General features: G+C 44.8%; 1 protein-coding gene across 1 annotated transcript; it reads right to left on the bottom strand.

Annotated features, from left to right (window-relative positions):
* Positions 1-61,349: 61,349 nt before the first annotated feature.
* ADRA2A (adrenoceptor alpha 2A) lies at positions 61,350-62,702 on the bottom strand. The gene has a single exon (XM_041415753.1). The coding sequence runs from the start codon at positions 62,682-62,684 to the stop codon at positions 61,350-61,352; it is 1,335 nt and encodes a 444-aa protein (XP_041271687.1). The 5' UTR covers positions 62,685-62,702.
* Between the last annotated feature and the right edge of the window lie 9,387 nt (positions 62,703-72,089).

Genomic DNA, 72,089 nt, shown 5'->3' with positions numbered 1-72,089 from the left:
TCAGGACAATCAGCAAAGAGGGATGTCAGAATCTCTGCCTCTTGGTGTCTTCTGATTAAAACAGGAGCAGCACTAGAAGCTCTGTTTTGATGAAGACCGGATCTGCTGGACTCCAAACATGAGTAATCAGAGGAAATTCTGTGTTTAATGTTATAAATACCTCAAAGATCCATTTTGATCTTAAAATCTCAGTTGACAGCCTATGTGTTACCTTGCAACTTGAACTCATGCTCAAGCCTGTGATCTGAAAAATGCCTCAGCCAAAGCTCACAGCAGCAGATGAAAGGAGTTGGCTTGAACTGATTTTGACCCATAACGAGGGTGCATGGACAGAAAAGCAGAACTGGGCATCATGTTGAAGATCATAGCTTAAGAAACACAGCAGATAGGAAAATGTTTGCAAAAAATCTCAGTGTCTGCTCTACGAAAAAATCTCATGATCAGCTCTACGAAATAAACACATCAGCTCTGAATAGACTCCAGTGCTAATTGCTACACCTTATCTCCATATTGAACATTTCTTTCACTTGACTGAGGGACAGACTTACTGTCCTGTGGACAAGCCACTAATAACAAGAGTAACACCTGAGAAATGGCACAATTTAAGATCTAGCCAATGTTTCACATTTATTCCTACATTAATGTATAATTATGTGCAGTGGGTAGACATGCAAAACAATCCTAGCCTTGGCATGGAGAATTTCTGTACAGACATAGCATTTACAAAGTATATTGTTACTGACACCTAATTTAGTCTGTCAGAGCAGTGCTATGAGGGACTAATTAAAGTCAAAGTAGAACAAATGCTTGTACTCAAGAAAAACACCAGGGAAAACACAGACAGATTTTACCAATCTGCACATAGCTCATGCCTGTCAGTGTGAAGTGTGTCTGAGGTGGTATATTTTATACTATTTACCTGCTTCAAAGCAGAGTTTGTTCCACTAAGATAGCTCTCAATTTCAAAAGAGCAGATCACTGGCACTCACCGTTTGCCCAGACTTGCTTACTTAACCAAGCTTAAGATTTTGAATTTTGAGCCTCCAATTACATTTTTACAGCTTTCTCTGGCTTTTCATGGCCCCAGAAATCTATATCACAAATATGATCGATCTCCCATGCTAAGAAGGAAAAACAAAAGCAAACAAACAAACAAAAATATCAGGTAGGATGAAGAGAAGGACGGGGGTAAAGAGACAGTCTGATATTTCCAGCACAACTGTTGGACCAACTCACTGCTAGTTGCTTGTATGAAGCAAGACCCACAGCTACCAGGGTATTTTGCAGGGCATTAAATTTATTCAGTGTAGGGCTGGGGCAAAGGGAGAAAGGGTGCTGAGGCTGTTATATGCCAAGCTTTGATTATTTCACCAAATGAGGATCTTTCTTGCCAGAGGCCAGTATTTTGAAGATGCCCTGAAAAGGCCTGCTTTAAAATTCACTGAAAATACAGGACTTCGAGTCAACCAGTCAAAGAGCCAGGTACTCCTGAATGGCTGTTTATTGTTTGCAGTACATATGCAGAGATTGAGAATTTGCAATTTCTCATTTTCAGCACCTGAAATTACCTCCATTTTGCTATCAGCATTTGGGACATAGAACCTACAGAGCATCAAAGCGGACCACCCATTTCTGCTTAGGCTTCTGAGGTTCTGCAAACCTGAAAGACAGGACCCAAAGATGTGCATCCCAAAATCCACCACTTTGCCATATCAGTCAGCTCTTTGACATTCAGTGGCTGTTCCCAGCATGGGCTTTGGCCACAGAACAGTGCAACATTGGTGATAGCTCCAGGTGAGACTAAGCTCCATCCCTTCCCCTGGGTAGAGCACTTCAATGGCAAAGAATAGGCTCTGTGTGATGGCTTAGGGTAAAAGAGTGACAAAGAGGTTTCATGTTTGCACAGGAAGGCTTTCAGAACTGAGCTATGAAAGACATTTCAACACATCAGCCAGGAACTTAAAGAAGGTCACCCCAATGCTGGCTTTCCTCGCTTGGTTGCGGAGGATTTTTCAAAGTCCAACCCTTTCAAATTACTCCTGCAGGCCCACATGTACCCTACATCAAGGCAAAGCTGGTCCCCTCTATTGCTTCATTCACAGAGTAGTTCAGGATCTTGTTACTCCTGTGCAGTCACTGGATCCCATTGCTCCACCTTGCTCTGTGCTAGAGATGCTCCTCACAGCCTACACAGTGTATGCAGGAGGCTTTGGCTTGTGCAGCACCAGCCCAGCCTGAAGGGACAGTGGCTGGGTTTAGAGCAGCTCCTGTCTTCATTCTTGAGATGGTTTTCAGAAGGACAGGAGCTGAGCTTTCCTAGAAGAACAATCAGAGGCTAACATGAAATTACACTGTACTACCCTCAGTCAGATAAATCACTTTTGGGAAAATAGGTTCATAACAACTCCAGACATGCCTAATAGTTCCACTGTGAGTCTCTGGATAAAGCCAGGGACTGGAAACAAAATGAAATCATTACATGAAATTATTTGTACTACTGTAATGTTTGAGAGCCCCAGCTAAAATGAGACCTTTCTTTAGCAGGTGCTGTGCAGAGCCAGACAGAGGCAGTTTCTGCCTGAATTATTTTGCCAACACAACACAAAGGAGAAAGGCAGGGGTGCACTTGTTCCCTCTCTTCCCACAGGCACAGGCACAGAGGAGATCTGGGGCCAGCCAAGGCTAATGTGAATGACAGCTGGAAGCAGAGGTTTTGCAACACCACATAACCCAGGTAGCCTTATTTTTATTGTTGTTGTTATTAAATACATTATCAGAGCCTCTTCCAGCAGTGTAAACCAAAATGATTTCCTCAAGCTACGCTCCAAGAGGCATATTACACCCCCCACCAAACTTATTGAATTAAGTGAAGTGTGCATATTATCTTTGCTTATGGCTTTCAAGGCTCATGAATGCTACTGTAATTGTTTCATAACACAGATCAATAAGTAGAGCCCAAATATGCCCTGTCTGCCTCAGGGGAAAGGCATTAAGAGGAGCTGGGTAACAGCTTTTTCGAGATCTTTCTGCCCACCAAACAAAGGGAACTCACTGTAAACTCTCACTTCTCAGGAAAAGATCTTATTTGCAAGTCAGTCTGTGAAATGTTCCTTAAAGAGAAAATGGCAAGAGCTTTCATTTGGAATTAAGGGATTGAGTTAACTGGCTAGGGTTACCTTTAAAAGTCCTAAATCTTCAAGCATTTTAAATTAATCCACATTTTAAAGGACCTCCCTTCACCCCATATCAGTGCTGCCATGTTTCACATGTCACCTGGCTGCAGAGATCTGCTAGATTTTCCAGAAAGATCACACAAGTGAAGTTTCTGTTTACTTGACAACAACAGGAAACAGAAAAAATACCAAAGGACAATAAAGTAAATGAAAAAAAAACCCATTTCTTGCTATGTTGAAGAAAATTTTGAGTGTGTCTTCCATTTACTCCAAGAGGAAATGCCATGCTATTTATGCAGCAAGTTAGCATATTTCTGAAGACATAAATAAAAATATCAAGGTGAAACACTGAGGAGTTTATTAGCTTAGTTATTAAGAGCTCTTTACACTTAACAACCTAAAGCATACACAGAGCAATTTGCAATCAACACTTTTTAAGCTCTGAATAATCCATTCCTTAAGCAAGCTTTCCTGCCTCCTTGAAAACATTTTTTATGTCTTTAAACTTTCAAAGAGGAAAGCCAAATTCATTAAAGCAACTTCTTAGCTATGCTTTCCACCCTCCCCCTTATTCCATCATATCTCCTGTTCTCAAGTGAGCTAATTACTTTGTAATTGGAGCTCCTGCCAGGGCAGGACTCAGCCCAGCGAGAACATCTCCCATGGATGGGATCCAGCTGGATAAGGGACCAGAGGGATGTGACAACTGGCAGAATTGTTGGCCTGGGACACTTAATCCCTTTTCCTGGTTACACCTTCTCCTCTAATCAGAGATCCCTCCAGATCCCTCCTTCCACTGCCATCTCCTTTCCCATCCCGACCTCATTACCCCTCTGCTCTGTTCCTCCCTCACACACGAACTCCCATCTTCTCCCATCTCCTCCAGCTCTTCCAATCCCTGCAGTACCTGAACACCTCCTCTCCCTTCACTGGTCAGCTTTTTCTTTCATCCTCCTTCTCTCTTTTTCACTTTTCCTTATTGGTTTTGTCTCTTTTCAACACAATCTACATCAGAAAAAATATTTCTGCTGCTAAATAGAATTTGTGAGATGTGCTGTGCTTATTCAAGCCTTGCTCACAACACCCAGGTTAGCTTAATATATTCTCTTAATTATCTTGCTGGCTGGCTGCAATACATCATCTTAAACCAAGCTAGCAATATGTAGTGCACTTAAAGATAGCTCATGGAGTGTAAATGATCCTACAGGTCCTTGCAATGATCATGCAAGTGAGACACCTTCTGGCAAGGGTAACATGAAACAGACACAGATAGTTTGCAAATAAGATCCTTTTCTTTTGAGTAATCCATGAAAACTTACCAAATACCAAGAGATGAGTGGGAATAGAGAAGCAAAATACATGTTTCAGATATAAATCTTGAAATTCTGGCCTTTTCACATACTTTCTTAGAGCTGAGAATCACAGCACTTCAGCTTCTTTCCCTGGCTGTTTAAATTACACTTCTCTCTTTCTCTGGACTGGAAGCCTTTAGGGATCATCTCGTAGCAGTTCCTTAAATTTTCCTCAAATTCAAAAGAAGAATATAACTTTCTGCAACACCCACCTGGTAGCTTTCAGGAGAGCTGCAACACCATGTGGCACTACACGATGCTCTGTGACCTCTCCTACAGGCTTTGCATTCACTTGCTCTTTGTGCTGTTACCATTAATCTGAAATAAATATTGTTAGGCAGAGAGCATATGGTGAATCTAAGAGCCTAATATAGGCACTCAATTCAATTAGAGTTGATAGGAGCAGAGGTGGCTTTGCAAGAAGACAATAAGAAAAGGAATCAGTAAACAAATGACATAGTAACTTTCTTTATCATGGGCCAGGCCAAGGATCCCACTAAAAAAAACGTTATTAAAGCAATAGCAAAGAACACTCTGGGCAGCACCTCATTTGTCTTGACACAATATTAAAAAGTCATGCTGTAATACTCAGCTCTTTTGATTGTTTTTCAGATTTGTATACTTCTCAGTCTTGTATGAACACATTATTCTGAGGACAGGAGAAAAAGAGACCCAGGAGCTTTGTTCTGAAATAATGCAGTATTTCCCAAATCTGCAATGAGTAAAAATGTTTTATAAACTAACTTAATTAAATTTTGAAGGGAACATCTTAAAAAAAAAAAAAACCAATCCAAATATTTTGGTAAGGTGATATTGCAACAGCTGAGGTGAAAGGTGAAAATTAATGTAAACTAATCCATATAAACTAAAGGGAGCACTACAACAGATCCTCATTCTTACATTTCTGTTGCCAACACTGAATTCAAATAGGATCAATGCTGGCATCAATATAAGAAAAATAACTTTTTATCCAAAAATTGATCCTAAGCTGCCAAAATTCAGGCTACATTATTGAAACAGAAGCTGACACATACAGAGCATCATTGGGATAATTTTATTTAATGTGACAGCATCTTGACTTATTAGAAAAACTATTTCAGTAGATAGGAAATTACAAAACACACATCAACTTCCTGAACCCTCACCACTTGTTTCTAAACTCATGAACATTTTAGACATATACAATAAGAAAAGTCTATTCCACTGATTGTAAACAGGAAAAGAACAGATTCTAACACACAGCTCTGTTTGCCATTTGTGGATGTGATTGAAAACAAGACCTCCCTTGCACTGCATTTGGCTGATATAGTTGTACAGTCCTTGTTTGCATTATCAGGGGTTTGGAGACCATTGGATCTGAATGCAGGAAATAATTTCCTCCCTGTTCAGGTTCATTGTAGTTTAGTGCTGACAGAGGAAAGGACAAATTTGCATTTTTCTGCAGCATGGTAAAATGTTTTCACAATCACTTTCTACCCCTTTTTTCCCCCACAGTTGTTTTAAAGCATCCTTAACTTTGATGACATCCTTTTTTCCTTGCTGGTGGTGCCTGCTAGTTTAATTAATTTCTAGTTAATAGAAGACATTACACAAAACTATCAGTGAGCAAATTAAAATGATCTAATAGTCCTTTCTGGCTTCATACTTTCTGCAACCATTAGAGAGGCAAGCATACCTGAGCCAGGAAGGGAAAAGATCCTGTAATGTTTAATCTGCTTGTGATTTCTGGGAACCTGTCCAATGATGTATGACTGCCAGGGGAAGACAGAATTGTGTCCCTGGGGACTCCTCTGGAGCAGGGCTTCCCGGTACCTCACCAGCCTCCACGGCACAAAGTCCTTGTGCCTGAGGTGGCTTCCCTTAAAGGGAGGCAGCAGTGAAGGGAGGTGGGTCCAAAGGAAGGTTGCCTGAACTTTAAGTCTTCACAAATTTGAGAGTTCAGCCAAGGGGTGTGTTTTAGGCTTTGCTTTAAAGAGAGAGAGAGAGAAAAAAAAAAAAAAAAAAAAAAAAACAAAAAAAAAAAAAAACCACACTATTTTCTATATTTTAAAAATGAAGGGTTTTGGGTTTGTTTTGTTTTGTTGGTTTGCATTTGTTTGGGTTTGTTTTGTTTTGGGTTGTTGTTTTTTTTTGTTAGAAAAACATTTTTCACAGATGAAACAATAAGTTCTTGCAGCTTGGGTTTCTGCGAGAAGCTATAATATTGTCTGAAAAATCAATCAATTAATAATGGTTAGCACATGGGAACAGCTCCAGAGTAAATTCTTCCTCCTGGTGTATGGCTCTTCAGAAATTGTACGGAATATATCTCCTACTCCTACCAACAAGGGATCATTTCACTCCTGCCATTCTTGCCTTCTAGAAACACCCACGAGCTGAAAACTTCTAAGCAGGGAAAAATAAACCTCAGCCACGCATTTTTTTACCTTGCTTGGTGCCGTGAAAGGAGCAGGCGGCTCTTCGGGCTGGCCTGCAGCAGGCAACACCAGAGGGCTCTGTGGCTGCGCAAGCCGGTCCCGCCGCTGACACTCGCCATGCATTTCTCCTCACCTGCTCCTGCTGAGCGCTCACCGCTGGCTGCTGGCACCCTCTTCCCACGGCTCCAGGCTGAGCAGGGTCCCTCCCTTCCCTCCCAGCCGGAGCAGGGTCTCTGCCCAGCCCGGCTCTCAGGGGAGCCGGCAGCAGCCAGGAGCCGCCCTGCGCCGGGAGTACGGGCGATGCACACGGGCCTTGCTGGAAGTGCCTGTCCCCTCTTCGGAGCCTCGCTCTAGAGAAGCTCAGAGCAGGCAAAGCCCTTGGTTTTATTTCAGCTCTTTCTCTTCTGAGATCATTAAAGCTCCTGCTGCAGGCAGAGCTGGCCACGTGGATGGTGTCTGCAGTGCGTGACCAGAACTGTTCCCTCTTGGGCCTTGTTCCCATCTCATCCATCCTGGGCTTTCTCCCTGGGCCTGCAGTCACCACTTTTGCTGCAGGAGCCTTGGTTTTGTTTCCTGAGCTATGAGTTGGTTTTTCATTTTTACCATTTTGCCACCACAGCTCAGCTAGTTTTTCTCAGGAGAGCTTTCTGGAAAATTTTCCTGCTTATCTCAAAAATATGTGGGATTTGTTACAGTGAGAAAAAATCTCCCCTTCTCACTGACAAGCTCTGACATTTGCTGAGGGTCCTACTCAGCCCCAGGAACATCAGGTAGCTGCTGGCCCCATCACAGCTGTGGCAGAGATGGGTTCCTCCCTGTTCCTGCAAAAGTGTCACAGACAGCTGTGAATGCCCTCCTCAGAAAATTCCCCTGGACCACAGAGCCATGTGTGGCCTTGCTAACTGCCCTTGCTTTTTCCAGCCATCAGAAGTCATAGATGGCATTTTTTTTCCAAATTCTCGCCTTTACTCCTTTGAAACTGACACCAAAGAAAATCTCAACCTATTGATGGAAAAAAACCCCAAAAGCTAAATCAGGTAGTCACCAAAAGTCCATGATCTCTTCAGAGTGTGGAGAGTACTATTACAGTAACTGTCACAGTTTATTAAACATCCCTGGGCTGCCCCATGTCAAGGACAGGGTAACCCTAGCACATGTAACACCACCTCAGCTCAGACCACGCAAGTGCATCCACCCGTGCAGGCAAGAGCAGCAGGAGCCTGCACTGAGGAGTTTTACAGCATTAACCAGCATTTGTTTGAAGGATGAACAGGCTGTAACTACACCAGTGCAGGGCACTACTGACCCTCACCCAGGGCTCCTCTGGGTGTGTGGCTTTCAAAACTCCTTCATCTCCATCTGCTTTCGCCTGCACAACATGCCCAAAGAAAGACATAAACACTTCTTCTGCAATAGGTTCTCCAAGGAGAACAACAAAACATTTAATTAATGTCACCCTCCTCCCCTGGACAAAGGGCAGTACAGCCCACATGGACACCTCCAGCTGGGTGTCTGTAGCAGAGGATGCCAGTGTCAAGGGAGAGCAGGGAATCAGAGCTGGACTGAGCCCTGCCTGCCCACCATCCCCTCCCACACATGAACAAGCCTTTTTCCTCGTCTGCTTCAATGAACACACTTGAATCTCTTCACTGCAGGTTTTACAAGAGGATCCCTCAAGCCTGCTGCGCTGCTAGGAGTTGTGCATCTTCTTCCCAACCCATAATATCCAGTAACTGAGTCCAGCAGGCCCCAAAGGAGTGGGGAAAGAGGTGTTTGCCCATGCCAGCAGGGTGACAGCAGAGATGGCACAGCTGGAGAAGCACAGGTCTGCCCTGCCTGCAGACACATTCCCTGTCAGCCAAGCCTCCAGGTGGCAGATCAGAAGAGCCAGCTGCTCTGATGGAAATGAACCTGTTTTCTCCCTCTCACGCGCAAATACAAGCCACAGATGAAAGAAGTCATGCTGGAAACTGCTATTTATGAGAAGCAGCTGAACACAGATGACTTAGAGAGCAAGTGGAAACGAGGGCTCAGGCTGAGATCCCAGATAAGAGAGGCAAGGAGGAGCAGGTCATTTCTAGACATAGATCTCAATGCACAATGATGAGAAAGATGTTGAGGCCAGCTCAGGGCTCTCAGGAGCAGAGGCACTATTGAAGGGTTTACCCTCACAGCTTGAAAGCCTGCTGTGGAAACCACAAGGAGAGACTTGGGACTACAATGGAACACAGAGAGAAACAAGGAGGGAGAGGGGGATTTTGTGGTGAACCTGCCACCAAAAGTCCATTTTTCCTGTGCTCAAGCTCCAGCCTTCCCAAGATCCTCACAAATATTTCTAGACTACAGAAATACAAGTAACATCCTTAAACTTTAAACATCCTGACAGAAAGAGCCTGGGGAGGGGTGGGTATTTGTTCAAAGCCAGAGAGGTAAAGTAAAAGAAGGTAAAAATAAAAATCTTCATGGAACAAATCACTGCTTTGCCTGTGAGCACCTCAGTGTCCAGTCCCTGCCACCCCCAGACCCAGGAGGGTCCAAGAAAAAGCCTGACTGAAGCTAAAGCTACTTTTCCTTCAACATGCTTGGAGAAGTGCAATGTAGTTTCCTTTGCAGAGTGACAGGACATGGAACATTCCAGCTCAGAGCCCCCACAACCTGCCCTCCACAATGGCACAATGTCCTCCTCTCTCTCTCCTCTCATTCATGCTACTGCGTCCGTGACTGAGCTCTGCCTGCAAGAGACAATTCCATTTCAGTGCAACAGATTCAAACTCTAATTGAGTTTTCTTATTTAAATCCAGGCAGGAACAGCTCTGCCAGCCTGCAATCATGAGAGCTATTTTTGAAGAGAATTTTCAAACTAGCCAGGAAGTCAAATATAACATTTTTAAAACATTTTTAAGAGTGTATGTGTGTCCACACGTGAGTGTATTTCCTTCTGCAAGCACAGGAACAATTGCTCCCTGTGCATGAGAGAAGCCAGGTTGCTTTCATTGTGTGGCTGCTGATATGACTTACTCTGTGGCAGCTGAAAACAAAAAAAATCTTCAGTTTATGTGTGTATTCCTGCTTTTAGTGACTGACTGTAATGGAAAAAACATAATGCTGCTTCTCTTCTTTTAGCCCTGTCTCGTCCCAGACACCATCTATCTTCCTACAGCTGCTTGCACGGTGGTGTCCCCTCCCTTATGCTGCTTAATTCAAGTACACAGTCTAGGGATTATTTGAAATATTTTATCCCCATCTCTGTACAGCACAAGGAAGGACTGTTTTATGATGAAGATGTCAGATTAGGACTCACACCTAGATTTTGCATTCAATACTGATTCAAACTTGTCATGGAACTCAGTGTTTCGTCTTCTACTATGCAAAAGTGCAAAAATACTTTGTCTTTTGTGCTAGTCTCTTTCAATGCAAAGTCTAAGCCACTTTCTCTTTGGCAAGATTTAGCACACTGAACACCTATTAAGCTTCCATCACTAATTGTAAACCTGTATTTTCTATCACTTTCCTTGTATTATCTTCTAAATACTGTATGGGTTTTTTTTCAAGAGCTAAGTGAACTCTTTGATAGATGCTTTGATCTCTAGTTTAATAGGCCTTTACAGTTTAAATCAGTGCTAGGAATAAAAGTCAATACTTGCATACTGAGATAGTTTCAATTTCATTGATCCTTTAGTAAGAACAAGAGTCCTTTGCAGGGTTTACCATCTTACAGCTAAATTGACTGGAATGTTTTGAAGGTTCAAATACTTCAACAAAAATGTTCTTCCTAGGATAAAAATGTTTGCACAAAAACATACATTTTGCTGTAGAATAATTAACAATGAGCCCATCATCATTTTGTGCTATAAACACAAACTCAGCTGCAGTGAAGCCTTGCTCTGAATTTCTCTCTAAGCAGAGCCAGTTTCACCCCATGTCATTTCCATTTATCATTTCCCTACTTCATCAGCTTCTATCTGAGGGCCTAATGAAAAACAGTGTTGAAAGTCACTCCCTAAAATTAAGATAACCAACATCCACCTCTCTCCTCTCATCCACTAAGTCAGTCACCTCACCTATCATCATTCCTCTGTGCAGTGAGGAGGAAGGTCTGAAAGCCAAGATCATGGCATGGATAGGCCAGTTTTATTTTCCCACTGCTTGCAATTGTTTATTCCTGGGATGAGTCCATTCTGTCATGAAGAAGGTAAATGTGATTTCTTCATTTCTGTTTTACATTTGAAGATCTTGTTTAGCCTCAATCTTAGATATTTAAATGCATTGCAAATATTCTGGGCTTAAAATTGGGCTGTGACCTTTAGAAAAGGATCCTGAGGCTAAAATATCAGTTGTGCCATTCCAAGGACAGCTCATTTCCCCATAACAGAGATTTTTGTGTTGCTAACAAGGAGCCTGGTTTTTGTGTTGTTCTTCACAAAAACAGAAGCTCAGCCTTGGCATCATCTCTCCTTGAAGTAACTGAGAAGTTGGCCTTGTTTTATGACAAATGCAGTTGAAAGCTTAGTTGGAAATTGGATTTTCTTTAGAATAGAAAGCAAGGAGGACAAACGTCAATGGAAATACTCTTTTTGGCATCCCTGTGCCTTGGAGCAGCTCTCTGAAGATGGATTTTCCAGGGGAGAGAAACTGTGATGAACTAGGCCCTAAAATTACTTTGATAGTCTAAACTCTTAAATATTGTAAAATATTAAAGAGGAAGACTCTCCCTGCCACCATTAGTCCTTCAAAGCCAGTTCTCTGCAGAGTTGTGAAAGAGCAGACAAGAGATATTACCAATGCAGACTTATTTGGAGATCAGGGAATAAAATAGGTGAATATATCAGGAAATAATATAGGTGTCTGGATGTGGCCAGCACTGCTCAGAGCCCTGAGCAACCTGACCTGCCTTTGGACTTGTCCTTGTTTTGGGATGGAGATTTGGCTGGACAACCTCCAGAGGTCTGTTCCAGCCCAAACCACTCCTTGAGCCAGTGACTAACAGGGGATTTAATATAACTTAATTTTCTCAGCTTAAGACAGGGTATCTAAGCCCTTACTGAGATTTAGAGATGCACAACAACAGTGAAAGTCCTGTCTACATCAGAAAAGATACGGAAAATTTTGGTTAAAAATTTTTTCAGAAGGCAATGATGGTTCATTAAATCCAGGGCTGTTACTACTATACATAAACATTGAGATTATATAAACACTTCAAATAAGTAGACAATTTCAAAATTATATGTCTACTCTTCACTTAGTTTCTCTGATAGCAGAGCTGTTCTTCCTAAATATGCAAGAATTTCTTCACAGAAGCATAGTCTAGATATGCTGGTATATTTTTCTCTTGGGAGATATTTTTTTCAGATATTCATTATGGACATAATTTGAGAGAGAAAGCTCATTTTTATCAGCAGTCTGTGGTATCACGTGAAGCATCTAATGCTAGGAAAGTGTTCTGATAACTGAATATGAAAATTATATATATGTATGTGTGTGTGTATATGCATATATATATATATATATATATATATGGGATATTTCAAAGATATCTGGTTTTAAAGTGTGTGTTGGATACAGACCACTCTTCCTTTGCACCTGCTGCTGCTTTCTCAATAATTTATCTGTAATTAATTATTGAGATACCATTTTTTGAAAATATAAGTAAAATCTTCACAGCACAAAACACAGAATCATGAATTCATCATTGAACTGCTCAAGCAGAGACAGAGTAGAAAGGCAAAAGAATTGTTATTAGCATACAAATAGATGAGATAATGGAAAAGGGGATATACTGTTCAGGAAGCAGTTTTACAAATGTTATTTTTTTAAGTGTTCCACAGGATGGAAGTCCCCATTTCATAAGAGCATTTAAAAATTGTCATTAAAGCCTTAATCCTTTAATGTGCCACATGTGGGTGGCTGCTGTCCAGATGCCAAGTGAGGCTGGGGAGGAGGTGAGCTTCATGAGAAGGGGGAGTTCTTCAGATACTCACCACATTGTCCTGCAGGCTTACAGATCCTCCCTGCACCATCCCCTAGAGACCTCTGAGAAAGTTGCAAAGTGCAACAAGAGAAATGAAAAAAAAAAAAAAAAAAAGAAAGAAAGATTGGGAAAAAAGCATATACAAAGTGTATTCCTTTCAGGAACAAACTCAGATTTCTAAGGTTTCTCTGTCACTCATTAGCAAAGGTACAGTCACAAGTCCCCAAGAAATAAACAATGATTTTAATATTAATGTACATTGATACTAATACATATTTAAAGAATTTACCTACCCTCAGCTGAACCACAGAAACTGAAAGCTACTGGACTTCCAGCAACCTGCAATGCAATATAAAATGGATTATCTTAAACAATATTTTCTGGAAATGGTTGGCACAAAGTATGCAGAAAATTGCACCTTCTCACCTGAGAGATGATGATTTCATTGCTTGCAACTATCTGACCATAATTTTAAGGAATTTTTTGTGGACCTCAAAAGGAACCTTGCTTTGCAGTTTTATGCCAAGGTAGTAGATACAATCTGAACAAGAAAAATCCTCATTGAAATATTCTTTAAAAAAATAGCTGCATATTTCACCTAACATCCTGTATTGTTGGCCCAGTCAAATCAGTGTGGCCAGTATCTGAGCCTCAGGAAACTGTTTGGATATCTGTGGGTGAATGTCACATTGGCAAGCACATAGAAGAGCTAATCACTTTGCAGGATATTAGGCTATTTTTGTCTCCACATACAAGCCACTGAAGCCATTGTAATGGAGTTCAGCAAGTGTTTCAGGCAAAGAATGGTTAAATTATAGCTACTGCTCTCAACATTACATTAAAAAGTATAAAAGGATACCTCAAGGACCTAAGCTCTTTATAATCTTTGAAGCAGCAAATCTCTGACAATACTTCATAAAGTGCTGGAAGATAAACAGCTGCACCAGTACACATTGTTATCAGTTAAATTATCAGATTCCAGCTGGCACAAAAGTCAAGTCAAGCAAATAATTAAAACTTCCAAGAGGAGCTATATGCCTATGGGGTTCATTCTGAAAGTCACTGGAGTGATTCACTCACAGAAGTCCTGATGCCTAAATATCAAAAAGAAGATATTTGTAACTAGGGTATTCATTGCTCAGATATTGGTCAGAAGATTAAAAGAAAATTGGGACTAACAGAAAGCTCAGCAAAATAAATATCACATGTCACTGACCTGAATATTTGCAGTTGCTCTACATCTTTGACCCAGTAAGTGAAACACAAAATGTCTCAGGACTCCTTGATCCTACCTCTAATGTTGATATTAACATATTTGTTACAATTACCCAGGCACGGTAACCTAGATATGTGAGTACCAACAGTTAAAATAACTGGTGCTATTTTATATGCCCAAGCTGCTTTCCAGTTGGTGTCAATAAAAGAAATTAAATTTAGTGTAAATAGACCAAACTGCCTGAAAAATTACAGAAAAGGCAGCTGGGAAGCTGCTGAGAACCTGAGAGCAGAAGTTTTTCTTTGTTGCTGGATGATATGACTGCATTAAAAGGAATCTCCCTTTGAGATAGATCATTATCAATCCTGTTCCAATTCTCACCTTTTTGTTGAAATATTTCTTGAGCTTGAATCCACTCCCAAATATGGGAGCGGGGAGTGAGGAGAATCCGAAAATTGGGGTTTTTAATCTTCTGTGCTCTTTCTGTTGTCACTGGAGAGACATCCTTAGTACTTCTCCCCATGGCAACCTGGAGGTGAACTGGCAACATAATACTGAAATAATCCCTTTTCCACAAATTTTCAACTACATCCAAGATGACAGGGACTGGATAGTGGACAGATTTGGAGGCTGTAATAAATGAGGTTCCCAGGTGCAGACCCCTGATGCCCCACAAAACAGCAATTCAAAAAGATGTCCACCAAAACCACCTGAAACTTGTGCTGAAAAGAATTATATGGGAGAAAGTGAGAAGAGAAGCAGAAGAAAAAGGAAAGGGGAGAAAAAGCCAAGACAAAAGGAATAGTGAAAGAGAAGAGGAGCTCAATAGAAGAACATCTGAGTCACTCTTTTATTAAAACTTTCTGTAAGGTTCAAAAACCCTACTGCATTTTATCTGTGAGCCTGAAAAGATGAAAGGAGCAAGGAGCAGAAGGCTGTAACTTTCATGTTTACACACAAATGCTTAGAAGGAACCTACCTTTGCCTTACAACCTCATTCAGTACTTGGAAGTGCAAACACAAATTAAGCAAAGGCTTTGAAGTCTCCAGCTATGCAGAAGTCCCAGCAGAACAAGGAGTTCTGAGCTGAGACAGAAAGGTGCCTGCAGTGTTGGAAGAACATGAGTGCAAGGAGGCAGAAGGTATGAAGACACAACGTATGTCTTTTAATCCTCTGAGTTTTGCTTGTGCCAAGAGTTTCATTGAATCCACAGGGGGCTTTGTCTTGGAATGCCAGGAAAGTTTCTGGCCTGGCCTGTCAGCACTGTCCAAAGCCTCTCTGTCAGCCAGCTCTGTTGGCCTCACTTGGTGAGCACTTCCTTGCCAGGGCTGGAAGGCTGGGAGTGAATGCAGCAGGAAGGGTGAGATCAAGCAGAAGAGGCTCTGCTCACATCCCCAGTGCTGCTGTGCACAGGAGGAAATGCTGCTGCAACCAAAACACCTGAACTGTCAGTGAAGGTACCAGATTTGTCCACATCAACTCTCTCTGGGCAAGGTATACTCGGCTGAGAAATCTTCCAGAACCACAGGGCACCAAAAGTACCCCAAGAGAGTCCTCCAAGAGAAAAGCTCAAAATGCATGGTGTTCAATGCATTCTCTCCAGGCTAGACTGTCTCCACGGGCCAGTTCTACCCCTTCCCTCTGACTGTATTGTTCTGTCTTTGACTGGGTGGCTCTCCTCTGCAAATACACTCCAGCACTGCTCTGGTCTTGCCCCATCCAGACTTTACCCAGAAAAGTTTACTGAGCTTTCAATGACTATTAGCACAACTAGGGAATTGGAGAGAGGAGAAATAACCAACATCAGCATGTGCCATAAGTATCCAAGTTGGTAGAGAACACTGAAGAGAAAGTCAAATATCTTGTTTTGCTGTGCACACAAGAACCAAAATTCTACATGCCATATGAGAAGGCAAAGCAAAAACCTGCGTAAAGTAAGTTCTTCTACTTGTTCTTGGAGCCTGAGGACTGCTTGTGTTTGTGTATAAAGGGAGTATTGACTTTGGCAGCACAGGGGACATCCTACAGGCCTCCAAGTATCTTAAGCCTACTACCTCTACTTCTTTACTCCCATAAATTACTCTTAAGAATGAATGAACTTTATTATTATTAAAAAAAAAAAAAAAATAAAAAACCTTAATGAGTCTTCTCATGTATGGCCAAGATGAAAAAGCAAATGTTTAGTGTCTGAATTGAGGGCTGAATGACAGCATGGTAAGTGATGAGAACCTGTTGCTCAATATTTATTTGTTTTAGAACAGTAATAATGTCACCATTTCTAGCCAGCAGTTACCACTCCCGCTGGGGTAGCACTGAAAGGTTTTTTTCTCAGCAGAATCAAACAGTTCGGGGCTTTTGCTCTCAAGTTTACAGAATATCTCTGTAAATGAAAATCATCAATGTCTTGCTGATCACCCAGATGTTGCTGTTAAAATACATGGTCATATATACATATATGAATGTTTATCCATACATAAATATATAAATGTGCATATATAAGCTCTATTCATATACGTTTTTGTTTGTCCTTGAATATACACATGCAGTGGAAGAAAACAGATCCTGCTGTTGGAGATATTGAAAAGTCATCTGGACGTCATCCTGTGCAACTGGTTCTGAGTGGACCTGCTTGAGTTGGGGGGTGGATAACAAGTATCAGGTGGTCTCTTCCCATTCCAGACATTCTGTGGTCCTGCAATTCTATTTTTCTACCCAAAAGCAATTATTCAAGATGGCTGTCTTCTAATAGCATCCATCTCTGGAGCATAGGAACAATTTAGCAGCATGTTTATCCAGTTCCTAAGATCCCAGAAGTTTTTCTCTGTATTTTTTTGTTTTTCCTTTTGGGACCTGCTGTGAAAAGTTCATTGTTTTACTGTTAGCAGTTCAATATGCTCCAGGCTGGAACACTGAGCCCAATGACAAAACTTAAATATCCCTACATTCAACAACTTCATGAAAGATTTTAATCTCTGAAGTAAAATGCTTCTAACTGCTTTGCCCAGAAGGACAGATTCTGCAAACATAAATTTTACAAATAAGTTTTTCTTCCACTCAGTGGTGAGTTTTTCTTTCTTACAGCTGTCTCTAGGTTCAAATTAGATGGAAGAGAAAACTTTTCCAAGCTTGTCATGAGAAATGTTGTATCCCAAGTTACTGAGAAATATTAATGAGTGTACTAATGGATAGAATTAGGAGCTTTAATGACTTACATTCAGCTGCCCGGAGCCTTACAAACTATGAAGGACTGAAGGAAGGCTCCCAGAGGGTCTCATGATGTGCTGATTCTCAAATCAATCCTTGGATCTCTTTCCTGGGAGTGCTCACAGACTTAGTAGTTTCAGGCACCAATTCAAGAAAATTGTCTTATTCACTATCTGCCATTGCAGATACTCCAGAGTTTTTAGCACCCAGCAACTAAAACAGGGAAAGCTCCTGATATCTAATAATTTTGCAATGTGCTTAAACACATGCACAGGTTTTAAATCCTTGTATTAAGCCATGTTCCTAACAGCTTTCCATAGTTTGACCATTTTTGGAACTGGGTTACACAGTTCTAAATGTGGAATATTATGCCTCATAACCAAGTGAATTCCAGATTCTTGCTGTTCCAGCTAGGAAGAGATTTTAGATTGATTTGGGAGCTTTATTGCACAAACTCTATTTTGTGTCTATTTGAAGACAATTTCAGTTTTAGTTGCTTTGTAGGCCTCAAATAAGATAAATAGTTATCATTATTTACCATTGACTTTTTTCTTAATTCTATTGCCCTCTGGCAGTAAATGCATTTTGCTTAACCACAACAAAGCCCCAGGGGCTCTGCTGCAAGATCCCTGAAACCTCCAGCAAAGAGGAATGGCCCATCTTCTTTACATCAAGAACAGGGTCCAGCGTTAAAATGGAGAAGAAAAAGTGACACTTTGAATTTTTAGGAGGTTTTCATGTTGCTTCTTAGCCATTTGAAACTCTGTTCTTCTCTGCCACAACAAAAAAATGTCTTGAGTTCCTACAAAAGCAGAAGTCTGATAGGATACTTAAAGGGAGAAAACCAGGTAGTCCAAATTGTGGTCTAGCAGTGAGTGTCAAGAAGGAAATCACAGAGCTGAGGGGAAAGCGAGGTAATCTTGATGTGGTTGAAAGGATAAGTCTGGCGCCGACTGCCAGAGAATAGCACAATCAATGGCACCACCAACCTATGGAAATTGAGAAATTATTTTCATAATGCTGCATAATGATAAAAGACTGGCTGGAATTGCTGCTTGTGGTTTCTTATACTGAGGAACATAAGAAATGCCTCGACATTTTCAGCACTTCAGAGAGATTGTGGCAGACAACAACTGAGCTAATTATGAGGAAGGTGGAGGGGAAAACAAAAAAGAAAGGCTCCTCCCAGCATGTCACAGCTTTTCTCACTCAGGAGTTCTTGTGAAAGGAAGAGGTTGGAAGAAGCAAATTTTTCTCCCTCAAGCCTGGTCCCTTTGTGCCCCTTGGACAGCCTGAGCTGGCAGTCCTGTTAGGGGGCTATGGTACCCTTCAGTCACACCCCACAGCTTTGCTAAAGCACTTTTTGCAGAAAACAAAGATATAATTCACTATGGGAAGCTGCCAGCATGCAGCCATTACTGCAGGTTTGCTTTCTGATTCCTAAAGATCAGAGTTTCACAGCCTCTAGGAGGGTCAGCAGAAAGCTCAGCCCCAACATTTCCTCTATTCCTGCTCCATGTCTATAGAGATACCAGATCAATGCCCTGCAGCTTCACTCCATGGCTCCTCTGAAATACACCCATGCTGGAGAAGGTGCTCTCAGTTAAATTTTCAAATCCCTGAATCTTTCTCCAAGCCTTGAGGTATCTGCTGATGTATACCATCAAAGAACCAAATCTGAAGGCTTGTTCTGAGTTGAAGATCTCTCTGAATTATTCTCTCTTGCCCAAGATGAGGCATTAATTATTTTCATTTTCTCCCCAGAGACAGTAAAGATGAGGGAGCAGTGACATTTAAAATGAAAACAAAAATACCGGTGGGTATATTACCTCCATGAGGTGGAATCTGCTTGGGCTTTTTCAGATGTTCACATTGCAGACTGGCAGGATCATCAACAAACACTGAGCTCCTTCATGCACAGCCTGTACAAATAATGGTGCCTGCACAAAGGCTGGAGGTGCTCACTGACCAACACCTCTCCCTGGCTGCTGTTTAAGGACTGAAGGTATGGCTGACCCTGGTTAGGCTGTGCTGCATTTCATTTCAGTGTTTTGTGGTGGAGTTTACACTATCTATTCTCAGTTCCTGATGTCACAGAGATGTCTCTAGTGGAGACCACACTTTGCTTCATTGTTGTGGTATTTCATGAGGCAGAATGTAGGCAAGGCAGAAAAGCTGTGATTCAAATCATTTCACAAGTAACATTGCTCTGCCACTGAGGTGACTTTGGCCCACAGCAGAGAGCTAACGCAGCTCTACACCTCCAGTATATCAGCTTAACAGTGAGTCCTTGGGCTCCTCATTTCTTTCAAAACTATCCTGCTAGAGATGTACAACCAAGGAATAAATACAATTTCTCAGGGTGCTTAGTTTTCACTTTGGCACAATCTGTAGATGCTGTGTTCCAAAAACCTCATGGGAATTGAATTATCCCAAGTCCTACTGTGCTGTGCCCCTTCATCTAAATTAGCTGAAATTGGCTAATATACTCAGAAGTATAAGACAAAAATACAAACACACAGAGAATGAAACTGTACAAACTACACTGAACCAAGCAGCTGTTGTCCTTCTGGGGTTCCTTCTAGTGACTAAGATTGTCATCTTCAAGAGTCAATTAAAAATGCCAGGGAAGTCTCTTCCAGAGAACAAGCATCTCCCCCTGTGCTCCCTGAGTGATGCTCAGTGCTTGCCACAACCACCCCATCTGTAAAACACCCTGACATTCATGTGAGAAATTGGTAAGTAGGTCCTTTGGATCAAGACACAAATACAGAATGAATGTGTTTAATCCAGCTCTCAATGCTGTTATTATTAGAGTCTATTTGCACAAATCAACAACATCTCTCTCAATCCTTGCCCAAGTGTCACCTTCCACTGGAAGTCCTCTGTATTATCCCTGCAGGAACCACCAGGAGACATAAAGTATGATATCAAGAGGATAAAAAGAACCCTCAAAAAAAAAAAAAAAAAAAACAAACCCAAAAAAAAAACCAAAAAAAAAAAAAAAACCTTCTGAAAAGTTCTGGTAAGGCCAGAAACTGTTTGGGGGCTGTGAATCCACACTGAAAAAAGCTTCTGCCAATAACTCTCATTTCCACCTATCCCAGGCAGACAGTCTTTTCCTATGGATTTTCCCACTTCTTGTAATCATCTGAATACTATAAAATGTAATTACCAACATTATAAATATCAGCATTAGTTCAGATGACACCTTAGTCTTTTAGTTCTTCTAAGAATTGGGCAATCTAAACTTGTTTCATACTTATTCAATTACTTGAATTTCACCATGGAACTAGAAAACAAATTGAGTTTAGTGTTTAATATCTCTGCAGTTGCCAAAAAGAGGGCAAGACAAAGAAAACACAATTTCGTAAAGCAAAACTTCCCAGCTTCCATGTCCAAAAAGCAATTTTTCATAGGAGCTAATGGAAAAAAATGCTTTTTGCTCTTCCATGACTGCATAGAATTGACCTAGATCACAATAAAGGCTGAACTCTAGAGGAAACTGACAAGGCAATCCAGATTTTAGCCCAAATAACATGTACCTGGAGGTACCCTTTGGACACCACTTAAACACTGTTGTCAGTCTTCATGAACTGAAGGATAAAAGGCACTAAGTTGACTTCTAACAGTTCTGAAATCTGGGGGAAATGTGGGAGTTTAAATGACAGATGCTTTTGGTTAGAAATACATCATCATCATTCATTTCATCAGCTGAGGAAAAATGAAAAATTCCATAGAAACCCAACAGAGATGATAGTTTAATGGTCTAGTGGGATGTGTATTACAAGACACTGAAAACACAAGGATTGTTTAAACACAGAATGATGAATATGACCTTATCTTACTCAGGAAGAGTCAGAACAGCTGCATCCTGATGCCAAGTGTAAACAAAGGCAAGGCATGATGTGCTGTGAATAATCTGGATTTGCTTCTTTATTCAGCAGTGCAAAGTAAAGCACAGCAGAGACATCTCAGTTTCCCACCTCTCCTGTATCAATACATAAATATAAAAGAGCGCAACCCACATGTGTTTAAACAGAGACTCAAAAATGCTGGAACATCAGGGAAGCTTAAGAGATGTCCTAGAGATTCTCTCAGGGAAAGAAAACTTCAGAGCACATTTATGCTAAATTGCACAAAATGCCCAGCTTTGTAGCTTCATTCAAAGCTTTTTCATCCACTGGAGGGTAGAACTTGTGAGGCAGATTCACAATCCACAAATATCAGAAGCACTATGATTTGCAAGTGATCTCTCAATGCCAATATCCAGTACTCTGACTGAGAAACACTTTTTTATTATTCTTTTTTGAGGAAGGACTCTAATTTTGAAAGTAGAAGAGTGACAATAGCATCTCCACTGAATGGACAGCTCTTCTACCTGCAGAAATATATGTTGACTCTAGAGAGTTCTTTATGAAAGAATGAACTGAAATGCAGAAAGGCCAGTGAGTGCAAAATAAACTTCATAGCATCTTAAATATCATAAAGACAACAAGAATATAAGACTTTTTAGGAGGGAAGAAAGCAGGAGTTAACGTAGCGAATCTGAACATTCTAAGAAATCCTAAGGTGAGAAGATTTCATCAAGGAATATGCTCAGGTATCAAGGAACAAATAATTTTGGAAGGGGGGGAGAGGGAAGGGAAGGGGATAGTCTGATGTCCAGATACCAGCTCAGCAGGGCTTTGAGAGAGCTCTGAATAAGACAAGAGACATAATCATTGTCATTTGAGAGACAATTCTCTAAAAAGCCTTGAAGAGAAGAGATACTGACAGGAGATACAGACAGAAATCCTGCCATCAGCAATCACTCCAAAGAAGGGATATTTCCTCATCAAAATATTCAGAATAGTGCCATAAGCTATGTAAGGGAGCAGATTGACAGGCAGCACAGAGTCAAGATTAATGATGAGTCTCTAACCATCTAATTGCAGCTGAATATCTGAGTGCAGCAAATTATACCAAATATAGTGAATATAATCAAATGCACTTCCCGTGCAGGGAAAATATCTCTCTCTGGTGCTCCTGTACATGCCTGGTTCCCAGATGAATCAGTCAAATTCCCGTTTCAAGCTTTCAAGACGCAGTCAGAGATGCTGTCTATGTGAGGGTAGTTATCCACAGGATAGCAAAGCCCATTTTCCTGGGATTGGTGGGCTCCTGCTGCCGTGGTTGACCCATGGCTGCAGTGCTATGCAGGATCAGAAGCCCCAGTGTGGCCTTTTCCAGTGTAATATTTTCCTGTACTGTTTTCTCCAGCAATCTGATCACCACCATGAATCGCCCTCTCCCTCTGTACTACCAAAACACAAGATATGGTCCTGGAAAGGAGCCACAAATAACCTGGAAATAACTTAATAAATGCTGCCCTTCATTTGGGAGGAGTGGGTGGCAGCACTGATATCACTCTGGGGAGAGACAAAGCTCACACATTCTGACTGCTGATCCATACACACTGCAGCAAATTAAACTTGACATGCACTCCTATAAATCCAGCCTGGCAGTGGAAGAGCTGGATCCAGAGCTCTTCAGCAATATAACATAAAATAAATAATATAATATAAAAACCTGGTATCTGGTAGCCCCCATGGAGAAGGAGGATGGGATGGGACAGGACCTCTGCTGCCATCTTCTCCCAAAAAAAAGGAAAGAAACTTTCCTATTGCACAATTAAAGGAGTATCGGAAGAGTTACGGGGATCTTTATCTCCAGGGTAGCCCTTGGTTTTGGGAGCAAAACTGCCAAGAAGTCATAATTTTATTGCCACAGTTTGCAACACAGTGGTGAATGCTAAATGATGCCTGTTCACATTCAGGTGCCAAGTGAGTGCTTTAGGTACATTACCTGTCTGTTCTTTTCTAGGGAGCTAAGAAAAATAGATGTATTGGCAGTTACTTCTTTTTGTGCAAATATTCTCATTTGTGTTTCCCGACATTCAAAGCATTTTAGAGCCATGCAATTTATCCTAGATTTATCCTAGAGGTGTTCTGTCTACACTGGGTACACTCCTAAGGTGCTTCAACATTGTCTTGAACTCAGATCTTCAGCGAGACTCACCATACCCTGGATGATCAAGGGAATATTATATTCAATTCTTATTGCACAGCTAAGGAGACTGTTGGCAATAATATTTGCTTTGACCCACGTGCAGCTCCAAGGTAGCCCTAATTATTGAAGAACCATAGCCCCTCTCTTATACAAAGCAAGAAATACTGAATTCTTTTTAGTTCCTCCTTAATTCCCATTTGTCAATGTTATAGACCACCCTCAGAAAAATTATTGCAAGACAAATATACACAGATGCAGTGATTTTATTTTGCTACTGCACTATTTTATGAGTGTGTACCGCAGAGCCTAACTTCAAGGCAAGAAGATTTATGATGTAATTACTTTAGTATATTGTTGTACAATTTGCAACTAATGGAAAAGAAATTTACTGGCTACACTTCAGCTGTCAGAAAGCCTGTCTGCAGAATAAGAGTGGAGGGAATATGTGCTTCCCCCCATGAGTGGAAATGTTAAATGACAGGCATCGCTTAACCTGATCAAACATTTTAAACATGATCAGCTACCCATATCACAATAAGTAAATTTTCCTGCAAAGAAAATTAATTATTCTTCATAAGGAAACAGAAGCATGTGATATCAAGAAGCACATAAAAAACTATCCAGCACACCCACTCCCAGGAGAGTCAAGCCCAGTCAATCAACTTTCTAGCCAAGTGTAAAAATTAAGAATTCCATGTCCTTTTTTAATTGTTTTAATTGGTAGTGTTTCCCAGTGGACTTTCATGTTTCACTTAGCCTGTTTTCCCCCAAGTTGAAAAAAATGCATCTGATTAATAATCATGTAATTGGATTTCCAGTTCAATGTTTAATGTCTAACATCCTGTAATTAGGAAGAGCAAAAGCAGAGACTTGTCTTCACTTTTGACATAAGATCTTTTTGATAGAGAAAAAATCATTCATATCAAATGTTTTGCAACTTACATTTCTCAGCAGCTTGCCAAATCTGTTCAAGTGAGATGCCTGGTAGTAAACATCCCTTTCATTAGAAACACAGAAATTGGAGGCATGAAATTGAATGGAGGAGGATGGAAGAGTTCAGTCACAGTTTTCACTGGCCCTAATAATTTCACTGGCCCAACATAATTTACAAGAAACCCAAACTCACATCCCTTGGAAATAAAATCAAAGTTTCCTGTTGCAGCAGAGATGAAAAAGCTGATCTGATAGGTATCTAAGCCTGAAGTAAATTTAGCCTATATCAAATAGCAGTGAATGTGAAGATTTTTGTTTGATCTTTATATTTGGGACAGTTGCATGCTCTCTGAAAGAGAGAGGCAGCTGTGGCTGTATGTTCCTTTCCTCATTTTCTACCATTTGCTCCCTACGACTACCATTGTTTGGAGAATTCTGATTAATAGTTCTGGACTCCTGTTATAGAGGTAGTAATATAACATGTCTGCATCATAAAACTTTCCCTTACACAATTAGAATAACAACTTAAAAAAAAAAAAAAACATTAAAATACAGAAATACCTTTGCTCCATATCAAAAATGCAATGAAACCAAGGAAAAGTTGAAATGATAATAAATGAGGCTGCCATCCAGGATCATGTATAGTGGGCAGGTCTTCATATCTTCAGCCTATTTCCTGGCCAATTTAATGTAATTATGAGGGTATTAAACAGAGCTTGAAATAAGGCAGGTTATGAAGCCCCATAACCATGTCCATAGCAGAAGGAAACCATGCCAAAGTTTCCATTTTCAAATATTTCAAAAAAGCCTTTCAAGTCCCTTTAAACAATCAGCTATCATCTTATCACAAGTTCAGCTAATGGGAGCTGAAAACACCAAGGTGCTGCCATATTTTGAACCCAGGTATAATGGTGATGATCTGCTCCTTGATAAAGTCCTCACCCTAAACATCAGTTTTAAGTTAGGAGCCTTCAAAAGGCAGTGAAGTGTTTACCTTGAATTCTTATTTCTTGTTCATCAGTCTCCAAGTTTCTGATCTCTTCCCACATAGAACTATCCAACAGCAATGCTGTGACCTGAGCTGATGGACACACCTACACAGAAACAGAGGCACTCCAAAAGGACTCATTGAGGAACTCAGCCAAGAATTCACAGGTAAAATAAGCTAATACCTGGTAATAACCATAACAATAAAAATTATAATAATAACAACATGCCTTTTTATTGTCTCTGGGCACATATTCTGTATTCCCTTAGAACATCCTGAAGGCACATTTAATTGAGATACACAGAGGTGACTGTACTTCTCCAACTTCTTGTCTCTTGCCAGTGTGAATTCAACTTCAAGGCATATTTCTGGAGCAGAATTATAGCTCATACAGAAGAAATCAAGGCAGTACAAAGGTAACTTACCCTGCAGTATGAGATGGGATATTTAGGCATCTTTTAGTGTGCACAGCACATTGCAGGCACAGGGCAGCCTGTGACCTGAGACAGTCCAAAGCCCAAAGGACAGCCTGTTCTCTCATGCTTGGTGCTTTTCCTCTGCTCCTCTGGGACTCCAGGGTGCCCAGAACATTGGCCTCCAAGGTCACATCTGCCAGCATATCACTCTCTTACTACTGTAACACAAACCAAAAGAAGTAATTTAACCTCTTCCTTGACTGATTTTTCCTTTTGCATAAAAAGGCAATGGTATTGATGTCTCTTCCAGAATAATGAACAAACTCCCACTCAAATGTTTATGAAAAAAAAAAAGGAATTTTTTATAGGAAAATGGAAGATATTCTGTAGAAAAGAACCTCTCATTATGTAAGTAAAAGGCAACCAAAAATTACAGGACCCTAGTGGAAAAGGCCTGAAGCAGAAAAGCCAAATAATTTCTTAGCAATAACAGTCTTAACAATGGCTTAGGGAAAAGAATTTATGAACCAATTATAAGTCTCCATAGCTCTATAAACCTAACTGAGATGAGCATTGACTAACATATCAAATTCCTGGTGGGGATTGGATTGTGAATGTGGACACCAAGATATGGCCACACCGTTCAGCACCCAGGCTGTGAGACTATTGTCTGCTTCTTTTCCCTGAGTTAGCTTCCACTTGTGTGCTTGGCTGGGTTTGGGAGAGGAACTGTTCCTTTTTCATGCTCCACTGAGCTGGAGACAAAGAAATTACAAATGAAGTTAGACCCTCCCAAAGGGTTACTTTTTTAAAAACTGCAGATTGGCTGCGAGGCAGCCTTTTATATCTGCAGTCTCCCCTGCTTCCTATGAATTGAAATATGGCTTTTAAAAATAATGTGAGTTTGGGGGTGAGTAGATCTAATAATCTTGCCCTGATGAAATTATTTACATGACATTAGTCCATTCCTGAGCATTATACTAACAAGCAGTGTGCAAAAACAGGGAATATCTATGTATGACATATTGACCTGAATGCCAAATACCTGAGATTTCCACATTAACAAGGTGATGGGTACTATTACGGCAATTATGTCAAATAAACCAAAGCTGACTTTGAAGGTCTGCCTACAAAATGAGAGCCAAGAACATAATCATTGATGAGTCTGCAGCTGTGCTGAAGTTTATTCTTTATTAAACATCTCATATATTTTTATTTTGGTATGGCTTGTAGGATATCTCCAATACCAAAAAGTTCTGTTTCTCCCATGACTCAGAGCACTGTGGCTGGTAGAAAAGGGAAGGCAAGCAAGGGGGAAACTGTGTCCTTGGCTGTGGTCTTCATGCTGATGTAGCTTCTGACCCAAATCTCAGGGGTACACCTTGATGACCCCACTTGCCCACACCTATCATTTACAAGTTTTCACATCTACACGTGAAGACGTCCACAAAACTTCTTCATATATCTTACCTCCTGGATTAACCTGGGCTGTGAGACTGAGTGGGGGCATTTTCTGCCTCAGGAGAGGAAACAGCTGCCCTGGCTTCTTCTCAGGAGCAGCCTGCCTGGGGAGCCAGCACAGCCCTTGTACAAACTCCATGAGACGAACCCTGGGGAGATGAAGAATTAATAAATCTCCTGACCAGAATGGCTAAATCTCTTTAATGCAGCTGTGCCCACCAGATAACACTGTGCTCCAGGAGGAGCAGCTTTTTTCTGCCCCATATCTGATCCAAGCTGACTTACCAGAATTGGTCTGACTCACACATACCAACCAGCCTGCTCTCCTGCAGGAGCGAGGGATGGAGACAAAGCTTCCTTCAGAAGTGTGTTGGTGGTATTGGAGCCATTTCAAAAAAGTTGGGCTGCCACAGACTGGTCATGTACTTTACCATCCTACATGCAGCTGTATTTTCATTTACCATCAATTATTCAATCCAGTAATCCCAGGGCAGCATACAGAATCTCTCCATGAAATTCAGGTTCCCCATTAGATTACTGTAGCTTTACAAACAAAATCTGTCAACTAAAAATTACCACTTTAATCCTTTTTTTATTATTATTTTGCTTTCCAGATTGCAATACTGAAGGCCATGCTGCTGTATTTCTGTTTTATCTGTCCAGAGTGAATCTGAAGTTACCAAATGTGATGCCCATCTACAAGAAGGGTTGGAAGGAGGATTCAGAGAGCTGCAGACCTGTCAGTCTGACCTCAGTCCCAGGGAAGGCAATGGAACAGGTTATCTCATCTGTTTAGAGTGGATACTCAGAAAACTTCTTTACCAAAGGGTTGTTAGACATTAGAACAGGCTGCCCAAGGAAGTAGTGGAGTCACCATCCCTGGAGATGTTGCCTCAAGTTTTAGCTTTTATATTTTTCAGATTCTGGGCTGTTTTAGTGTGTAGAAGCTCTCTTCACAGAATAGATAGACAAAACAATTATTTCTCTAGCTGGGGACCAAGGACAACCTCGATACAAATTTCAGGAACAAGAGCATAAACAGTGAATTGAGGAGAGAAAAACAAGAAGGATGGGACTTCATAGCCTAAAGCTATAATTGGACAATTAACTCCAATATGCAAGTGGACCAGAACTTATAAAAGTGAGAGACCTTGTGAGCAATCATGCATTTTGTGACCATTTTGGGTTTCATCTTGGGTGTAGCTCTGGCTGGGCTCTTGTGCTACCCAAGGTGGATCCATTGAGGCCTTTTAATAAATCCCTACTTTAACTCTGTTTAGCCTCTGTTCTAGCTTAGCCTTCTCATGGCATCAGAGGTATTTAGAAGACATGTAGGTGTGGCACTTAAAGCCATGTTTTAGTCCTTTCCTTCTGTATATCAGGCTCTAGATTCACTTTGTGCTATTCTGCTGCTGTCCAAGTGACATGAAAGCTACATTGTTTTCTACATTAGCTGTACCCAGGAGAATCTGATACACAGAAATGTAATTTAAAATCAGGCAAGAAGAATTCTTGGTTGATATTCATCCCTCCTTTTTTGTATGTACATTGCTTCAGTTGCAAGTCTGGACACTGCCCAGTGTTACCAGGATCCCTGCAGATTTTCTTTACACACTTAATTGACAGAGACCAGATTCTAACAGAAGAAACAGCAGTATGCCATATGTCACTCCACTAAAGACTTTGGGAAAGCAGAGATGTGAACTATATTCCCCAATAATTCAGCAAGACTGCACAATCTGTAACTTCCTGCTCTGTTTCCAACTCACTCCCTCTCATGAATCTGTCAGCATCCATGAAGAGCTTTGTGATACTTTATATAATAGGGAATACCATACAAAGGGCTCTGTTGCATGTAGCTAGTTTATATCTCCAATTATTTTTCTTTTTTGTTTTATTTTTAGCACTGCCCTTCCCTGCCTTTTTCCTGCTGCTAAAAGCAGTCAATATTTAACACCACCGATGGTCAATGAACCCAGAATGATCTGAATTGGTAATCTCATTCATATACACACAACATCCTCAAATTATTCGACTCCCTCAAAACACAAGCAGAAATTACATTTCCTAACGAAGTGAAGTCTATGACTTGTTTCAGACAAGGTAAAAAATGCCCATAAGTCGCCGTCTGTGATACATTGCTTCTCCTCACATCTCCCCAAACCATTCCTTCACATAGTTTGAGAAATCTGTCCCAGGTCAAAAGTATCACAAAGCTGGAAGATAAGCATTAAATTGATTTTCCATTACAATTTAGGAGAAGGTCTGCTGTGGTATGTTTGCAGGGCACTTTGTGTAGCACAGCCATGACATATATTAATACCAGATATATTGTGATCAAAAAGACAGGTAGCAAGAAACAAAATGTTTCTTGGATTCCTTAAGTTTTCCAGTCTGATAACTTTATACTACAGTAAACCCCTTTTCCTTCTGTTGGTTCTGTTGGCAAATGACATGATACAAATTCACAAGAAAATAGGAAAGAGAATTTGCCCAATGCCTCTTTGCTCCAGCCTTGTTCAGATGCTATGGTTCTCTCTGATTTCTTCTTTACCTTCATATAATACATCCCAATTGATATTATATTGCAGTTTCTTCAAGACAAAAAGCAAAACCTGTGGCTTTATTTCTGTACTAGCTACTCAGCACTACTGCTTTCCTATGCAAGCTCCAAGGAAAGATCCTCCTTCACGTTGCCCTGCCATCAGTTCCTATCAATCAAAGCCCTGTCTGCACGGAGTGGCCAGCTCTGAATACCTCAGAAAAGGTTACAAAACTTCCATAATTGGGTAATAATTCACCTTGGGGAAGTTTGTTCCTAGTGACAGGATGCTAGTGGGCAGCTTAAGCACTCATACACAGAGCTAATGGAATTAGAGGCTATCTGCAGTATTTGGGAGGCAGCAGGCAATACAGTGAAGGAGGAAACAATGAGATGATTGAAAAGGATCATGGACCACAGACACATTTTCTTGTTTTTAAGCAGTCATTCTGCTCCTTACAATAATCCATGCCAGGGTGATCAGAGTCCTCAGAATTTGTATAGCCAGAGATGAGGAGAGTTGTAAACATGTACAATAACATGCACCACAGACCGAGGCACATATTTTAGGTACTTTATTCTTTTTGTCTTGCTTTCCCTTTCCTGAAACTGCCATACGCTGCCATCACATGAGATGACAGCCAGACTGGTTTGGAGAAATAGTCCATCTAACACAATAGGCTGCCACCAACAGCCTTGAAATTCCCCCAACACACCTTCACAGCCTCTGGTAGTTTTGTCCTGAATGCACGTACACTTCCAGACCCAACACCTTACAGTAGCCAGTCCAACAGCAAAACTCCCCTGAGCTTCATCACCTTTGCTTCAGGTGATGATAGGCAACGAGGCTAAGGCTTTCAAGGGAAATTTGAAAGGCTCAGATTACACACAAACAATAAAATGAGTAATATGCACTTACATCTCTTAATAGGACTGCCAGCGGCCAATTTGTTGCACTTTAGACCGCGTGTTTCACAGGCAGTTGAATAAAAATGTACTTCCCTGGAGTGTAATAACAGCAAAAGAGGACTGACCAGGGATGAATCCTTTTCACCTGAGTCACTCAGTAACATGCAACTACTCTGTAAACATAACAGTAGATGTTGCTTCATCAGTTCCTTCCAAGCTTATCTGCTGCAGAAAAGGTTAAGCATATTGACCAGGTGTTGCCTTTTGTGATATGTTTATTTTATTAGTGCATGTCCTTGAACTAACGCTGCATTTCATGTACCTGCCAGATAAGTGACTGAAGGGACTTGGCTTCTGGAACTGAGAACTCAGGGGAGGGAGGGAGGACGGGAGGGAGACGGGTGCATTTCAGTACAGATAAGGAGCTCCAATTCTCATGCTCATGCAAATGGCAGGGACAGAAGTGGCTCACCTTGTAGAGAACAGATTTACAAATAATTTACTCTTCAAAACTGATCTTGGAGTACCAGAAATGAGGTCCCATTTCAAAATCCCCCTGTTTTTTTCCATAATAACACTGCCATCTACTTTAGCTTGTGAGGCTGTCTCTGTTAAAGGAGACTTTTTGGGATGAAAAGACACACCAAGCAATCTCCCAAAGGCTTATCCATAGCCTATGACAGACAGGTGCATAAACCTGAGGAAATCCTTTCTGTGAACTGTCACTGATGGTACTAATCCCAGGCTGGTGGATCAGCCCTGATGGCTGAACTGTGCGATGGTCACTTCCCAGTGACTTCACACCACTTTGCATGGATTCATTGCTTCCAGAGGAGCACTGGACTGAGCTGGGCCCAGGCATGTGCCTACCCAAGCTTAGAGACAAAAACTATTCTAGCACAGCGAAGGCTTAATTAAGTTCTCAGCTGCCAAGTTGAAGACTTAAAAAAGAGAATCAGAGCATTGAAAAGCATGTGCTTGGCACTGACCTCTCTGTCCTGCGGTCCCACTTTGACCCCCAAGGCACTGCTGCACAAAGAACTCAGCATCCTCCAGCAGCTGATGGGTCTTTAGGTTCAACCTGACAGGCAAGGACCAGGTGGTCCAGCCCTACACCAAGGGGCTCCCTGCAAGTCAGTTCTTTGTCCTCTTGCTCAAGACAGACTATTTCTCTTTCACTCTTGACTTCTGCACCTTTCTTCCTTCAGGAATGCAGCTTCAGCAACCCCACACAGCAATGACAACTGCAGCTCCTCCAGTTCTTTATTTCCTCTTGTGTGTGTCTTGCATATGGAAGCACAGCAAGGGAAACCTTCTCCTCACAGGTGTCTCTGAACTCAAATTTCTGCTTTTTTCCAGAACTAGCAAATATTTTTTAAATAGCCTTTTTTCCAGATGCATATTTTAGAGGCCACTACAACACTTTGTGGTTTTAAACTATTTCCTTTGCACATGCCCACAGTTAGCAATCAGAGTGATTTTCTCCTTCCTATCCCTCCTGTTGCCTACAGCTACTGGCCTCACAGATTCACTCTCACTTTACTCTGAGGGCTTGGTTTCACAGCTCTCCAGCAGAAATTAAAACAGAGATTGAACAGATCAGCTGGAAATTTTAGGACAGAGACCACTAGCTCATCTCCTGTGTCACTAAATGTCTCAGCAGGAAAACAACATTCCCTGACAAGTGCTATGGAATCTATGGAATATGTTCTCAGCTCATCTGAATGCAGATGCTGAGGTTTGATGGTTATTATAAACCCAGCACAGTTAGCACACAGGCATCAGGTCAGTGATCCTGCAGCATCAATAACCCCACAGCTTCTCTCTGGTGTTCCTCTCTTTTTTTCTTCCTCTGCCTCCACACCATTTGCTTTTTCTTACACTTTCTCAAGCCTCCTGTTTTTAGTATTTCTGTCTGCTCTTGTTTTCTTTATCAGGGATTTGCCCTCCTTCTCTCAGTTCTCTTGGCGACTCTCCATTTTCCATGTGTGAACCAAGAATTTCCTGACAGCTGCACTTCCCTTCTTGTGCTTTGCCATCACTGTCACTTTGTGTGCACGCACAGAGATCGTGAGAGGAGCGCAGCCAGCCAGTGACACGGCTGGAATCCCACAAGAACTGCAGGGGGAGCCAAACACTCCATCCATCCATCCATCCATCCATCCATCCATCCATCCATCCATCCATCCATCCATCCCTACAGCAGCTGCTTCCCTGGAGAGCACCAGCCCCAGCTGGGTGACAAAGACCAAGCTCAGAGCTCTGGGAGCACCTGGGGGAGCCCAGAGCTCCGTGCCCTGACACACACATTTACCACTGGATTTGTTGGAGTTGTTCAGCTGCACTTCCCCCTGCACGGTTCTGCTGCTGCTCTGTGCTGGCTTTTTACTTTTATAGCACACAGCTGTGCTTCGTGAAGAGACTGGGCAGGATTTAATCAATAAATGTTAGAAAACTGACCATTTTTTCCCTAATTTGCTCTCCAGACTCTCAGTACAACTTTCCCCCCTACATGCACTGGCTGGTTTTTCCGTCCTCTCTCTCCTGCCCTAAGACCTGCAGCAGCTGGTGCTGGTGCTGTGACAGGGTCAGATGCTCCCCCACACTGACCAGAAATTATAACTGACAGTGATCCTGGACAAGAAAGAAACCTTGGTGATACAGATGGATGATTTTGACTAAGTACTGAATCCTACAAACTCTATCCATAATCCATTACCTCTGAAGCATCTCTCTCTTTATGACTCAGCATCTGCTAGTCAGCTGAATCCAAACTTTTATAGTATTGCATTAAAGCCATCTTCAGAATGGTTTCTTCATATTCCTAGAACTGTACAAAACCACAGGAGCAGTCAAGTAAAATATGCAATAATTCATAGTTATCAGAGCAACAATGTAAAATATGTGCTTCCTCCCTTTTTTTTTTATTAAAAAAGTATTAACATGGCATCAGATGTTTGGAAAGAAATCCATCTTATGGTTTGTTAATCAGAACAATATACTCTAGACTACTGAAAGAGAGAACTCTCAGGGCTGAAAGGCTCTGCCAGTCATTTCTTATAGGAAGATGATAAGACTCCACATGCATTTGTTAGCCTGACATTTGATGTTGCCTGTTCATAAGCATTTCCAACCTGAAAGCACTTAAACATATGGTTAATTTTAAGCAAATAAGGAGTGACAAAAAATTCAAGCTGAGCACTTATGACCTGGAATACAAACTGGATGAGTTGCTGAAAACTCTCAAAATAGCACAGTGGCCAACACATCTCAGAGATTTGGTTGGGAAGTTTTATATAGATTACTTTTTTTCTCACTCTCCAATATTACACTCATATTTTGTCTTCATCATTAGCACATGCATGTGACATCCCTGAGCACTGCAGTGTCTTTCTTTGAGGAATGGCTGCATTTCAGCTGTCTCTGCACAGCTTATCAATTTTGGTATTACTCTGGGGCTCCTGGTAATGCTGTTCCATAACGGTGTGATCTTGTAAATAATCCATTATAAATTATTCTTTTTCTGCACACAGGTGAGCAAATGTCTCATACCTTGCAGATGTTGTTAGCTGAGGTGAAAAATCACCAGCTGGCTGTTGGTTTTAGCAGAACAATCAGCACAAAGTACCAAAAGGTGGCTATGTCTCTGCCCTACCGTGTGGCATGATCAGCTTGAGGCTGATGCATTTTTTAGGTATGTCCTTTGTTTAGCAAAACGAGACAGCTGGGGACAGGATGCAGTCCTAGAGGCATGATGAGCAGATCACATTTATCTTGTTCATCCATTTTTCCAGCTTCTGGGAGATCCACTGGAACACAGTATCACCAGAAAGATATGTGTTTTATAAATAAGCAATGACAGGCAGAAAGCAATTGAATTAGATCCCCAAAGCTTTACTAAGACAGATGATCCTTGAAAGCACAGCTAGGATATTAAACATCGTGAAAATATAATTCTTAATTTCTAGGTATCTGTGAGAATAATTACCATTCTTTTGGGAGCATTGTAGTGGCTGTAGCTGGTAGATGTCTAAATGAGACAATATTTCCTTTTGATATTGCATCATTAAGATAACTGATTCCTATACCCAGACAAATGTTTCATATAACTCTTCCCTCCCTTTTCTTAATGTGTGCAATTGTGAAAGAGGAGCACTGTGGGGATTTAGTGGCTGTATCTCTTTATGAGTCTGAACTGTGACATGGAGGACTTGGTGAGTTTATTGATTTTAATTTCTTATATTTGGGATTTATCTTCTCAGCTTTTACTTAACAGCTGAGAATACTCACAATACTGATATGGAAGTCAGGCTACCCAAGGGCAAATTTCAGATCTTCATTTCTCCACCTGTGTACTCATTTTTTCTGCTCCTGGATGGATACCAGCTGCCAGGCTTTGATCAAGAGTGGCTGACAGGTACACTCTGTGAGAGAGCATTCCTCTCTCTCAGCCTCCATAACCAGAGCTGAGAGGAGTGGGGACCTTAAGTGAATTTCCATGAGTATCACAGGGAAAGATCAAACATTCCCTTTGAAGATACTTTGTTATTGAAATCTAGATTATGACCTCAGATTTGGCTAGAAAACCCTTAACTACAAGGCACACAGCACTTCTAGGGGGTAAAAGGGTCTGAAAGGCAGGGGTTGATAGCTGTAGGTGCCAAGATATTTCTTTTTCCCAGGAAGACAGCCAGAATGGTCCTGAAAGCAGACGGAGAAAACCTGCTGAGAAATCCCCTTTCCAGATTACATAAGAACCACCATCCTGCTTTGCAGTAGTGAGGAAAGTTTAGAGTCTTTGGTTTAAACCAGACTTAGCAATTCTCAGGCCATTTCAGTATAGGAAGGAGTGTTGAGTTAGATTGATTTCCTTACTGTGCCATTTAAAGACCAAGCTAATTAGGAGCTTTATGACTGAGAAACCATGTGACAACATAGGAAAAGTAAAGAGATATGAAACAACAGATGGAGCATGTCTGCATCCTCAGAAAAGTTGTTTCTTCCTATGGATCACTGAACTTTGGTGCTAGAAGGAGCAATGCCTGTCAGTGATTTGTTGTTCCTCTTGCTCACTTAACTGTTCTTTTCCCCGTGGCACCATTTTTATCTTTTTCAACTTCCTTGACATCTGTGAGGAAAGTATTTGTGTCCTATCTTGTGTCTGCATTCCAGCACTCAGAGCCATAGCCTGGATGTTCCTGCAACCTTAGGTATTGCTGCCAGAGAGAATTAATGGCCATAGGTTGCCGGGGGTAATGAACTCTAATGACTTCTCACTTGAGACTGTCTTGGTTAAGTAACACAGGGATTGATGTAAGATTTTCTTTAAAAGGTATTTTACTTACATGATTCCTCACCTTCTTTGGTGGCTCCACCCTCCCTTCCTTTCCCTTCTCACTCCCAGTACTGCCAAGCCTGGCAGGCCATTACTGCCTTCTCCATCCTCTATTTTGAGGTGGGATCACCACCAACCAGCCACAGGGCAGGGCTCTGCCCAAAGCCTTTTCCAGTTCTCCCACGTGCAAAGAGCCAGCACACATTCATGCCCATTATGGTGCTGCAGTGGACTCATTCATGGACTCACTTCTTCCTGCTGTGAGTTGCCTCGCCCCAGTGCTGTTTTCCTTGGCACAACCCATGAGACAAGAAGGAATTTTTACATCAAAATCGCTCCATTCTGGGAAACATTTCCCCATGCACACATCCTAGCAAGAGATCTACTGCATCCGTAATTGCGCCCAGCACTTGGAATGCGGTGACGCCTCCACATTTCCTGACCAAACATAGTCTTTGCCCTTGCCCAGGGGTGGAATAGGCTCTACCAGCATTGCCCTATGGTCCTTTATCTCCTGCTTTCGTCATGCTCATTTTTATGTGTTTGGAGGACAGTTGTGATGTCTGCTGCTATGATGCCCTGCTGCCTGGCAAAGGAGACTTGCTGTATTTGTGGTATTTCTGCTCTTCTCCTTTCAGCTTTTTAGGCAGCAGCAAATCAGTGTTCTGTTTTGTGGTTCTCTCCTTCCCAATGCTTCTGGTCTCATGAAAGACTGTTCTAAAATTCATGAATGCTCATTGCAAGCTGACCCATAAGAGGCTCAGTGCTCCAGCTTTCCTTTCTTCTGGGACAATTTAAATGAGGATAAACTGCTGTTTGATCTGAGGAGAGGATAATGCACAGGGGTGCAGTTCTACCACACAGTACCCAAGCCTGGATGACACACCAGCTGAGACCAGTGTCACAGTGAGTCTATTGTCAGAGGTGCCAGAATGCACTATTTGTACAGTAGCTTCAGATTAATCCTGGTATTAGTGAGTCCTGGAAACAACCACAGCAGGTTTCAATCAACCAAAGCACAAACAGTTCTCACCAAAGGTGGGAGGGGAAATGATAAGGGTGATTTCATCCCTTCATGTCTAATGCAGACTACGACAGATGGGATAACCATGGAGCATACAAATAAATGGGATAGGAAGGGGAGTCTTCACAGTGGGAACACCTGACTGCTGAGTTATCCTTCATCCCAGATACCTCTTGGGTGTTTGAACAAGAGTTACTTCATTTGCAGTAATGAGCACACACAGTTCCTCCCACAAACTGGTCGTGCACTGACTCCTGCCATGGAGCATACAAATAAATGGGATAGGAAGGGGAGTCTTCACAGTGGGAACACCTGACTGCTGAGTTATCCTTCATCCCAGATACCTCTTGGGTGTTTGAACAAGAGTTACTTCATTTGCAGTAATGAGCACACAGAGTTCTTCCCACTGGTCGTGCACTGACTCCAATGCAGCTCAGTGCTTCTCACACACAGTGCCTTTCCTTGGATAAAGCTACTTCAGGTGTCCCCACACTTAAAAGTGAGATTCCTAATTTCCAGCATGAACTGGACATGTTCACTGCCAATGACTCTCTTACACCTCTGTGCCCACAGCAAACAGACCCTGCTGATTAACTCAGGTGCAAACTGTCCTTTTAGCACTGCAAGTAGTAAAATCAGAATTAAGAAACAAGAGCTTTCACAATTTTCCTTTTTTCCCTACTCCACAAATAAAATCTATGGATATAAAATATGAATAAATCTATGGAGGGTGTCTGGTGAAATATTAATAAATCTATGGAATTATGGATTTATTCATGATAGTTTTTTGGTTTCTTCTGGAAAGCGTAGCTCAGCTTGAGTTTTGGATGAACATATTAATTGCACCTACCAGATTAAGATTTGTCTCTGTTGATCTTCTAAAGGGGTAAATGAGCCCTTTAGCAGCCCCATGGCAGCCTGGCTAAACTGCTCATTGTGCTAACTAAATTAATTATGGTTAGTCTGATAAATCTCCACTACATTGTGCAATATAGATATAACGCAAGACAATGGAGCAGCACTACCCTTTAATAACTGCACTTGAATCAGATTGTAGGTGAGTTCATGAGCTGCAGTACAGGAGAAGCAGTTTGCTCCAGGCATCTCTGCAGAGACATGGAGGTTGAATATGAGAATAGAGGCAAATAAATCTGAAAGAGCTTTTAGAGGGGCTTCAGACAGAAGGAAGAAAAAGGTTTGGTAGCAAAGCAGATGTACAGGTGAGGGCTGAAAAAAGAGATAGCAACCACTGTCAGGAACATTTCCACAGCCCAGCAGTCAGCATCAAACCCCAATCTCTTTTTCCATGCTCTCAGGACACTCCTAAAAAAGCAGCAGGAGCTGTGCACTGACAGAGATGTTTCCCTGCCTGGCTCCTGCTTGAGCACACCAAGGTCTGATCCCTGCACAGGGACTAAACCCTGCAACAAGGCTGGGGCAGCCCAGAGGTCAGACTAGAGGAAATGTCCTACAGGGAAGGCTTTTCCCTGCATCACTAGATCAGACCAGCACTCATGCAGGAGGCATAATTAAAACACAGTGCATTGACAGATAGCTGCTTAATGAAAAAATTAACGAACCAGCTCTGGAAGATACAAATCTGAGGAAAAACAAACAACACACTGGTGCCCAGCCTGACAGTCAGGCTATCACAAAAAATTGGTTTCATTATTTAACCACTGTTTTGTCCTTCCCAACACTTACTGTGTTGTGCATTTTTTCCATTTTTCAAGCAGTTTACACCCTTGAAGCCCAGCTCCACATGGTTCTGGGGAGAAAATGTTCAGTCCAGGCTCCACCTGCAGTGACAAAAAAAAATGTTTCCAGGCAGAGGGGGGCAAAAGGTATACATTCAACTTTTCAGGTTACTTACCTGCATCAAAAGAAAATCTAGAATAGAATGATGTAGGAGAGGAGCTAAAATTGGAGATGAGAATTAGCACCATCTCACTGGGGAAGAAGATTTCCAGCTGGCCTATGCAAACAAAGCCAGGGGTGAGTTCAACTCATTAACTCAGCATAAACCATCTACCTCTTTTCTGTTGTACTATTTTTTCTGCCAGATTAGTGAGCTGAATCAGCATAGAGAGGGTCCTACAGGTGCCAGAGCTTGGATAAATGGCAGGTTCTTTAATGTTGGACTAGAGAGCAAAGAAGCTTAATGAGCAGTAGGCATCAAGGAGAAGATCTTACCCCATCTGAGGGTACTGTTAGTCTGTAAAACTGGTGAGACAGGGATTGCACTTCACTGCTTCTGTGCACTTTTTGATCTCTACTTACATCTGTGGAAGACAGAATTTATAATACAACCAGAATAAAGTATAAACTGTGATGAGCACACCACCTCCTCTGCACAGGATATAATATAATCTCTACAATATATTTGGTAGGTGGGCGTGAAAAGCCATGATCAAGGTTATGTACAGGAGCTGTTGTTCCTGCAGGACCAGTGACTCCTGTGAATTGTGCATGGATTCTCCCAGAAGTTTGCTTAACATTTGGTGGGTTGGCTCCAGTTGAAGTACAAGCCATTGCCATTCCCTGCTCCTTTGGTTACAGCCAAGTGTGCTGGACAGAGATTTCCTCCAGCCCTCACAGAGGACACCTGGCCTCCCTAGGACCAGCTTAGCAGGACTGGGCTAATCCTGACCTCGTGCCTGCCAAGGGGAATGGCAGAGTCCCCTGCAAACACCCTTCCCTACTTACTGTGCCTATTGTCAGTGGCAGAGAGATGTGCACAAAGGAGACAGGCTGGCTCTTCAACACCAGCTCGACACTCACACTGCCAAGCTGGCCTCCAGACTGGCCTGGGGTAGGTGCCACAGCCACACACCCACTTGCACCATGAAAGCAAACAGCCTCCTTGGTGCCACTCAGCCCTGGTCAACCAGGAATGAGTCACAGCTGTGGCCATGGCTTTCCCCTGTTCCAGAGAGTCCCAGCACACACATTTGTCACTCACTGACCATACACCCTGAGATTTTCTGGTTTTCCTGGTTTTGGGGTTGTTTTTTTTGTTTGTTTTTTTTTTTTTGGTTGTTTTTTGGGGTGGTTTTTTTTGTTTGTGTTTTTTGTTTGTCTTTTTTTTTTTTTTACAAGGTAGTGAAGCTTATGGTGTATCTCATTAGCTAACATCTTCCTGGTGCTGTGGGAATTACTATATCCAGTGCTTTTAGAGAAGGTATTTGTACTGCTTTTACCTGCCACTCTCCATATCGATCAATTGCTGCTTTCAGGAATTTATTTCTACCATATTACAAAGATCACCTTACTTCAAATCCACTCTGTCTCCTGGATACATGTTAGCAGGAGAAGTATGGCTTGTGTTGCATTTTCTTAGGCTATTATTCTATATTAAAAGAAGATTAATTATAATGACTTTGCTTAAAATGTCATGGTGCAGTGAGATGACTTTCAGTTCCCCTAATTTAAGGTACTTAAGGCTACTCCTCCTGTTGTGTCCTGTGTTTGCATTATTTATATTTTTTTCTTCAGTAATTTTTCCTTCTGGTGAAGTCTGCTGGGTAGCAGCCCTGGAGCAAGCAGCTCTCCCTCACCAGTGCTCTGAGTGTCCCCTGGGAAGGGTGACTGCCAAAGGAGCAGCCTCTAGGAGGAAACCTCTGCAGGTGCTTTCTGCAGGTCCAGGATGGGCCCCACCCCTGCCAGGCTTGGGCAGACACACACGGGCAACTCAACACAGGGAGAGAAATTAAAAATGAACCCTCTGCCAGGTAAAATGTTGCAAAGAACAAAAAATAAACAGTCTTCTCTCAAATATAACAGAGTGAAGAATGCTAGTTTATAATCTCCTCTAGTACAGAAACAATATAATATATAGTGTTGTATTGCATGATATATAGGATATTTCAGTGGGGTTTCAGTGTCTGGAAACAAAACTTCAAAAGAAGAACTGTTTTCCAGCACTTTATGATGAGGTACATTCTTCACTTACAATGTCCCCACACCTAAATTCCAAATACTGGATCAAAAAGCATGGTGACTTTAATTCAAACCTTCTGCTTCTCAGTGCATTCTCACACTGAAATTTACAAGCTTCTGCTCATCCTTTTTTTACAAAATAATAAAAATTTGAAAGTCACCTAAGCACAGTCATTATTGCTTGGCTACTTGCTGTTTTAGACAGAAATCTGGTCAGAAGGGAAGACTTGAGCATTGCAGTCACACTAACAGGAGATATCTGTCCATGGTGAAGACCTCCCTGAAGACAGCAGCAATAAATCATTGGTAAATTTAATCTATTGCATCACTAGTTTGACACTCCCAGCAGCCACCTGCAGGGAGTTCCCAGGGTCTCAGCACTGATCCAGCTCGTCTCCTGCCTTATCCATGGTAGCATGCCAATCAAGGATGAAATGGGAAAAAAGGAAAGCTTTGGAAAGTACCAGCACATAAATGGAAAACAATGGAAAGTTCCTAGCTTGGGTTAATTTCAGAAATTGGCAGAAAATCTAGCATCAGCAAGCTTTCAACTTGATGATGAAGTGAAAAAAAAAAAAAAAAAAAAAAAAAAAAAAGCAAAATGATGGAAAGCTGATGGAAAGATAGATAGATAGATAGATAGATAGATAGATAGATAGATGTTAAAATTTACAGAGATATAGTAGCTTCTAAGTCAGTTACTGCCAATAAAGTGAGTGCTGTTGACTGCAGAGTATCCAGGATATGTTATTTGTTTATATTAATGAAGAAAAAAAAAATTCAACAAATTGGGAGCATGGTGTAGAGAGAAACTTCCTGGGTCATAAAGTCCAGACTACGAGTATCCCAGGCACCACATAATTGGCTCCTTTTCATCTGAGTTATCTCTGGTCTCCTAGATTGATGTGGAAAGAATGTAAAACAGGAGATATTAGCAATCAGAAAGTAAAAAATGGCTGTATCATAAACAAAGCCACACCAGCACTGAGAGAAGCCACAAACATAACAATGTGTAAGGCTCAGACAGGTAAGGCAAAGACTAAAGTGTAATGAAAAGTCTGATTGATTTCTGAAGAAATGTGTTGTGGTCTGAGTACACCTGTACCACAGGAGTGCCCCTGGGCAGGCACTGAAGGAGGGACCATGGATGTTGGACCATGGATGTTGGACCATGGATGTTGAACCATGGATGCTGGACCATGGGGCTCTTCGGTGCCTCACTCCCACTGGGCTCTGGGGTTTCCTCCACTCCTGCCTGATGGTGTGTGAACACTCTTCACTTGTAGAGTTTCAGCCCATGGTGATGAAGTGCTAAGCTTAATACAACCAGAGGCTGACAGGATGGAAACACAGCTGTGTCCTGCAGGGACAAACCACGGCTCTGGCAAAAGCTGTTCAGAGCTGCTGATTCACTGCTTTTACCAAGTGCTTTACCATTACTGTAGCAGGCATCAGCATCTGTCCTCTCTTCTCTGTCCTGCAGTGTTCACTAAGCTGCAGGGTTGTGTTTCCATTCAGTCTTCTTGTCTCCATCACCTTTAATCACCTCTGATTCACCTCTGTGAAAACTGAGATTTGGGAACACAGTTTTCCTTGGGTAGAGTGGAAATCAAAGTCTTTATCTTTTGTCAAATGAAAGCCTCATGTCTTTTAGAGGAAGAGAAGGAAAGGGGAAAACAATAGCAAACTGCATGAGGCAGAGGGAATTGATTGCAACCAGCCATATGTAATTGCATTGTGGAGGACATTTAATATTTCAACTTGATATTTGCTGTATCAGGAGAGCAAAGAATATCAACATAGGAGGAAGGGAGAGGCTGCAATGTCTCTTGATTTGAACTGTAAATGCCCATAAGCAAAACCATGAGGTACTTTCAGACAATCTGTACTGCTGTTGACTGAATGTATGTGGCCCAGACTGCAGGGAGAACCAGAAAGCCACTGTACCTGCGTGGAGACAGCAGTGGCCCTAAGCCATCATGGCAAGTCCCCAGCACAGCAGGTATTTAATCCAATTCTAGTAATGACTTTCTCTCTCCTCTTCACTCCTGGGTAGCTACAAACACACTGGCAAAAGGCTGTCAAACCCTTGCAAGGAGAAAGAGCTTTGCATCCTACAGTCTGAAATGGCCCTACCCGCAAAGCCAGACCTTATAACTCTGACTGGTCCAGCTTGTCTGCAGCACTTTGGCCACCTACCACAGAATGTAGCTCCCTGAGGTGGATCAGAGCTGGCTGGAGCTACAGTTTACATCACAGAGGGAATAATTGCCCTGAGAGCTCCATATGCTCATCCTTTCTGACAGCCTAAAGCTGCCAAACACCTCTCTGTTTGCCTTGATCACTTCCACGCTCACTCAGCCAACTGCAATCCAGCTGTACACATTAATTATTGAAAAAGAGGGGGAGATTTACTCATTGCTCCAGATGATTAATCAGCTAGTCAGGCATAACACCACCCATGCTATTGTAATTGCAGTCAAATAATAATGTTATATGTACTGCAATCACAGCCGTCATCAAACACTGGAGGAGCCTGGTAATATAAGCAATGTCATCTGTTCACAGTCTCTACAGCCTGAAATTATCTAGAATCTGGAATAAATTCTTAAAGACAGCTCATGAGATCAAGGGCTTGGTACAGAGGAAGACTGGAAACAAACCAGTGATGGGATCAAGGGCTTGGTACAGAGGAAGACTGGAAACAAACCAGTGATGGAAGCCAAAACAAGAGAGGGGTTTTGGACAGATTTGGGGACAAGGATGCAAATCCCTTTCAGTTTTGGTTTTACTGACCTGGTGGTACACATTGCAGACAGGAGCTGGTCAAGAGGTCAGTGCACTACAAAATGCTGTTGCAAGCACTGCCTCACTTCCTGCTGCTGGGACACATTCCCCCAGCCCTGAGCATGCTGCTCATCCCAGGGCATGAGGGTGGAAGCCACCTCTCACCACCTGGGAGAAAAGACAGGCAGGGCCAAGCTCACCAGCATTCCATGCATCCAAAATCTCAAGAGCAACCACCACAAAGGAGATCTGGAGAGAGGAGACATTTCTCAAGTGATTAGTCCCTTAAAATAAAACACAGTCTTCCTTTTGGTATCTACTCTGGTCTGGAAGCAGCCTGTGAATAGCTAAGACAGGGAATTTGCTAACAGAAATTACCAGCTTTGCATCCTTATTTAGAGCTCTTCCTGTTGGCTGAGTAAGTACCCCAGCCATTAGGTTACCTTCTCAGTAATTCTCCATGCACAATTGGTCCTCTCATCTCACTGACCTTGTCCCTCAACTTACTACAGTGAAATGCCTCCACTAAATTTCTGTTCACTCATTCTCTTCATTCAGATCTCAAACCAAAACCATAAAGATATGACTGTTTAGCCCCCAGTCCTACTGCTCAGGAGCCACAATGTGCATTTTTTCTCTGCATTCTCCATTTCACACAGGACCAATACCTCCTCCAACTTTCTAAACTAGCAAACATCTGAAAAGGGATCTTAGCCTTGGATCCTGAAATTGGGCTGCAGCAAGGAGCAGTTTTCACTGCTCATATATTCATATGAGTAGAAAAAGTATGTATTTACTGCAGGTGAGGATGTCCCCAGTCCACATCCTGCATAAACACAGTGACCAAGAGTGCAGTCCCCAAAGCCATACACACACACATGGTAGTCAAGGGCACTGTCTACCCAACTGTCTCAACCCCCCTCAGATTCCAAAGCTGCTTTAAAACACCTCTTGCACTTACACAAGTGTTTTGAACTCATCATAAGTTTGGGCCAAGCACCTGACTTCTGTCTCACCATTCAAAACAGGCTCAACAGAGAATATTTGGCTATCTGTCAGCCTTGTAGCACTGTATCTTGCATCTTAGCTCTGAAAAGACTTGATGATGAAGCCAGAGCCTAGAAGAAAGGATATAATGAAGAAGCAGCATGAGAACTTACAGTCATCACAGCAGGTGTAAAAAAGTGTCTTCTGGGTTGTTACTTTTTTTTCCAGTGCGTATTTTGCCCAAGGCTGGTGGTATCCACTTGTTGAGCAGCTTTTTGGTGGTCTGCGGGAAGCTGATCGGTCTTCTCAGTGGGGCAGTTTTAGTTTGGAACAGATAATTTAAGACAAAGGCTATCAGCCCGTTGTCTGGCTTACAAACACTGGCTGAGCCTGCTCAAGGCCTGCTTCCAGTGGCACTGACACAGGGATCTTTTCTCGGCTAAGTAATGAGCTGTATTGATTTTCCTCAAAAAGAAAATTGGACTTTTACAAACAACGCAACAAGCTGCTTGAGTCAGGATGCTCCTGAAGGGATCCTATGACCACCACGGACTCTTGTGCTTATCATGAAAGGGAGAAAAAAAAAAACCTCAGTGGGTTTTCTCTGCAAGGGCAGGTTACACAGTCAAAAGCAAATCTCCTTCTTAATACCTTGGACAGGTACCAGACTAACATACCCTGCAGAGGCACTTGGCATTTACTCATTTGAAAAGCATCTGCATGAACAACTTTGTGCTGGTTCTTGTGAGTCAAGGCCCAAAGACTGCCTTGACCAGGAGGCCACATTTGTCTCCAGCTTTTTCCTAGTCTCTTCCCAGTCTCATGGAAATGCACCCACTGCTGGATGGACACTCAGCAGGAAGGAGCACTGAGCCTCTCCATTTAGACCACTTGATAGACCGCTGCTGTTCATCTGGGCAAAATAACTCCAAGAGTTGAGTCCCTGGCAACATCTGTCTGCTCTTCCCTGAGCTGTTGAGCATTTTGGACCTTCTGAGGAAGTCTCATCACATGGCAGAACACATGGGATTGTCCTCTTCATTTTCACCAGACCATTCAGGTCTGGCCAGCATAGGTTTAGTTCTTAGCTCCTAAAGCTTAAAATTACTAGCTATAATCTCCACTCCAATCTCCAGACCTCCAGCATATTCCTGCAGCTGATCTGCGAGGACAAGAACATTCAGCCAACTTCTAAACAGTCAGTGGAATACAACTCCTGTCCCAGCAGTTGAACCTCTCTAAAGGTTCTGCTGGCCTGTACAGAGCACAGGGCTGCACATCCAGGACCTTGCTGTGTGCACCAGCTCACTCAGGCTCACCTGAACACCTCTGTCCCTTCACTCTGCTCCCCACTTTCCAGGACAGAAAATCCATCTCTCTTGCAGAGGGTGTCACTCTCTGTGCATCCTTCCACCCAAGCCTGGTGGAATTTGCCTTCAAGGATGCAAAGGCAAATCCCCTTCTTCTGCTAAAAGGGATCATTGCAGAGTATCTGAAGGAATGAACCTAACCATGATGTGACAAGCTGGTCTCCTGAGGCCAGGCTGTCCCCAGGAACCAAACCCCAGCAGGGTTCACAGTGTGCCCCAGCCCTTTGGGGCTGCCACATCCTCACATCAACACCAGTGCCACCTCCAGTCCCCAGCTACGTGCTCGCAGTCCCCCAAGAGGCACCACCAGCACCAAGGCAGGCAGGGAGGCAGTGAGGGCATTCCCTGGGTGTCCCAATCCCAAGGCTTTGCCATGGAGCACAGCCTCAGGCATCCACTGCTTCCAATGGCCCCAGAAGGCAGCAAGACGCCCACGCAAAGAGGAGGCAGCTTCAGCCCTGCTCTCATCTCTGATGAGGCAACACCCAAGAGCCTGACTGCTAAATGCCATGGCATCCAATTGTTCTTCGCAGTTTGACTCAGAGATCACACGGCTCCTAGCTCTGTCTGAAATTATATGTCTTTGGACTCTGAAATTAAGCACTTATGGGCAATAATCTCTCTGAACAGGCACGGACACCTATAGAAACCTACAGAGGAAAAAAAACCCTAATCAAAATTTGCAAAATTAGAAAACTAAAGGAAAAATCAATAGCAGTAAGCTCAGCAGGGACAAGAAGTGTTAATTTTGTGTAGGTAAATGGGAATTACAAGAAAATGGAAAATACATAAAGTGTAAATTCAAAGTCACAAAAACACAATTAAAAGAAGTAGCTGACACACTTACCTGGGCCAGAAAGGAATGCAATTAAAACCAAAAAATAGACTTTTACAATATTTTCCACATCAGTAATTTTTGTGTATTATTTAGTGCATTATATAATCTGGAGAAATATTAAGATCTCTCTAGTCAACCAATATTTTATTTCATTTTATCACATGAGGGGAAGCAAGTATTACAAGGCCTCTGGCTCATAAAACAAGATGTTTTCCTTCCTCATGGGATAAATAGGGATCACAGCACTAAGCAAACTAGAAGTAGCCATATCTGACCTAACTTGAAACACAAGACCTTTGGTGATATGTGTAAAGAAGATGACCACCCCATTGTAATGATGTGCTCAGGCCCCAGCTGTCTGCCTGACCCAGCTCCTGCATGGTGCATTTTCCCCAGGATCCAGGAGCAATTTGTTGTACCCAGCCCCACTGGCAGCACGTTGAAAGGAGGGGTGGAAAGGCTGAGGTGATCAACAGCTCAGAGCAAGGCATAATAATCCCATTTTCCAAAGATTCCCCATTTATAATCCCTCTTCCCTTTAATACAGGCTCTGTGTTGTTTTAATGATGAATGAGCTTCCTTTGACCTGGTTTTGGGAGATCTCCAAAGCTCAGACTAGCAATGTCTTTTGCAGACAAAAAAAAAAAAAAAAAAAAAAAAAAAAAAAAAAAAAAAAAGGAAAAACAGTGATAAATTTTACTCCCTGCCTTAATATGAGATGCTGATGTCACTTAACCAGATTCACATGACACCTGCCCTCCTTCCTAAAAATACATTAAAAGCAGCAAAATATCTCCTCTCCCCTTGTTATCATCCCTTCAATAATTCTGCAGAATTAGGTTGAATGCGATGATTATTTTCCATGTGCATTAATCATGGCTAAATCATGCTAGAGAAGAAAAATGTGCAGCCTGCTGTTCCTTCTCAGCATCCTCCTCTCACCCTGCTCTCAGAACAGTCTCAGCCTGGAGGGCATCCTGCCAGTGTGATTAACAGTGTGAAGTGGGGAAGGGACAGAGATGGGAAGATGAAGGAAAAAGACCTGTCCTTAAAACTTAGACATGCTTTTGGTTTATGAGAGCAGCAAACCCTTGAGAGCATCATGTACCTGCACCCAAGAGCTTCCTCAGCCCATGAAATCCAGACATGATGGACTGCTGTCCTCTTCTGCAGTCTCCTTCCAGTCCCTGTCCAGAGCCCCACTCCAAGCTCACATATCCTAACATCAGACTCAGGAGAAATGCCTACCAAGCTTTTGTCTTTTTCTGCTCTGGCCATGCTTATTAAAATATTCAGTAAAGGTTTAATAAATTATGAAGAGCTGTGAATGGTCAGACTATTGCAGTAGAGTTGGATGGAGCCCACCAGGACAGAAGGTAGAAGGAAATTGTGTTATTCCCTTCTTGACCAGATTTCTCTCTCCCAGTGTTGCAGCTCTAGAGTAAGCTGCAATTTTCCTAGAGCTGCCCAGGAGGTTGCCTTCACAATGGACCAAGAGAAAGTGAGTGCTCAGAGTGACTCAGCTTGCCTTAATGCAGACATTTAAACAGGCTGAATCTATTGTCCTGGGCTGGCTGGTCACTGCACTGAGGCAGTTCCTAGACTGCCTTTTGGCAAGCTTTGGAAGACACACACACTCACCTGCTTGGGCTGGGTTCTGGAGTCAAAGTGAAACTGCAAATATCTAATTAGAGCTGTGAATGTCACATTTCAAGCTTGATTTGGCTACCACCTCTCCCTGCAGGAGGCAGCTTGTGCTACCAAGCAGGGACAGAAGCACAAGCTCTGATCCTCAGCCTGTAAACCCCTCCAAAGAGGATCCCTGCTGCTGGCTCTCCTCCATGGCAGCTGCTGCTGTGTCAGAAGAATGGGTCCTGACAGAAAGATTCTTCCATTTTGCTTTTCTTTTGCCAAAATCCTTGAGGGCACTGTCACTTAAAAAAATAATTGTATCCAAAAGAAAGCAGTTCTGAAGTGGAGATGACCTGGCAGAAGGAATGGATGACAAGTCTAGGAAGTGAGCAGTTAGTGCTGGGCTCTTTCCAGAGGCACTGCAGTCATGCCACACATTAATAACTTGTGACAGGCATAAAGATGGGCAAACACCTGCCTACAAAGCCAGCTGCTTCATCCACAGATACAGTCACAGAGAAGCTTGGGAGAAGGTTTAGTCCCTGTCTTTGCAGAGCAAGGCTAGAGAGTGGGGATCCAGCATAAGGGAAAACCAGAGTTCAACTATAAAACCTCCAAAGACTGTTGATGCAGCTGGGGATGGAGAAACACACTCCAGTCTCATGTACCATGGCAAAAGGATTAGGGTGCGTGTCAGAGCACTTAGTGCACAGTGCCTGAGTTTTTCCCAGGCAAGTGCAAAAGTCTTCCCTCCTGCAGTGTCTCAGAGAGAAAAAAGCAAGGCCTTGCAGAAGGGTTTTTGCTGCAGGATGTTCTTCTTCCTCTGGCCTGGAAATCCAAATCCTCTAAGTCTTTGCACATGAGATTCACATTCTATATTACAGCTGTTTCATGCTTATAGCATAATATTTTGGGCTGCATCCAACACACGCCGAAAATTTTGCACTGTGAGGTGGATCAGATCGCAGAAGGCACAGAACACGACCTGAAATTTCAGATTTACAATGGTTTTGTTCTCTGGGAACAGAGACACATGCAGCAATCTGCTGTGACAGCAGGTGGCTTGAGGAGCATTTACTGAAAGATGGATTTTCCTCCCCATCATGCCCAGAGCAACACAGTCGGGCAAAACAAAGTGATCACAAAAACTACACACAGTGACAGAATCAAAACATGCCACAAGAAAAACACCTTCTGGTGGTGTTTTGGTTTTGAGGGGGGCATCCCAGTTGGATACCAAAAAGTTCTCAGTGCTGCCATCAGTCATTCAATCAGTTGCAAAACAGTTCAAAGAAATATTGCAGCTTTGTCCCTGAGATAGTTCAGGCACAGTTTGGCTGAAGTAGCCCCTATCTTTAGTAGTGAGGACTTGAAGAATCCAGCTTGCAGGACATAGGATGTCCCAGCTTGCAGGGTCTATTAAAGCCCCATGAAGGTTAGTGTGGCTTTGGGCAAGTAATCTTGGAGACAAGGCTACCAAGCAAGGACAAAGAGGGTGTTCTGAGCTTGCAAGGTGGAGAGCTTGCTCGCTATCCTCAGCCCAAGGGACTGGCATACACAACTGTCTGGCCCTCCCTGTGCCACCTGACAGCTCTCCTGGCCTTGGGCATCATGCCAAAGGATTTTCTAATGGGCCAACAAAGGTGAGAACAGCTGAGGCCACTACAAACCCCCTGGGCAAGTACAGCTGACACCTACAGACCTTTTCCATTAGATCACCTATTGCTGACTCCTGGCCTCTCAGTCCCATCATGACATCATCTGCAGCCAGAGGCAGATGAATTAAACCCTTTAAGGAGATCCAAGAGAAAGTTTTCCCTCCAGAGACATAACTCTGATTCATACCCAGGAAAGGTCCAGCGCTACCCAACACCAACACTGCACAGGCTGGTGGTCTCAGTGCCTCACCACTGTGCCCTTCACAGACACTGGCCATAAAGGAAGCAGGCAGGCCTTTCCCCAGCACACATTGCAAAGGGCAGGTGAAGCCGTCAGGGAGGGCTGGAGAGCTGTGCACTCTGTCGGGCGCATGTCCCTGTAGCCCTGCCTGACGTGGAGTGCTCTGATCAGAACATTTCAAATAAAACACACTCACAATCATCAGCTCCAAAGGAAGCAAAAACTTCTTGTAAGCTTTTCAGAGAAGGGCCAGAGGACAGCTGGATCACTGCTTGGGAAGGGCAAAGTTGGAGCAGAGCTTAATATTAGACTGGTGAGGAGTCTATGAAAACACTCCAAAACTGCTTGGATGCTGTCTGAGTGAGTACTGAAGGGTACCCTGAAGGTTTTCAATCATTTGCAAGGCTTTGGCACCGGCATCGATGTTTGCAACCTGAATTCACTTTGAACACAGTGTTCTCGGCTGTTGGGGCTGATGAAAAAATCTGCTTGAGATGCTGAGGCAAAGACGTGCAAAAAGAAGAGACACCTACCTTGCTGCTTCTACAAGATTCTCGGGAACAGTGCACCAGAGAGGCAAGGACAGCCAAAAAGGACCTGAAATAGCTGAACAGAAAGACACTCTGATGTGGTCTCTCTCGCAAGGGCCATTCCTTCTTCTACCCCATCCTTTGCTATTGCTCCTGCTTCTGCTTAGAAAATTAAAACCACCAGAAGCTAACAGTGGGCTACTCCTTTTCTTGTGTGAATGCCATTGCTGATGGGAAAGCATGGCCACCCACATGCCATTCCCCTGATCCCCAGAAACTCTCACATACTCTCAAAAATCTTCCCAGAGCCATGACTGAAGATGGCTGCCAACACAGCAAACCTGCAATTCAGCAGCCTGTGGGCAAATGCTGCTCGTTCACATCCACGTTTCCTTCCAAAGCTGTGCTTGGGATTCCACGCAGCCTGGTTTCTGCCTTGACTCTGAGAGCCTGCAAGCACATCCCCTGCCTCCAATGAGAGGTCCCATCCCTCCTCCTCTGAAATGACAGGCTGCATTAGACTGTTCAGAATCACATTTGTTTCTCATTTTCGAACAGACATCCAAGATATTATTTTTAGAAGAAGCTATACTGGTATTTGCAAAAAATAGCCTTCTTTGCTTTTATCCCAAATGGGGTCTTTTCCAAGTTTCTTTTCCTACTTTAGTCATATCTCTAAAGCTGTTTGCATTAAACAATCCAATTCCAGAAGCACATTAATCAGACTCTCTTTGGGCTCCTACTGCCTGTGCCTTTCTCTGTGTTACAAGGCAAAAATACAATCAGCTCAGCTACCACCTAATTCTCTTCCCCAGCAGAGGAAGCCCCAATTTGAGAGCCATATATGAGTGACAGCAGGTCCATTCAGCATTGGCCTGGTGCCACTGACATCCATGCACCAAGAGGGCAGCCCCTCAAGACCTGTGCCCATCCGTGGGGAGTCAGCCCTCACCAGTCCCTCGCAGTTAACAATGCAGATCAAGAGCCTGGTGCAATTCACCAAAAGGAGAGGAGAGCTGCCAGCAAGGGCTGGCTTTCCCAGGTGCTGACCTGCCTGCCTGGCTGTGGTCCTGTGGGGGCCCTCAGAAATCTGCTCTGGAAATGGTTTTCTCTGCTTGGCTACATTTACAGCTCTGAGAAACCTGGCAGTACAAGTAAAGAGACATCCCTGACGGGTATTGGGGGTTCTGCTGCCTGCTGGCAATGAAACTCAAGGCAATTCAGCAGCACAGAGATAAGCCATAAAAACAAAGACAGGTTTGTTTGGGTTTTCTTCAGCAGATTCCTAGAAAAAGACCTGGACTTAATGAGATATTGCTGCAGCATCCAGAGGCAAGGCAAGCATGGAGTGCTGGTGTCTGCAAACAGACTGCCAGTCAGTCTGCAGCCACAGAGGAGAGTGCAGGAGAGCACAGCCTGCAGGAACAGGAACAGGAGGGCAGAGTAAGGCTGGGAGTCCCACACTCTGGCTCCTTCCCCAGGGGTCTGCAGCTGCCCCTCAGGGGGTGCTGTGAGCACTGGGGATGCACATACCTCAGGCAAGGACCATCATCATGGGCCCCTGTGACCTTGGAATCCAGGCTCCCGTGCCCACCACCAGCAAATTGTACAGCTGCCTTTCCCAGGCATCATGGACAGCAGGGACTCACAAGCCCACCCAGACCAGGGATGCCCTTTCCTGGCAGGAAACCAAAAGGGACCCTAAAGACACCAAAGGACACAGAGAACAATTGTCACCACACCAAACACAAATCTGCAATCCCCAACCAGTCTCTGAGAGCCACCATGAGATTAGAAATGGGCAGACATGCCCACACAGCATGAGACCCCTTCCCAGGTGTCCTGAACATCCCTTACCTCCTGCCAAAAAGCTGGCCAGGCAGTGCTTCACCCCAGGCTGAATGAGATCAGCTTTCTGGTCCTGTTAAGCTTCATCAGCTGGCCCATGCTGAATTATTTAAAACCATATTTTATTAATCTACCACAGCTTTTTTTTCTCACTCAGCCTCTAGCAAGTCACTTAACCACTCTCAATGGGTTGCACTGGCTTCATTCCCTTGCAGTGATGCTGGCAGAGGTGAGAGGGACAAGTCATTACTCTGCTCCTGCTTCTGAAATACTCCAGCAGACCAAAGCGGTCTGTTGGACAACAAGAGCCCTGGATTTACCCTCACTCTTGAAGGGAGGTCTTATCTAAACACACAAGTTCTTTTGTGTGGGTTATGACAAAACTTTTGTTCAGAAAACTCCTGCTAGGATAGTGTACATACTTTTAAAACAAGCTCAATCTAGCCAAAACCAAGTGAATTCTGGCTACAATACTGCCAGTGACAGCACAGGGGCCAAACACCAGCCCTAGAAATTGGGCACTGAAGGAAATGTATTCCAGCCTCTCCCCTCCCAGTGTCCATCATCACTTGATGGATACAATGACAGGCAGGCTGGGGCTGTAGCTCCAAGCCATCATTGGTTGGACCAAACCAAGGGCCATTTTTTCAGTCTCCACTCACTGGCAGGTGGATTTTGAAAGACTATTTCTAGTTAAGCATTGACCACCAAGGCCAAGCATCTGATTTCTGACTTGGGAACAATGGTCCCACTCCTGCTCTGGTGGGGGATACACAGCACCAGCCTGCACAACTGATGAGGAATTAGCTGCCCTCCTTCAGGCAAGATGCTGTTTTTCCACATTTTCCTCTTCAGGGAACGTAATTAATCTGTATGAAGCAATGCTGTTTTCTTCTCAGTTTGTGTTCACTGCCCTGATAAATAGAAGCACGGGAGAAAACCCTTCCCCAGGAGGCCTCTTTCCCCACTGAAGATGAATGTGGCAGGAGAACAGGGAGACAGCCTGCACTGAAGTGGCACCTGAGTCCCAGAAGGTTGTGGCTCAATAATCCCAGAGGAAGGAAGACAATGTTCCCACATGGCTGCCAAAGACAAGGATCCAAGACAAATTTAATTCATATCTACAGATGATACTCTCATGTAACTCTGATCTTTGAACATGCTCTGGCATTCAGATGTTCTAGCTTTACTGCCCACATAAACACATCCACTGGGGCTGCTATCTGGGGGGAAGAGGGATCTAAATATTTAATTTCAGTCTATTTCATCAAATATTTAATCTATTTATTATTAATTAAATCTTGGTCTGAATAAACAACAGCTAAAAATTCACCTCTTCCTCCAAACATCTGATAACTTGAAGATGTCAGTCTATTCAATCCCAAGTGAGATGTCAATTAATAAGAGGGGAGGGTCCTAACTTTATGTTCTGAGTTGCTGGAATTGCTGTGGTGGACTGTTTGCCTCCCAATAGCATTTCAGGCTGAATGCTTTTGCAGATGGGTGCACAGTAGCATCATCTGGTTTACACCAACCATTTCCACACCCAGCTTCACTGTGTCTCATTTTCCATGGACTCCATTTGTACATCCCCAAGTGTGTGCCCCCATCCCACCCAGAGTCACACCCTCAACAGTGGGAATCCTTGAAGCTAAGGTGATGAAAGCAGCTATTTGACCTAGGGCAAATAAAACCCAGGCCCCTCAGGGGTGGATGTCACTGGTGTGAATTATTTCCTAGTCCTTGACCACCCTCCTGACATGGTTGCACATCTCTCACATCAGCCAGCAGCAGGAACAGTCAGGAACAGGCATTCCTGGGAACAATGAGCAACAGCTACAATAGGAGCAGATCATTTCCAATGCAAAGGTTTAAGCCAATTAACACTGGGGTTTAAAGGCAGCTGCCACCATTGCATCAGTTGCTGCAACCATCTTATTTTACTACAGAAAATCCTGTTTGGACCAAATCCCATCCATACCAGTCACAGCAGCCAGAACACAGTCTCTAATTAGCCCCCACAGAGCCAAGAGTGATGAAAGATTGCCCTGCATCCAGCGCCGCTTACCTGGCTCTCCTCAGTGCGTGCCCAACTCAGCAGAGCAGCATTTAGCTTTTCTTTTCCTCCCTGCTGCACTGTTTAAAAGCCATCTCACCCAAACACTGGCTGGTGTTGATGAAAGCAATTATCCTGCTTCTCAGAACATATCGGATGTATCTTCATTACCCTGAGACAGCAACGCCAAAGGCCCAGGATGGTAAATCTTTCAAAGTAAGCAAGTCAGGTGATTTCATTTGAACTGGACATTTTAACTCTTCTGTCCCCACTAGATTTTGAGGCTGGTTTAAAGCCACAAGATATTTGTTTTAAAATAATAAATGCAGGATTACTTTTAACTAACATCTCTGAAGTATAAATCTTTGGGCTGTGCTTAGGTTACAGGTCAAACCCATAACCAAGACAAAAACAGGGAGACTCCACTCCCTTTTCATGTTGTGGTTCACTGGGGTCGTGCTACTTCCCTGTGTTTTGGGTACTCCCTGGGGAAAAGAAGAGCTCAGTGCTGCATTTGGTGATCCCTGTGGAAGTGTGTCCTGTCTGGGTAACAGCACAGCAGAGACAACGAGCATGGAGAGCTGTTTGTGCCAAGGAAAGGCTGCCTAAATTAGAAACAGGAACTTCATTCTGGCAAACCCTGATCAAGGAGCCATTTCAGCTCATGTGCATCATGGAACCAAGAACAAGCTCAGCCTTACACAGAGAGGACTTATCACTAGATTATCCAGGAATTGTGACTGCAGGAATAGGCTGGGAAAGGTGGGCTCCAGCAGGGTATAAATCAGCATGCCAGCAGCCAGGTCTGCCACACTCAGGGTCCAGCCCTGCATGGTTTGGTCTGCAAGAGGAACAGTTTGTCCAAACTCTTCTAGTGCCAAAAGTTATCAAAAGACCAGAAGTCAGCTTTTCACTCTTCAAAAAAGTTCAGTCAGTTCAGAAAAGAAGTTTGGGTGCAGAGTCCTAAATATTTATACATTTATTTCATTTTTCACTTGGGGAATCTTTCAGTAATACCTTAAGGTGTCAAACTTAAGATGAATACTTTGCAGCAATGCCACATTCAGAGATGAAGAAAAAAAAGCCTTCACCAGAAATTAATTTATCAGAGGTGTCCAGCAATGAGAAGCTTGTTCTTTTCTTCTTTTCTGTAGGGAGCAATTGAAAAACAAACAAGAAAAAAGGCCATAAAGTCATGGTCCAGCAAAACACAACTGTTTCAAGCAGCAACAGAGCAATTTATTCCTCCATGTAGCAGCTGACTTAAAGCAAATGTTTCTCATGTCTGGGAGTGAACCCTGCAGCAGGTCACAGAGCTCTGGAGGACCTCAGGGCTGCTTCTGCAAATGCAATATCCTGGGCTGAGCCCAAACCAATTTGGGCCAAAGGCTGCAGGCACTGCATGCAGGAAAGCAGGGATGCTCAGGTCAGCTGGTCTCACCTCCTGATAAAACCCATGCACCCCATCACTCTCACACAGACCCAACTGCTGGCTTTTGACTCAAACATGCCTTTGAAAGCCATCCAGACCTCCAGTGCTGCAGAGCATTGCTGACAGGAAACACATGTCCGTGGAATTTCTCCACTAGTGCAAAAGGCACTGCTGGCCCCAGGAAATCCCAGAGCACCTAATGACCCCCGAGCCTCCTGGGAAGGGTCCTTGCTCTTCACTATTCCCTAAAATCTGCTACAGACCACTCTCAGAGCCACAGAAGCAAAGCAGGACCTTAGGTCCAAGCCAGCACGGATGCTCTCTCCGAACTTAGCCAACATGGAATTGGCAATCACACTAACAGGCTAAACTAGAGCCATCTTAAGCAGTTTTAAACCAGTTTAAGCCAACAAGTTTCTACCTGTGTTGATGACACTTGTACTCAAGTAAGGGAATTGTCTTCCTGCTCCCTTTTATCGTCTATCGTCATGTCTCTCTGTTGAATTTGGGTGCTGAGACCCACCTCACACCCCCATACTCCTGGATGTGAGATGATGTCCTCAATGTTTGTGGTCCTTCTTGAGAAATGAGTTCTTCTAGGGGACAACTGAAACGGCTGAGAAGGTGTCCCAAGATGGAAGAATGCTGAATGACCAGCTCCAACATCAGTATCTCCATTCAACACCTCCCAACAACCCCTGCTCCACAACAGCAGGCCTCCTCCTCCTCTGCTTGCATGACACCTCCCTCCTGGGACTAGCCATGGTCTGACACAAAAAAGGAGGACACAAAAGTGGATTTTTCTGTCCTCCACAGCCCTGTTCACCATCCCCTCTGCTCAGCCTTGAGGATATTTGGGATTGTGCTGTAGCCTCCCTGCACTGTGCATTCCTGCACTGTGACCCCCAGATGGAATTTCACCTGGACTTCCCAGGGCTCAGACGACGACACTTTCTGTTCCCAGAGGGGTTGGGATCTGCTCCTGAGCATTTGTGAGCTGAGGGAGTACCAGTGGCTACTGCAAGGGTTGGGCTGACACAAATTCTGCTCTCTCTTCACCCCGTTTCTATGACTTGAGATAAGGCATAGAAATCACAGCTACTACAGACATTTCACAAGTCACAGATATGTTCCTATAAACCAGCTGCAAAGAGAAGTTCATACCAGAGATGATGAGAGCTGCAAGTGGAGCTGTCTGCCAGGGCTGGCTGTAATAATGGAGCAATCTCAACAGACTTTGAACTTTTCCAAAGAGCAGAGAATGTTAAGAAATAAGACAAAGAGCTTCAACTGGTGAAAGCTGCACAGGCAGCAGGGCCACCACTCATCCCAGAGGGAACCTTCCCCTGGGCAAGAGGATGCAGGGTAGGACTGGGGGTACTTACAGCACAGGAAGGCTGATGGACACTGTCTGAAATCCACCAAGGCTCCTCTGGGTGTAGGAAACTCATTTTGTGTGAGCAGAGTGACTCAGGCCAAGTCCCTCCCTCACTGGAAAGAGGCTCCTCTACGTGGCCAGCTCAGCCCCCTGAGAACATGGACCAAAACCCCATGGAAACAAATGAACACATCAGTAGTTCTGAGGGGATCAGGGACAAGCCCTGGGCAGGCAGCCACAGGTCTCTGCAAGGGCAGCCCTGCTGCTCATGCAGCTGCCCCCAGAAGCATTTCAGGACATTAGCTCCACCAGACCAACTCACCTGAGCCCTCCCTGCACATCCCTTGTCTGGCACCTTTGTGCCCTCCTCAGGGCTCCCCACACAAGGGGTGGCATGCAGGGTCACCCCACAGAGGAAAGTGGTGGAGAAACACCTCCCAGGGCAGAGCTGGCAGTGGTGTCTCTGCCTGGTGTTTGCTGTTCCAGCCTGGCTGGCTCCCACCCAGCTGGGGAGACAGGTCCCCCTCCCTCCCTTCACACCATTAACCTTTCAGCCCCAAAATAAAAGGTTATAAAAAACAATCAAAGTTATTTACATCCCTTAATGCGTCATTTGCAAGGGAATGACCTGGAAGCAATGATGGGGAGGGAGTCGGGGGGGGAAGAACCTCAGTCTCCCAGGCTCAAACCCAGAAAATACTCTACTGTCCACACTAGAGATTTGGCAGCAAGAACAACTGACAGCCACAGGGGTGGAGCAAGTGCAATCAATGGCTCTGGATCACCTTGTGTCCCAGGAACTGACCCAGAGTCTCCCACAGGATCTGCTTTGTAAAACCATCCAAGGCCATCAGGGTCAGCCACAACCAGAGTGCAAGCAGGACACTCTACCCAAACCAAGTTCCCCTGACCTGCAAAGGCCACCATGGGGTGAGCCAGATGTTCATCTCTGGGTCACCATCAGGTGCCCTACACCCAGCAGTGATGCTGCCTGCACACCCTGGCCCCCTACCACCGTGCCAAGCACCTCCAACCACAGCCCCAGGGCACTGGCAGAGTGGGGCCACCAGACCAGCAGCTCCCACATGGGGCTCTGGTCATTTATTTTCCCACCAGAAGCAGCTCCATATTCACTGGGAGAACATTCCCCCATCACCTCCTTCAGGGAGGGTCTTGGCAGCACTGGTGGAAGGGCAAGCAAGCTCTAGCTCCTGGGGGCTGGAAACAAAGACCCACTCAGGTGGACACTCCTGCATATATCACAAAATGTTGCCTTCCAGCCTAATTGCTCCTAATCCCATTTGCAAACTGATTATTAAAAACCCTCCCAATAGCTGCAAACGCCATGCCAGGCAGGTGTCCCCAGCAGTAGTGCCAGGCTGCACTCCCAGAGTGCAAATCACACCCTCAAACCCCACACTCTTTTCTTTAACAAACACATGAATGCCCTTCCTGTGGCACAAAGAGGGGAGGGGGGTGGAAATACCCAAGAAATATCAAGGACTCATTTGTTATTATGCCACTGCATAATGAACAGAGCCATTGTTCCTACCTGGGCTGACAATCCCTTTCAGACAACACGAGTGCTTTTCCCAGCGTGTTCTTCAAAAAAAAAAGGCAAGACCAAAGCTACCAGCAGATCGGTGAACAGTTCAGAAAATAAAATACAATAAAGTAAAACAGCTAACATTATTCAGAGGATTTTCACGCTTGATCTGTAAACGCTTTTTTATTTAATAAAAATAATCATCCATTATAGCAACTTCTGCTTGTGGTTTGGTTTTGTTTTTGTTTTTTTACATTAAAGCACAGTTTATTTGCTTTCCTCACCTCTTGAGGATTCAGTTCTGAAAATGCAAGTGAATGTAAACACTGCTCTCCAAGTCCCAAGATGCATCTGGGGACACTTGGAGTTAATTAGAAAGTCAAAAGAGAGAGCAAAATCAACAAAACACTTCACAAAAGTAAAAATGTATTTTTAAAGTCTCTTCCTGTGTACCATACAATTCCAGAGAAGGCAAATTCATTTATACATTCAACATATTCAAACTTTGCTTTCCCCAAACCGTTTCAGTGACTTGTCAGCATTTGATAAAGCTTTTTCCTAACAGATTCATTTGTTTATTGTGTTAAATCTAAAGTTTTTCCTATAAATGTTCTCCAGAAACTTATTCATGGCACAAGGATGTTAGATTTGTTCTGTCCATTTTTGTTTTGGATTTTTTTTTTAGCACAAAGAGCTGAAAGCCATTTCAGGAAAGAGTTTAAAAGCAGTATTAACTCTCTCTCCTGCTCCAACCTCACAATATTTACACTTGGATTAAAAAAAAAAAGAAAACAAAAAGAAAAGCTTAATTACACTATAAAATAGTGGAGAAACTGGAAGTTAAGTTTCCCATTTCAGAGTTTTGCCTTGTATAAGACTGAAAGAGGGATGCTTCCCTATTTCCTAGGAAAGATGAGACTGGCAGGTTAAAAACTGAACTCTTTCTTAATTGAGAAAGACGAATGGCCACTGTGCACAAACCCCTTCCTCTCTGCAGGAAATCCTGCAGGAGTTAAACCATCACAAATCAGCACAGATGAGATAACACGATATGCAGAGCCCTGCTGTTTGCTTTGAAACGTTACCTATTTACAGTTGAGGTGGAGGAAGCAAGTGAGCATCGAACACATTTCAGTGCTGCAGAGTGGTATAATATCAAACAAGATTAACTCGTGGGGAGCTTGGCAGGGTCCCAAGGCTCACGGTGCAAGGGAGACAGTCTCTGTTGCCTGGGACATCCCTGCCTGCACAGCAAAGCCGCCGCTCCGTCGGGCTCTGCTCTCACGAGCAGCGAGATGGCAGTTGCCATCTCAGCTGTGTCGTGTCACAGGCAACACAGAAATTAAACAGAAACAGGTATGACATTAAAAAAATAGCAACAAAAATAGCCAGTCTGGTGAGGTCTGCGGTCCTAAGCTTTATAGCGAAAAAGAAAAAAAAAAAAAAAAAAAAAAAAAAAAGACAGGAATTTGGGAATTTTGGTAATATTATCAAACTGTCAGGTAGGGGGATGGCTCTAGTTGTTCAGTGGTTTTGAGTGAGGGGCTTTGCAGGGGGTAGGAAAAAGACTTTTAAGGTATCAAAGATATTTAAAGCATTCACAGTTTCAAAGCTGCTTGCCTTACAAAAATTACGACATTCAAATTCAAGAATACAATACTGTATTTTACAAGGGGGTCAAAATTCATTACATATACAAGGGGGGGGGGCGGGGAAAGACACAACAAAATAAAAAAGCCAACACGTCTGGTGTGGCATACTCCCTCTTTGTTGTTCATCTCGCAGAGCTGCACGATGTTTGCCTTTAAAGAGTCAAACTGAGCAGTCATGAGAATATCCACTGAGAGATTCTGGCAAAAGAAAAAAAAAAAACTAACAAAGTAAACCAAGCAAGTCAAAGGCCATCCTCCCCTGGCAAGTTGAATGCCACAGCTCAGACCTCCACTTGCCTGCTGCTCCTCACTGCTGCTGCCCAGTGCTCCCACAGGCTCATCTCAGGTTTTAAAGGCTTCCTGCTCACAAGCTGAAGGAAACCATCCCATGCAAGCACAGCCCAAGGGAGACATACTTTCCACTCCTACAAAGTCTTGGGTAGTCCTGCCAGTAGCAAAGGGTCTTCAAACACTCCTTTTCCTCTCTATCCTGCAGAGGATCCTTTTGAAAGCCCGTCTGAAGTCATGGTTGAAAATGGTATAGATGACAGGGTTCAAGGAGCTATTGCAGTAACCGAACCAGAAGAAGAACTTGAAGAGAGTGTCGGGCACGTAGCAGCTCTCGCAGACGGCCATCAGCGTGTAGGTGAAGAAGAAGGGGAACCAGCAGATGACAAAGACCCCGATCACCACTGCAAGCACAAAGGTGAAGCGCTTCTCCCGGTTCTGCCTGCCTCTCCAGCGGGACCCTTTGGTGTTCCTCTCCTCCTCTGTCTTCCTGGGCAAACTGTCCCCGGGCTTTATTTGGCTCAGCTTAGTCTTGGTTTTTCCTCTCGATGGTCTCTCTGACTTCTTACACTGGTTGTTCTCCTGGTGCTCAGAGGAAGAGGTCTCCTCCATGTCTATGCCATTGACCTCTCCCTCCTGCCCACCACTGCCTCCTGCTGCCTTCTCCCCGTTGAGCTGCGCTGTGGCTGGCAGGTCCTCCTTGTCAGTCAAGCCATTCTGCTTCTTCTCGGGGCGCTCTGCCCGCTTGTTCGGCGGGACCCTTGTTCTCCTCTTGGCTATCTGGTAGATGCGCATGTAGACCAGGATCATGATGAGGCAGGGGGCAAAGAAGGAGCCGATGCTAGAAGAGATGATGTACCACTTCTCGTCGTTGATCTTGCACGCTGCTACCCCCTGGTCAGCCTGCTGCCCGCTCTTCTTCTCAATGGAGATGAGTGGTGGGAAGGAGATGACAGCCGAGATGACCCAGACGATGAAGATGATGCATTTGATGCGTCGCGGGGTACGCTTGAGGTTGTACTCGATGGCTTGTGTGATGGACCAGTACCGGTCCAGGCTGATGGCACAGAGGTGCACAATGGACGAGGTGCAGAACAGCACATCCAAGGCCAGGTAGATCTCACACCAGACTTTACCAAAGTACCAGTAGCCCATCATCTCATTTGCCAGCGAGAAAGGGATGACCAGCGTGGCCACCAGGATGTCAGCTGAGGCTAAGGAGACCAGGAAGAGGTTCTGGGGGGCTTTGAGCGCCCGGCTGGTGAAGACAGCGATGATGACCAGGACGTTGCCAAAGACGGTGAAGAGCATGAGCAAGCTGGCCAGGCTGATGAGAGTGATGGTGGTGTGCAGAGGGTACGGCATGCCCCAGCCCGGGCCGGCCCCGCTGTCGTTGAAGGTCCCGTTAGCGCCGGGAGGGGGGTAGCCCTCCTCCTCCTCCAGCTGCCGCTGGTACTCCATGGAGGAGAAGAAGTGGCCCCTCTCCGTGAACGGGCGCTCCAGGTTAAACATCAACCCCGGCTGCGCGGACACCCCCGCCCTTCGCCCCGGCTCCACCCGCGCCGCGCCCGAATCCGCGCGGCTGCTCCGCGTCCTACAGTGCCGCCGGCCGGGGCAGAGCGGCGGCGGAGCGGGGCCGAGGCTGGAGCTGCAGCCGGTCGCGGCTGCTCTGCCTCGCTCGCCGCCGAGCAGCTTTATAGCCCCGGATCGGGCCGGGGCTGCCGCGTCAGCCCCACGTGGGGAGCTGCCCCCGGTGCGCGCACACGCACACACAGACACAGACACACATGGACAGGCAGACACACACTCAGCCCGGCTCGCACACCGCGCACTCCGCACCCACACGGACACCTCGCTCAGCTCTCACGCCCGCTCCGCGCACACGCCGCAGCCGCTCGCACCGCCTGTATTTGCAGACCCGCTCGCTCCCCGGCACTCCGCGCACACACCCGCACCCACTGTCACGCTGTCTCCGTCCCACGGTCTCGCCCAGCCCGGCTCTCCGCCCCGCCCGGAGAGAGGAGCGGCTCCGCAGAACGGACCCCGCTGTCCCCGGGGATGGGCGCGCGAGGGGCGGCTGCGGGCGACAGCCGTGCGGCCGCCGCGCAGGCTCCGCGGGCCGGCCGGGGGTGCACAAAGCCGGGCCAAGAGGGAGTGAAAGCTGCCGGCCCGTTCCGCGTGTGCGCCGGGGAGCGGACGGGCTCCGCTCCGGTGTGCGGCCGGGCTCGCTGGGAGCCCCGAGCGCAGCGCTTTCCCCACGGCCCCGCGTGTCAGCCAGGGAGGGCTGAGCTGCCGGCCCCGAGGGCGGGGGCCTCACTGCACCCGCCGGGCCGAGCGGCGGCCCCGTGCGGCGTCCCCCGACGGCCGAGCGGAGCCGGGGTGGCAGGGCAGCCGGGGATGGGGCAGCCCCGCGCTGCCGCACCGACCCCCGCCCGGCTCAGCCCCGCTGCAAGCGCATCCACGGCGGCCCCACGCCACAGCACAGGCTCAGCGCATTCCCTCCTGGCTGTCCCCCAGGGGCAGCAGGCCTGGGCAGGCAGCTGCCTCGCAGGGTACCCCACACCTGGAAAGCTTCCCCGATAGCCCTGGGGCTGGCATCACCCACCTCCGTGGCTGCAGCGGCAGCGTGGAAGCTCTGCAACAGCAAAGGAACAACAGTGACACTCCAGGTATCCCACCCAGCCCTGATGCTGCCAGCTCCCAGCACGTACAGATCACTCACCTGCAAAGCAGACGGCCTCCAGCTCCGATCCTCTCACTCACGGCCTCTTTTCCCTCATTTTCAGATGGTTCCAGCGATGCTCACTTGGTGCTGCAGATTCAGGCTGCTCTCAATCGTTGTGCTGAATGCTCAGGCCAATGAACCAATTTCCTCTGCAAGAGGAAAGCCTTCAGGGAGGAAGGCCTGTCATCTTTGTCCCTGTGCCACACACCGTGTTATAAGCCAGGCCCAGGAGCAGTGACGCCCAAGAGAGGGAACAGGAATGGGAGAGACAGGTCTGGGAGCCAGAGAGCACAGCCTCTGGGACTGACACAGGACTGAGGGAAAAAGAGAGGGAATCCCATTGCCTGAGCAAGTGAGTGCAGGGCCCACTGCACTGGTGTGTCTGGGGAAAAAGGAAAACGCAGAGAGTAACTTAAAACCTGTAAATTGAACCCAAGATGACTGGCATTCCCACAGAAAAGATCTCTGTCTGAGAGTAAATGTGACGTACAACTACAGATTTCACTGCAAGGATGAGAGGACTAAGTCACCTAAATCTGTGGCAAGACTGGGTGAGAGGTCAAGGATGTGCTGGGCTTTGCAAACACCTCCTGCCTTCTGCTCTTTGCAGGGGATTGCTGTGCTCTGCAGATGCCTTGCTCTGCCTGGCAGAGGATCTTCCTCAGATAAGGAGCCTTCAACACTCTTGGCAGAAGCCTCCGTGGTCACTGCTTGGGTGGAAGGACCCAGACAAGGACAGGGAGGGGTGCAGGCTGTGCCCTGCCTGCATGATCAACCCCTTCTGTGGCCAGTGTGATCCCAGTCCCAGCAGTTCACCTTTGCCAAGGCCACCAGGGACTGCCTGAGACGCTTTGCTCAGACCTGGGATGTGCCTTTCTGGAAGCACCCTGCCTTCCCCCATGCTCTCTGCATTCCCCAACACAGACACACTGCCAATTTAAATGACAAAGCCTGACCGGCTGCCTTGATTTTCTGTCTCTTTTTGTAGCTAGACACTCTCGGTCTGCCAGAAGCTAAGCACAGCCAACAACTGTTGCTCCTGATCCACTGCATGGCAAAAGCAGCTTTGATCAGTTCAGTTTGCTGGGACAAAGAGCTCGAGGGGAACACGAGGCCAAAGGCCTGAAGAAAAGGGTTTGTCCCAGAATCACCACTAGAAAGAGAGTTCTCTGCAAGAGGGGAACAGCTGGGATGGCATTGTGTTCATCTCAGAGAGGGAGAAGACCTGCCTCATCAAAGGCACTTTCCTCTCATTGCCACCATTGTTGTGCGTGTGACATCTCTGTGATTTTATTGACATCAGAAGTGCTCAGCGCTGTCTGCAAAGTGACTCAGTAATGCTGTCTCCCCTTGATTTTCTCTGCAGGTTATCTCATGGCTCTGTCCAAGTGTTGAGATGAAGGCTGGTCAGAAATTGCAAGGGCTGGCAAGTACCCTGAAGATCTCACATGATAACCCATGGCACACCTTGTCCTACAGGACAGCTGTCTTTACAAGTCTATGCCATACTTGATGATAATTTGTAATATTCATAAAGCCTTAACTCCCAGAGCCCTGGGATTAAGCAAGAAACTTCAATTTTTAGCCCCTGGAACACTGTAGAGAAAAGTTCCACAGGGACAAACAACAGCTAGCAAAGAACATTTTTATATCAATTCCCTGACGTTCACATCCAGACGCTCAATTTTTGCATGCGTGCTGCTGACAGCATTAATATGAGTAATAAGACTCTGCAGATCAAACTCAGTCGACAAGTGTCTGACAAGACAGCCCAGAAAACAGCCTGTTCCTGCAGCATCCCACACCGAAGACCTGCAGGAGCCTGCCCTTTCCCCAGAAAGCAGCCTGGTTTCTCAGCAGAACCCCACGAGGAATGGGGCTCGCCAGACACGGGGGATGGCCTGGGTGCACACTAATGAGTGAGGCTGAAGGCTGTCAAGCCTCCTGCCATGGTTCCCCCTCCTCCAGCTGCCATCCCGGGAGGGCAGCAGTGCCCTTTCCGAGGCACGGCGGCCAAGTTCGCATTCAGCGCGCGTGCCGCGAGCGCGGCCCCCGCAAACAAACTGACCTTTACAGCTGGTTTCAGGTCATTAATTAAGCATGCTGCCTCCATGTTTATACATCTCATCCACTCCTCGACTCCAGCATCGCTTCCAGTATCATCTCCATTGCAGGGAACTGGGACCACCCTCTCCTGTTGCCTCTCGGGGAGAAGGAGCTGAGAAACGTTCCTGCGGTCTGGGAGCTGCTCACAGCACGAAGCAATCCACATATGGAGAAAAAATCTCTGGGAAAGATCGCTATGGTAATAAGCTGCAAAATGTGTGTTTTGAGCAAGCAGCCCCAGGAATTGTTTATTTCCAGAAAAGCAGTTAGATTCTGTCAGGGGAAAATTTAAAAAATACCAGCGAAGGACCAAGGCTTTCTTTTTAGACAGTCTGGTTCAGGCCTAAAAAACTGGACAAACCTAAGGCTGTGTCAAGGTGTGGCATGGCAGACTCCTGGAGGGACCGCATGAAAGGGGAAACCACTGGAACAAGGTGCTGAAATTATTGCTCAGCAGCAGCTTTCAAGAGCAACTTGACACAAGCATAAAAGAGGGAAGCCTTGTAGCTGTGTGTCTTTGCACTGGAGGTAAACAGCAGTCACAGTTTGCTTTGCATCAGCTCTGTGATTTGCACTGATCTCAATATTTGCATATCCATGGCAGGAAGCCCTTGTTGTAGCTGTGTATTTTGATCATGCTACTGGGCTTATGTGAATGTATCAAAGCAGGGTGTCTTTCAGGAGGATTTGCCTACTAACTGTTCAATTACCCTTGGGAGTAAGGCACTGAAACCCCATGGCTCATGAGCAGCTCTGGACTAAGGACTGAGTAGCCCTTCACAGCAGCTCCAATTTGGTCAGCTTTCCTGCAGGTCCAGGACAACCCAGCAAAGAGGCACCCAAGCCACACAAAGATATGGTTTTCTCTTTTACTGTGTTAACCCCAGGAGGGAAAAAGCATAGGAGCTATCAGGGAACAGGCACAGACATTCTGCAGGCAAACCTGGCTTTGCCACTGCAGAGTAACACAGCAAGCACACCATCCATTTTCAGGCAGATGTTCCAAATGTTGTGATTCCTATTTTCCTTCTATTTCTAAATTAAATTCAAAAACAGTCTAGTGTGGCCACCCCTCCAGCTGCTTTGAGACCCCAGGCACATTTCTTTCTACTCACATTCAGACCCACAGCCCTTCCATTCCCCACCCCTGCTACACTTGAGAGAGTTTGGGGTTTGCTCTTTTCACAGATCTCACAGCAATAGCTCCTGAAGAGCCAGGCATGTTTTTCAACAGAGTTTTTCTGAACTCACCTGCTGGATGTACTTTTCCAAGACATTTGAATAAATCAGTAGGAAATGGATAGCTGCAGCAGTGGTGTGTGCTAGCACCTAATCCCCTTGCGAGCAGGGATGCTGCCATGGTATCAGATGTTCAGAGGGGAAGGAAAGGAGACACATTGAATATTACCTACAGTGGCAGTTCTTTACTCCCCACATCTGCAGACAGCTGGCTCAAAACAGCACAAGATGGATGCTGTGTGACCACCTGCTCCTCAGGTGGCTTTTTTGCCAACAACTTGAAAGCTCTGCTTGCCTTTCCTCTGCTGTTTGGGTTGCCGGCCCTGTTCAGCAGGATTTTAACAACCAGATTTGATTGCACAGCCCTAAACCAACAGCCAAGAGAAACATTTCCATGCTACAGATTATAGCGTGGCAGAGTCAGGGGTGAGGCTGACATGGGGATTGTGCTCATGCAAGCCTCTGGTTTATTTGTTCAGTATTTTCCCTCTTGCTTCTGCCTGGTGTCACGGTGGCCTCTGGAACATAAAAGGCTCATTTCAGCACTGCAGGAGAAGTGCTGCACAAGAAACCTCCCTGGCTGTCTGCATGTTACTGGCTTGTGTCCCTCAGGCACTTCAATGCCTTTGGGAGAAGGGAGAGGGAAATGTGTATTTTCTCTCTGCAGCACCCACAAATACACACACACACCCACCTCTGTGCCAAGCATAAGATGGGTGTGTTTTTATGAAGCGTTGTTCTCTTTATTCAGTTCCCTGTTTGGGACTTCTCCTTCCTCCCTGCAACATGGCCAGAACTAAACACCAGGGGGCCATCCCTCCGTGCTGGGGAGCAGCTCCATTCCCCTCCCCAGGCTTCCCAGCGTGCCAGCTCACAAGACAGATCCCACTGAAATTAGCCAAGAACTGTGCAAACCTAGTGAAAAATAAACCAAACCGTCTATGGAGCATTCCTAATATACCACAGGGACCTTCCCTACTGCTCACTGTCTCACTCAGGGCACTGTGTCATTGCCTCTCATAAAACCCTGAACCAGACTACAGTGGGCTTTTCCATACCTAAGGACCACATAGCCAAAACACAGTGGAAACACAGCCAAATCCTTCCAGCCCTGGCCAGACCTAGGGTAGGTGATACTCCCCAGTCTCTGGCCCCACTCCTGCCTGGAAGTTGCCCACACAATGCCTTGCTCCTGTGGGCATTCCCTGATCTGCTCCCATGCAAAGACTCCCCTCAGCAGCAATGCCCAGCAAGAAATAAGCAAGCCAGAAGCACTGCCACACTCCTGGAACCAAGGCAAGCAGGTCAGTGTCCCAGCCCGTCACAAAGGGAATAGCTCTCCAAGCCTGCACTGCAACAGCTCATCCTGAGAGGTGGTGAATGCCCCATTCCTAAAAGTGTTTGTGGTCAGGTTGGTTGTGGCACTGAGCAACCTGATCTAGTTGAAGATGTCCCTGCTCATTGCAGGGGAGTTGGATTGGACTAGATGACCTTTAAAATGCCTTCCAACCCAGACCATTCCATGATTCTCTGAAAAGCAGGTCATCCTGGGCATGCAGAGTGGCACACAGGCCAGTATTCAGGGAGCAGAAAGGTTTGGCACCTTATAACCTTCCCTAAATGAAAGCAATACAGTTTCTGCAGCTCAGCAAGTTCCCCTTCATGAGCAGTCAGGCTGTGTTTAAGACAAACTTGAGACTGCATCCCTTTAAAGCATTTAATTTCCTAGCTGGGAGAAGCTGGCATTCAGTTACTCAGCTGAGGAGTAACTCATTCCTTCAAGTTCCACGCCCCAGTGCCCATACATGTGCACCTGTCCTTTCCCTTCCTGTTCTCCACAATCTACTGTGCTACCCCTGGGGCAGGGGCTGCCGTCACCAGCATTCCTTCCATCCCTCTTGCGAAGGCAGGAGCGCCCTGGCTGAGCTGTAACTCTCCAGTCCATCAGCCATCCCCAGACTCCTCCAGCACAGCCAGGGCAAAGCTTCCAGTGAAGCAAACAGCTCTGAAAAGAGACAGCACAACAGAGAGCAGCCATGCAGGGATTGCAATTCCCACCTGCCAAGGTGTGGGTCTCACAGCAGGTTCAGGTCCTCGTGGGAAAGGGGAAGCAGGTCATACACCCTCTTCAAAAACCAGGCCAAAGTAAATTGCTACAGCAGGAGACAGTTTTCTGTACAGCCCTGCACCAGGCAGGTTTGCCATCTGTGTCTAACACAGCTTGCCGTGTCTACATCAATGCAGGGTGGCAGCACTGGAGTTAAAAAGATCAAAGAGTCAGGGTGGCAGCAGCAGTTCTTGAAGACTGAGCTGTATAAAATGTCCAAGGAATAATTGCCTGAAATTGCCGGGTTCCCAGAAAGCAGAGCACGTCAGCGTGGTTTCACAGGGAGCGAGGCCGCCGGGGAACACAGCGAGACTTCCTGTGCTTTCCCTCATTCCTTACCTCCCCATCTAGTGGCAAAAGCAAATAACACTGAGGAGCCATCCAGAAACTGCAGCAGCTCTGGAAGGAGACCGTGCTCAGATCAGCTGCCTCCGCTGGGGACACAGGAGGACATAGGCAGCACCCAGAGCCCTGCAAGTGCCCCAGTCCTAAACCATGGCCATGTACAAACACTCCCCTCCCAGATGGATCACTGCCCACTCCGTCCCGCTGTGTCCCTGCTATCCCCATGCTGGCTGCAGCCCACAGGCTCCTGTAATGTTTCCCCTGGAAAGAAGTTCTTCCACCGCCTCTCCTGCCCCAGCCTCTCCTCAGAGGGGCCCCAGCTCCAAAGGGGACAGTAAGCATAGACAGTAGGGCAAACCCAGGTCTCCTGGCAATCAAACCCAGCACAGGCTGAGCCAAGCCCTCAGGAAAAGATGTCATGGTGAGCAGAGCCCTTCCAAGTTGAGACTTTTCCTTCCCCACCTCAGCTGAGCTGTTACCCAGGGGTGCAGTAAGTAGAGGAAAAAAGGTGGAAAGGGACACCTACCTGCAAGGAAAAACCTTCACTGTGGACTCAGCTGGGTGTTACAAGTACCTGGGGTGCTGGCAAAAGCTTGCCTTCATCAGCTTTCCAGAGCTGCTTTCTCCCTGTGCTGCCCCTTTGCCATCAGGCCATGCCAAAGGGGAGAGTTCTACCAAGGCCAGGCCTCCTTTCCACATCCCGGCCACAATCCACCCACTTGGGCATGGCAGGAATGCTTGCACACAATCAGCTCCATGAGAGGGAAGGAGAGGGCACCTGTCTGCAGGGACACTACCCAGAATGGGGAGGTCACAGTGGGTTCAGTCCCCAGAGCAGGGCCAAGTGCTGCCCCACATTTGAACTCCAGCTGGTCCATGGTCCCACACCTTCCTGGCCTGTGTGGCGATAGCCAGGCGAGCCAAAACCAGAGCGAAACTATCTCCATCTGGTGGGAAGAGGATGAAGGGTCCTGCTCTCCAGTGTCAGAGTTTCCATCCTCACAGTGGTTTGCAGATTCTGCATCCATCATCATTACTGTGCTCATTCCCACACTGCCTACAAGACAATTAGCCCATGCAGATTGCACAGGGATGTTGGAGATTGCAAAGCACAGTCACAGGGATATTGCAGATTGCAAGGCACAGTCACAGCAATATTGCATAGGGATATTACAGATAGCAAGGTACAACTTGTTTTTTCCCTGAGAGGCTCAAATTAAGTTTAAACACCAGCTTTTGATGTATTTGCTTATTCAGCACTGTCAGTTGCTTTTCAGCAATACAAACTGGCTCTCTCCCCAGGAAACATTTATCCTATCTTGGAATCAAGGGTGGTAATGTGTAATGAGGACAAAGCACTTAGAGAAGGCAGGCTGAGTGAAGCACTATACCTCCACTTGCACTTTTTCAACTCAGATTTTCATTTTCCCTAGAAGCATCCTAGGTACCAAGGGAAATTCCTGCCATACAAAATTCAGAAGCAAAATAATCCATGTCATTCCCTGAAGTGTAACAGAAAACCGAGCACATGTCACTAAGCATTAATCTCTGCTACTCCAAGCTCCTACTTTTTTTTCCCTGAGAAGTCATTTTCAACCCTGAACAGAACAATGGCAGATTCTTCTGCCACGACTTTGTCTTTGCACTCCGATGAAGAATACAGGAGGTCAGTGCTCCCATCAACACAGGATGCCATCCCCATTTTCACAAGATTTGATGTTTTTAACATCCTCTGCCACTCCAAGAAAACCTGAGCCATAGCAGAGGGAAGGGAAAGGAGCAATCTCTGCTACTTCATGTGTATTCTGCTGTTCAGCCTGTCAGAGCCAGTGAAATGCAAGGGCAGGAGGAGCAAGAAGCAAAGCAATCCATGAGAAACACTGGAGCTCCCCAGACAGGGAGCACTGAACCCATCCTGAACTCCTTCTTTCTACTTGTTGAGGCCAAGCCATTTGCTGGGCAGCAACCACAAAGCAGAAATTGCCATACAGCATCCAAGCACGTCCAGAGGCATAAGTACCAGTGCCCTCAAACACCCACAGGAAAACAGCACAACTCAAAATCTCAGCACCCTTTCATTCCAGCTAGGCTAAAAATATTCCCCAAATCTTAAGAAAGGCAGCTCACTGCTAATGCAACTGGCTTCAACTGACAGCACCCCAAAACCATTTTGTTGAGGAGCCCTTCTGATCCACCCACAGAAAGGCAGCTCACTGCTAATGCAACTGGCTTCAACTGACAGCACCTCAAAACCATTTTGTTGAGGATCCACCCACAAGCCACCAGGCTCACGTCCTTCCTAGGAGGATTCCCTGTGTCCCTAAGCACTGGGACACTCTGCCAAGCCAGCAAAGTCCTCTGGAGTTGAAGTCACTGAAGATCACCATTGATTCCT

The sequence above is a fragment of the Onychostruthus taczanowskii genome, unplaced genomic scaffold (assembly GCF_017590055.1).
Source record: "Onychostruthus taczanowskii isolate IOZ18803 unplaced genomic scaffold, ASM1759005v1 scaffold5, whole genome shotgun sequence".
In the NCBI taxonomy this organism is placed as follows: domain Eukaryota; kingdom Metazoa; phylum Chordata; class Aves; order Passeriformes; family Passeridae; genus Onychostruthus; species Onychostruthus taczanowskii.
The sequence above is the reverse complement of the archived record's forward strand: the minus strand, read 5'-3'. Positions and strand labels throughout refer to the sequence as shown.

Coding starts and splice junctions, on each gene's coding strand:
- ADRA2A (XM_041415753.1), bottom strand. CDS start 62,684: ATGTTTAACCTGGAGCGCCCGTTCACGGAGAGGGGCCACTTCTTCTCC.